General features: G+C 43.8%; 1 protein-coding gene across 3 annotated transcripts; it reads right to left on the reverse strand.

Annotated features, from left to right (window-relative positions):
• Window positions 1-5,922: 5,922 nt before the first annotated feature.
• On the reverse strand, window positions 5,923-39,673 carry slc7a11 (solute carrier family 7 member 11). Of its 3 annotated transcripts, XM_004574092.2 has the most exons (12): window positions 39,062-39,671; window positions 36,413-36,539; window positions 34,280-34,395; window positions 32,160-32,285; window positions 31,009-31,108; window positions 26,075-26,119; window positions 25,140-25,263; window positions 22,115-22,218; window positions 21,403-21,499; window positions 15,199-15,348; window positions 12,573-12,750; window positions 5,923-6,840 (listed from the first exon to the last, which is right to left on the reverse strand). In XM_004574092.2, the coding sequence occupies exons 1-12, from the start codon at window positions 39,321-39,323 to the stop codon at window positions 6,785-6,787; spliced, it is 1,485 nt and encodes a 494-aa protein (XP_004574149.1). In that variant the 5' UTR covers window positions 39,324-39,671; the 3' UTR covers window positions 5,923-6,784. The 3 variants fall into 3 exon arrangements, with proteins under 3 accessions (XP_004574149.1, XP_004574150.1, XP_076744207.1); XM_004574093.2 differs by lacking the exon at window positions 15,199-15,348 and having other exon boundaries at window positions 39,062-39,672; XM_076888092.1 differs by lacking the exons at window positions 12,573-12,750; window positions 15,199-15,348 and having other exon boundaries at window positions 39,062-39,673.
• Between the last annotated feature and the right edge of the window lie 32,416 nt (window positions 39,674-72,089).

Consider the following 72,089-nt stretch of genomic DNA (forward strand, 5'->3'; position numbering starts at 1 on the left):
TCGCACTGCACTCTGTCCTCTCACACCTGGACAACAACAACACCTACGCCAGAATGCTGTTTATAGACTTCAGTTCAGCATTCAATACAATCCACCCCTCACCACTCATCAGGAAACTGACAGACCTGGGCATCAGTTCCCTCATCTGCAAATGGTTACTGGACTTCCTGACCAACCGCCCCCAACATGTCCGGCTGGATAACCACTGCTCATCTACCATCACAATGAACACCGGTGTACCACAAGGCTGTGTGATGAGCCCTTTCCTCTACTCCCTCTTCACCCACAACTGCAGACCTGCTGATGGTTCCAACACCATCATTAAGTTTGCAGATGACCTGCTGCTCTCTGGCAGGTAGCTCCATGCCGTCCTGGGTTTTAAATGCACCTTAGAACACACATGCATCAACACTACAATGAGCGGGTGGAGGGAGGTTTGGAGTCTTCTCTCACCCCATTCTCTGTGGCCTGCTGGAGCGGGGGGGCTAGGAGGAGGAGTTGGTTGTCCGACTGCGGTCTGGAGTGTGGGGCCTCCCTGCTGCTGCGGAGTCGGGGCGGTCTGCCTCCCCCCACCGCAGGGAAAAGGGCAACACCACCTGGGTCTGGGTGCAGTTCCCCCCTCCAGGGGCAAGGGTACCTAGACCCGGTTCGTAGAGTATGCTTGGGGAGTGTGATCGTGTGTACAGCGTCTCTTTATGTCTGTCTCCATGTTGGTTGAGTGTGAAGTAAGTGCATATGAGAGCATGAGGGTGGGAATGGATGTTTGTGTCTGTGTGTGCCTGTATGTCTGTGTCTATATGTCAGGTTGGGTGTCAGACGTCACCTCTCTGGGGACATCTCAGGCCCTCCAAGGTTTGGAGGCCTATCTCCCCCCACCACCACTTCCCCTGCCAGTGGCGGACTCCCCTCAGACATTGGTGCGTTGGTGGTTCTTTGTGTCCGGGGATGGGCGTCCAGGTACACACTGGTTCACTCCTTGGTGGCCGCTTATCGGGGCCTGGAGCCTGGGGCTCGCTCGGGCCACTTCGGAGGTGGGGTGCCCCCGGCCTCTCGGCCTGGGGCTCGGTCACTCAGGCACGGCTGGCTGCCGGCGGAGCTCACGGGCGCGTCACTGCAACCCCCCCTGGCTTCTGCTCCGTGGCTGCTGAGTGAGCCCTCATCTGGGACTCTCCTCAGCTCTTTCTGGGACAGTGGCGCGGCTGCCCCTCTGTTGGTCTTCCTTGGTCTCTTGTGTTCTGGGGGCCTCTGGATGTCTGGAGTTTTGATCTCCTCCATACCTGCTTCATGCCCTGGAGGACGGGGCTGTGCCCCCCCCCCCCCCCCCCCCCACACACACACCCTCTAGCAGATCATTACATGAAGGAACCTTTTAAAAAAAAAACAAGCGCGTCCATGCTCACAGGTGTACACACGGGTGATCACACCCACAAACTACACCCTTTTTGGCTCCTACCTCAAAGCACACTGTGTTCTGTTGATCTTATGTGCTGCACAATAATGTCTAATATTTAGTATTTACTGTCATATTCCCATATATCATTGTGATGTTGTTTATTCTATTACTCTTGTTCTCTTCTGCTTGTTTTCTTTTTTCTTTCTCAGCAGGTGATCCAGGTGATTGATATATGCATTTTTTTTTATTTTTTTTTCTGCCCGTTCTGTTGGTTTTTGTATTTTGCCCTTCTCCCCCGTCCCTCTTCTCAGCTGTTTCTCTTTCCCTCTTTCTTTCTCCCCTTCTTTCCCCCAGTCAAGTCTGTCCCGTATTCAGTAAGTGAAAATAAAATAAACAATAAAAGGTGAATCAAATGGACCATTACGGCAAGGCTGGGATGGTCAATTTGGTAAAGTAAATCCGTTGGGCATCTTTCTTTGCCTTTAGACAACAATTCTGATGGCAAAAGAGCCAAACGGGACAGGCAAAAAGAAAAAAGAAAATAAAAGAAAAAAAATAAAGTTTGCAGATGACACCACGGTGATTGGCCTCATCAGTGACAATGATGAGGCCGCCTACAGGGAGGAGGTGGATCATCTGGCTGAGTGGTGCGACACAAACAACCTGCTGCTTAACACCGAGAAGACCAAGGAGCTCATCGTGGACTACAGGAGGAATGCTGACCCACATCCACCCATCCACATTAAGGGGACGGCTGTGGAGCGTGTGAGCAGCTTCAAGTTCCTGGGAGTCCACATCTCCGAGGATCTCACCTGGACGACCAACTGCTCCAAGCTGGTCAAGAAGGCTCACCAGCGCCTCTTCTTCTTGAGGACTCTGAGGAAAAACCACCTGTCCTCAGACATCCTGGTGAACTTCTATCGTTGCACCATCGAGAGCATCCTGACCAACTGTATAACAGTCTGGTACGGGAACTACTCTGCCTCGGACCGGAAGGCGTTGCAGAGGGTCGTGAAAACTGCCCAGCTCATCGCCGGAGCACCACTTCCTGCCATAAAAGACATCTACAGGAAGCGGTGTCTGAAAAGGGCTGGGAAAATCATCAGAGACCCCAGTCACCCATCACATGGACTCTTCACCCTCCTGCCCTCTGGGAGGCGCTACAGGAGCCTCCGGACTAAGACCACCAGGTACCGGAACAGCTTCTTCCCCACAGCTGTCAGACTCCTGAACTCTGCCTCCTGACATCTGACCCACGTTAACACATGGACTGAACATACACACACCCACAATGGACAACTGTACCCTCAAACACACAATAATAACACGGACTGAACCACCACTCACAACCACTAGCACTTTATATAGCCTCTGTAGAAATTATCCACATATCTCACTTATCTTAACTGCACTACTGTATAGCTCTGTAAATAATCATTCTGTACATACGATAATTTTTAACCCTACAACTGTTTACAACTTGTATAGTTCCCATTTCTGTATAGCTGTATATCTCAGATTCTGTAAAGTTATTTATTTCATATTTATATCCTGTTCATAGCTTGTACTCACTACAGCCTGTACATACTTATAGTTATAGAATATTCACAACATACTTCATACCGTGTACATTATAACATACCATAATAGACCCATTTCTGTAATATACTCACATATCTATATTATTGCTAATATATATTGTAATATATCTATATCACTAAAGCACTTCTGGATGGATGCAAACTGCATTTCGTTGCCCTGTACCTGTGCATGTGCAATGACAATAAAGTTGAATTCTATTCTAATTCTATTCTATTCTATATTAATTAGATCAGTGCCTTTTTAATCATTAATTTGATTATTTAATATTAACTGTTTAATTTAATCATTTCTCTACTGGTTTTTCATTAATGTTTCTAGCAAATTATAACAAAAAGTCATAATGTAAGTTTTATGCCAATTAGCCCTATTATGTTTATTACCTCATTTGTTGGAGCTTATTTTTTTAGACGACATTCTGGCTGCAACAGCTGCCAATAATTTACTGTAAATATGAACTTTTGAATAAAAAGACATGTTTTGTATTATACAGCTCTTCTGTGCTTTGTCAATAGGAGACAGTAATCAAGCTTATTAAAATGTATTTTAACAGGTTTACATTATATTAGTTTTTTTTTATTTCAATGTAATTATTGTGCAAAAACCAAAGTTCACTGTGAATTTTACATTTCTCAACAAAGTATACCGTTATGTATTCTGCATTCTCACTATATTTTCCACTGTGAAATTCTGGCAACCACAGCCGCCAGTAATTTACCGTAATATTCAACTTTTTAGTATGATACCGTATTATTTTATATAGTTTCACTTACGTTCTTATATATTTAACGAAGTAAGACGGTAATCCGGTTAATCTAATGTCTGTGGTTTTCACATGAATTACCCATTAACAATTTTACAATTTAGGTTCAAATTCATAGTCATTTACTGTAAAAATAATTATTATTTACTGTGAAATTTATGGTTACCAAAATAGGATACCATTTTGTGTTCTACATTTACAATTTATTTTTCACGGTGAAATTCTGGCAACCACAGCTGCCAGTAATTCACCGTAAATTCTACAATTTTTTAAACAGCTGGATAGTCCAGCCCCTATCCAGCAGAGCCCAAGCCGTGAGATGAGGTGAGTCCAACTATATCTAGTCTCTCTCAACCTCACGCGCTAACTCAGGCTCCTTCCCTACCAGGAAGGTGACGTTCCATGTCCAAATCACTAGGTTTGGTAGTCGGGATCGGTCGACCAGGGCCTCCCCTCCTGTCCGCCGCCTGACAACATTGCACCCAACCCCTACGGCCACCTCCAGCAGGCGGTGGACCTTCAGGAGGTTGGGTCCATGTCACTTTTTCGAGCTGTGCCTGGCTGGGCCCCATGGACTAAGGCCCGCTAAATTTTGAATCACTCTTTGTCTGGTCTCTCACCCAGGACCAGTTTGCCATGGCTGACCCTACCAGGGAGTAGGGTTTTAATGCTAAACACACCATGACATGTAAAACCAGCATAGTTCTTCACAGAGAACTATGCTGGGGAACTATCTTTACTTACTGTATGTTTGACTGGATCACGCCCTGCAAAAAACTGAAGGCCAAAGTTAGGCTTCCATTGAAACCACAGTAATCAAATACAATACACAGATGTAAGTACATCTGAGCAAAGCCATACTGTGTTGAAAAGAGCTTTATTTATTAGGTAACTTAAAATCTATTTAAGTCCTGGAAGGATTTAGCAAAACACTATCACCCAATATGTAGCATGTATAATATTGAGCACACTATAATACTGTAAGAAAAGTTCATTACCATAACATTTGTTCTCATGAGCGTAAAATCATATTTTCCTTTTTTGTGTCTCTGTATAACAGCAGCACGTGGTGGTGCAGAGGTAACCCTCTCTCATAATATGTCACAGGTATTATGAGACTGGGTTACTTTCATGGTGTTCATTACATCTGAATCTTAAACCCATTTAATTGTTAAACTAACACTCCAGCTGGAGCACAGGTAGCTCCTGGAGCATTAGTATTTCTGTAATTGTCCAAATGCCTGCACTGTATCCAAATCTAGCTGCTCCTAGCCAACACAAAGGCTGGTGTTAGCTTAGTTTAAGCCAGATTTTTTTAATGTTTCACAGCTAAAGTGAAAGCTCCCGGGCATTTTGTCTCTATGCTGCCCTCCTCTCATCAGTAGTAAAAGCCCTCCATTTACAGGACACAGAGCTTAAAGGGGATGCAGGGTGCCACAGGGTAGCAGTTACACAGACAGATTACCTGCAAATCCCACCCAGGGGACTCAGAGCAGCCACATCTGCAGTCTACACACACGCACACACACACACACGCACGCACGCACACACACAGACATGCACACACACAGTCACCTCTTGAAATAAGATTATAACACCAGGTCACACAGAGCCAAGCCCCTTCATTCCTGATGCAGGCAGAGGGAAGTGCTGATGCAGTCTGAATGGGAAATGTGAATGGAGTGCCGGGGGAGCAGAGATATACTTAAAGTCAGAGAAGTAATGAAATGATGGAGTCAAATGGCAAAGGTCCAGATGTTAAGGCTGAACCCAATCAGCTACAACGTTAAAACCCACCTAATATTGAATATGCCCAGAACTTTATTTTGTCACTGGACATCCACGATCCTCTAGTTGTGTTTGTTATGGATGGATCAAATGGTCAATCCATACTTCCACGAATGGCCTGCAAGGTTCCCAATAACATTTTGGTTTGGTGGTTTGTGTCAAAAACAGCCAATAAATGCAGACCCCAGGTTTCCTACAAAGCCCTGCACTGTAGGGAGAAAATCAATTTTATCCTCCCCATTAGTCCGTGGTTTGAATTTGTAGCTGAATGATTTAAATTCAGCTGTAATAAGTTCATTTCTGAGCTTCAGCTGGAGTTGAGAGTCTGCCATTGGTGTAACAAGCTGAGGGGTCCATGTCAGGTGGTGAGAAGAATGAGAACTGTGCATTCATTTTATTATGGTGCAACAGGGTCAGAGTTATTAGCAGTGGACATGCTGTCAGTATCCACAGCAAAAAGTTGGGGGAATGATTTTTCTGCTTCATAAGCTGAAAGCATATATTAAAAAAAAAATCATTCAGTCTGCTGTGTTACATTAATATTTTTCTAAGAGGTAACAATACTGATGACCAAACAACTGCGTTATATGTAAAAGGTCAAACAATGAAAAAAAACCTACTGATCAAAAACTCTTATCTTAAATAACTATAAGACATCGATAATAAAATCACTCATTACAGACTATTGTCCCATGGTACCTAAATAAGCTTAGAGAGCAAGAAATAAGCATAATACTGTAAATCGCCTTTAAACTCTAAGCAGTCACAGAAGAAAATATGTTACTCTAAAGTAGCTATGCATGATTCCCAGTTTAAAACAATTCTTATTTATTATAAATTGGGCCACAATGCATTATTCTTTGCTGAAAAAAACTCTTTTTCTTCACCTTCTGATTGGCTGTCCTTGTAAACAACACGTCTGGTTGGGCAGGTGGGTGGGCCTTACATGTTCAATGTGTTCTATGTTTGCAAATGTTCCTATTTACTGAAATGTTGATAATATGAGCATTCAAGGCAAATCGTTAAATGCTTTGAAACATATTAAACACACAATAGTATCATTTATGTATAATGTATAGGTTGTACAAAGCAAAAGGCAACATTTCTTCTCCTTTTACATAAATAATCACAATGTTCCCAAAGATCAGTGACAAATAAGTAAAAATAAAATAACTTTGAATTTCAGTTTAAAAACATCTGCATTTATCCGATTGTGCTGGTGCTGTAATGCTTGTGTGCTGTCATTGGTCAGCTGGGACAACCTCCAGGATGATCTGCAAGGTTCGGTTGAAGGAATCTGATGACACAAACAAAATCGTGTAAAGCTCCATCAAGATAACAGCCTAACAAGATTGCAGTTAAAACACAAATGAAAGGTGATTGTTTCATAAAAATCATTGATAACAGTGCAACAATTGGAAATCAGCACATTATACAAAGCAGATACAATTAGCTCTCTAAAGCAATGAAGATGTGTTCTCTGGAGTGATAAATTACAGTTCTCCATCTGGCAACTGGATGGAGAGCTGTTTGGGGGGGGGGGGGGGTGAGCTGAAGTTGAGTTGTTTGTCAGGAGTTGGGTTCAGCCCCTTGAAATACCTTTTAACTCCCAGGGGCTTCTGTAAACCACCACCACCCAAGATAAAGCTAACACTTGTGAGACTTGTGAGGTGTAAGTATCACAGCAGATACCACTATGTCAAAAAACTGAGGACGGAACACAGAAAAATATGAAAGAATTTTTTCGTAGTCTATTTTTTTATGTCTAGTATATAACCCATTTGAAAATATGCTGCAGTAGGCCAAAACTTGATTAATGATGTTAAATATGATTTGCAACATAAGAAAAAAGACAGAAAAATGTCAAAAAGTCCTCCTATTACAGATTTTAGATGTTTAGCTTCATCCATTGACAGATCTCTCCTGAAATGTTCAGTTCAGGTCTGGCCGGGCCACTCAAAGACACTCACAGGGTGGTCCCAAAGCCACTGCTTTGTTTTCTTAGGCGTGTTCTTAGGGTCATTGTCCTGTTGGAAGGTGAATTTTTGTACTCAAAAGAGTCCTGAAGAGCAGAGAGCACTCCTGTCTCTGAACCGCTTTGCAGCATCTGACGAGCGGTCTGTCTGACGGAATTAGCTTAACAGACGCGTCGGGGTTTCCAAATTCGTAGGCTGCATACTCCTGAGGACCCGGCCTTTGCGGTCTACGTGGGCCGAGTCCTCCTAAGGCCGGGTAGGCCGGAATTGCGAGGCTGTGAAATTAGACGATCTAGCCTTCAGTTTTGCGTCACCAGCTGTCTCGGTGGAGTTTAATAAACTCGGCCGTCTGCTCCTTTCTATCTAAAATATAACAGGACACTGGAGTACATTCTCGATCATCTCACACTTCTATTTAATCAGTTTTCTGTTTGACGTTTCTTCAGCTGTGTGAAAACGAAATCTTTAATCTCAGCCAAACCAATTTTCTCACGAAAAATTAAAACACTGAAAAAAGCCAAATAATAACATTTTTAAGTTATCTAAGTGACTTATATATAATGTTTAACCTGAGTTGTGAAAGACCGCGGGTGGTTTGAAAACGGTGTGCAGGGACTACGCTGTTATCGCCCCGGCTAGCTATCAAGCTGGTGGGTAACAGACGTCTCCGAAAACATCGGAGCACTTTTGCAAATATGCGATATCTTGATAGACCGAGCAGATATTTGAAGTTTACACACCCACACTCTTGCCTAAAAATATGTTAAAACTTTATTTTGTGACCCAGAAAGAGTAATAAGAGTAATACTAACACTAAATAGCTGCCGCCATTGTTGGAAACTGGAATTGGCTGGGCTGCCAGTTCATTGGCAAGAGCTTTCTTTAGCAGGTTATCATCAAGGATGTGTTTGCACATTGTATTAATCTTTCCCTCAACCCTTACAAGTCTCCCAGTTCCTGTTGCTGAAAAACTTTCCCACAACATGATGCTGCCACCACCATGTTTAACTTCAGGGATAGTACTGCCCAGGTCATGAACAGTTCCCGGTTTCCTTCAGACATGATGCTTGGCATTCAGGCCAAGTATTCCAACTTTCTTCTAGAGAACTTTGCTTCTCATGGTATGAGAGTCCAGATAAATGATGGAGGGTTCACCCTCCCCACCTGGGACAGCTACCCCCCTACTGTGATGTAGTACTTGTTGGTTCTCGTGTGGTTGTTGACCCACTCCCTTGGTGGTCTTAGATCCAGTCAGTTCTTGGGCACCTGGAGCCGTAGAACCCTGATCTTGGCTTGCACCGGGGTAGCCTGTCTCTAGAGGGGTCAGCTACCTGTCTCCTCTGTTTCTCTCCTCGACTCTCACCCCTTGGCCATGGGCCTTCCTGCTCCTGCTGGGATGGGTGCACAGGCATAGTCTTGGGTCTTTAATAATCCTGGGGGGTGTGGATGGGAAGGTTCTCCCAGATCCATCTCGCCTCTGGTTCCTGGGGGGTGTTATTGTGGCTTCCCCCCCCCCCCCCTCATTTTTAACTACATTTCATGACAAAGACACACACGTACATACTCACACTTGACACTCTTTCTCTTTTTCTGTCTCACACTCACCCACACACCACAAGAAGCTTGTTGATTAATGTACCTGTGCACTTTCCAATTATAGTGCTCCAGGTTTTATATGTTTTGTATGGTCATGAAGACCCTGGAATGACACATCCTGGACTAGCTTCAACCCATAGTCAGACCACATCTGGATCCCCTTCAGTTTGCTTACCAGCCCCGCCTCGGAACTGAGGATGCCATCATCTGCCTGCTCGATCGTGTCTACACCCATCTGGACCAGCGAGCACTGTGAGGGTCTTGTTTGTTGACTTTTCCAGTGCTTTCAACACCATCAGACTGAGCCTCCTGGGTGATGAGCAAACAGTGATGCAGGTGCTTCTCTGTTGTCCTGGATTGTTTATTATCAAACAATAAGACCACAATATGTGCATCTTCCACATTGTGTGTCTGACAAGGTAATCAGCAACACAGGGGCACCACAAGGGACTGTCCTCTCCCCCTTCCTCTTCACCCTCTACACCACAGACTTCAGCCACTGCACAGAGACCTCCATCTTCAGAAGTTTTCTGATGACTTTGCAGCAGGGGTGATGTGGGCGACTCCTTTGTCACGTGGTGCAAGCAGAATCATCTGCAGCTCAACATGGCAAAGACCAAGGAATTAATTGTGGATTTTATGAGGCCCAGGAAAACCGTGACCCCTGTTTTAACAAGGGGGTCAACATGGACATTGTGGAGGACTATAAATACCTTGGAGTAGGCAAAGACAATAAACTGGACTGGATTAAAAACAACACTGCACTCTACAGGAAAGGCCAGAGTCATCTCTATTTTCTGAGGCGGATGAGGTCCTTCAACATCTGTCAATGATCATGATTTTTTATGAGTCTGCTGTTACCAGTGCTGTCCTCTATGCTGTTGCATGCTGGGGCAGCAGGTTGAGGGTCACAGATGCCAACAGTCTCAATAAACTGACCTGCAAGGCCAGTAATTTTGTGGGGATGGAGCTGGACTCCCTCAAGGTGGTGTCTGAGAGGCAGATGTTGTCCAAGTTAAAGACAATGTTGGACAATACCTCCCACCCACTCCATGACGTGCTGGCTAGCCACAGGAGCACACTCAGTGAGAGACTGAGATTACCAAAAAGCACCACTGAACGACACAGGAAATCATTCCTGCCTGTAGCCATCCCCCTGTACAACTCCTCCATCTAACACACTTGTAAACACTGCAATAGTAACATCCTTTTTCACATGCTCTTTTCAACTCAGTAATGTTGCTGTCAATATTATTGATATTTATTTATAATCGCCTCTGTCAATCCTTGATATTTATTATTATATAATTATTGAGTGATTTGTATATATTGTGCTTTTTCTTAAATCTGTAACATATTGTATTGTTAAATAGTCTAGTCTCTTTCTGTTACTGTACTGGAGACACTGTAACCCACATCATTTCCTTAGGGATTAATAAAGTATTCTGATTCTGATATGTATGTTTGTTTTTCTTACAGATACGGAAACACACATTGTGCATATTTATTTGTACTCTATCCTTTACTGTGTCTTTCTTGACCTTGAGTTTTGCGCTTCCTTACAGTTTTTATTTCCTGAGTCTGTAGTGCTGGAGGTCTCTTCAAGTTGAAGAAAAAGTTTCAGCTCAAGACAGAAGCATCACACCAGGAGAGTAACACTGGATCCAGTTCAATAACACTTCTTGTAAATAACCGGTCGTCCTTTTCAATAACCAACTTTTTCAGTAGATCAATGGACTTGATAAAACTCAACCAACCAACAAAGACCAACCCCAGCAGAGGACATTAGTGATATGTCGGTCGCGAACGAAATGGCTCTTATAGCCGGATCTTTGACGTGAACGACGCGAGCCGGCTCCTTATCGCGAGCAGTGGTTTTTTTTTTTTTCTTTCTCTCACCCTCTCTCTCGCACTTTTTTCACTTCACTCCGCACGCGAGCCTTGTGCTTTACGCTGGGCAGAGGGGGAGGGGCGGTAGTTAGTCAGTAGCACAGGAACAGAGCGGGAGGGAGAGAGAGAGAAAGAGAGCCAGGGACAACAACGTCACATTAGAAAGGTATAGCAATCATCCACAACTATTTTCAGTTGCAGATGATAAAGGATTCAGAAAGTTTATTCATGCAGGTCCATATGACAGAGAATATGCATCTTCTTTTTGTTTTCATATTTTAATTTATATTTAATTGTGTTGTGGTTTGTAGTGTTTTGTGTTGTTTCACTTTAAATTTGTAAAAGGAAAAAGCTGAAAATTTAAACAGTTAAAAGTTGAAATGTGAATAGTTGGTTTTTGTATTATATGATTTATTTATTACATTTTATGTGGAGTGAATAAATAAAAGTATATTTACGGTGGCCCCTACAGACAAAGCACGTACAAACTTCAAAACACGTAAAAACTCCAAAACACGTGAAAACTCCAAAACACGTGAAAACTCCAAAACACGTAAAAACTCCGAAGCACGCACAAAACAACAACAGAAGTGCTCCAGGATGCTAGGGCGCAGTGTTGAGCTTTTGTTACCTCGTGGCTACACAAGCCAGGAAGTACAAACGACCGGATTTGGTGTGTGGTAGTAGCAGGTAAGTGAACATTTTTTTAAATTATTTGAATATATGTGAGTGCTTGTGTATAAATACACAAACAATACACACATGCTTTCAATTGTGTAATTTAAGTGATCTTGGTAATTCTGTTTTGAAGTTCAGTTAACGCTAGAAATGTGTTTTGGAGTTTGTACGTGTTTTGTCTCTAGGGGCCACCATATAGATTTATATATAAACATATGTAAATGAATCCACTTTTTTTTTTTACATTAGTATTTCCTTTTGTGCATAATTTTGTATTGTTGTTAATAATAAATTAATTAAAGCACAAAACAACCTGAAGAGCCGGTTCGGAGCCGAAAGAGCCGGCTCTTTTTAGTGAGCCGAGCCGAAAGGGCCGGTTCTCTAAAAGGAGCTGGAAATCCCATCACTAGATGACACGGCACCCCAAAAAGTAATGAAAGACTGTCCAAACTTTCACACTCGAGTTTGATTTTGTGCCTCTCCAGTATCTCGCCAGACTCAAGAACCTTGATTTTAAAAATGAAATGCAAAAATTACATTCACTTCAATCTGAACCATGAAATATGTATTTGAGACCTTGATGAATTACTTCAGAATTAAATGAGGAAAAAGAAAAACTTCTTTTGGGTGGTCGATATTTTTCACAGCGGGGTGGCACTGTGGATTAATGCACATGTTTTATCTGACAGATTCTTACAGTGGATGATAACACTCCTAGGAATTTGTGCTTCCTCCCCACCAAACTGGGGATCTTTTCCATCTCAGGTGAATTTACTACTACACTACAGATCACTTCCATTATTAAATAAATAATTGACAAATAGTGCTTTATTAATTTCATGTTTGCAGCTTAATCAAGTGACCCATCAGTAACTTAATGATGTGTTACCTAAAGTCCTCTGAAGCCACTTTGGTCTGTGGTTGAAGTAAATAAAGATGTAGTATGCAGGGATGCCAGTGAGGGAAATGGCAAATCCAATTCCTGTGTTAACAGGGTCCGAGTACAGAGACAGGAAGACCATGAAGAAACATGTGATGCAAAACACCACCGGAAAAAACAGTGGAACCTGCGGACAAATCAACAGTGAAATTATATACTGTACACACAAAGATGGTGAAAAGTCAGGATTTTGCAGAACTGATTGAATGTTTTGTGTTTAAAATTTCAGAGGAAAATGTAAGAGCTACAGTGCTGTGAAAAAAGTATTTGTCCCCTTCACAGTTCCTTAGTATTTATGTCACAATTTCATGTTTTAAATCATGACACAAACTTCGTTATTAAAATAAGATATTCTGAGTAAATACAAAATGCAGCTCTTAAACAATGATTTTATTTATTCAGGGCAAAACCTATTTGACCCTTTGTGAAAAAGTCATTGCACTCTTTGGTAAATCATAAATTAACTGTAATTATTAACCACAATTAAATTTGAGTGAATTTTCATTACTAGACACAGTCCTGATTATTGTCACACCTGCTGAATCAAGAAATCACGTAATTAGAACCTGTCTGACAAAGTAAAGTAGGCTAATAGATTAGATTAGATGAAACTTTATTAATCCTTTGGGTGGGTTCCTCTGGGAAATTCAGTACTAGATGTGAAGGCCAACACATCAGAGCTAAGGAACAAACTCAGTGACACTTATCAGTCTGGGAAATGGTTTTCCACTAGTACCAACTCAGCCCCAAGATTTTGGGGAAAAGATTCTGTTGTCTGACAAGACGAAAGCTGAACCTTTTTGGAAGGTTTGAGTCCTGGTTACATCTGGTGTAACACCATTGCATACAAAGAGCATCATACTAGGGGTGGGTTTTTATAATCAATTTATCGATTAAAATCGATTCTGGCTTGGATAACGTAAAATCGATTCATTAAAATCCTGAATCGATTTTTTAATATAAATTTATTTTGCCCGAAATGCCAGAATCTCTGGTGAAATCTCACAAACTTTCAACAACCACCAAACAGTTAAGACAGTAAATGAGAGCAGGAACACGGATTCTGCACAAAGACTTAAACACACAGCGCAACCGGCGGATCAGAATCAGTTAGATGTCGCCTTTCTCACAGTCGGGGCTGAAAGCCGACAGCTGGCTGATTGTGATCTGTCGGTGGGTCCGCGCTTTGTGTTCATGCCCTTTATGCGCTGATTCTAAAGCTGTTAGTTTTATCTCTCTCCAAACAATATTGACCGAACCAGGAGCAAAAGAAGATCCAAACGCTTCACATAAACATCGTCATGAATTCACTCTGACTTTCGCTGTTTTGCTTCCATCGCGATGCGCAGCTCTCTCTCCCTCTCTCCCTCTCTCTCTCCCTCTCTCGCTCTCTCCCTCTCTCTCTCTCTCTCTCCCTCTCTCTCTCTCTCTGTACTTCAAGAACAGTTTCCCTTTCTTCATTATTCGCTTGCTTGTTACGCACAAGTCTACTGTTGCTTACAGCGCTGTCAGCTGCTGTTTTTTTCCCTTTTACATTCTTCCGAAAAGAAAACCTCATTTCTGCTGTTCAACACTGAACAAATGTAAACTTTTTAAAATTATGCAAAATGCAAAACGCCGTGTCTCTAATAAAACCGCTGTAACTTCAGAGGTAATGTTCATGTGCTGATTAATGGTTTTCTTTCGTTTTTGATGTACTGCAGAATATTTTTATAAAATCTAGGCCAGGAAAATCGCCTTCATGTTTTTCTGTGTTTTATCCTCAGCTACTTTGACACAAAGGCATCAGCTGTGATGCTCACACCTTTGATAAAGTCTTGCGTGTGTCAGCTTCCTTTTTATAGATACAAAAATATGTAAATGTACTGATCTGAATTATAATATTTCTGACTGTCAAAATTTCCCAGATTCAAATCGAATTGAATCGAATCGAATTAAATCGAATCGTGGATCGAATCGATTCGGGACCTTGTGAATCGGAATTGAATCGATTCTAGAAATCTGTGACGATACCCAGCCCTACATCATACTAACAGTCAAACATGATAGTGGTAGTGGGGTGGTCTGGGGCAGCTTTAAGAGCTGAACAACTTGCCATGATTGATCAAACGGTGAATTCTGCTGTCTACCAGAAAATCCTGAAGGAGAATGTTCAGCAGTCACACTTGAATGATGCAGTGGGTCAGTGATCCAAAACACACCAGCAAGTCCACCCCTGAATGGCTCAAAAATAAATTAATAAATGAAGGCTTTGGAGCAGCCTTGTCAAAGTCAGGACTGAGAAAACTGCGAAGCTTTAGCATGACAACACAAACACTTGGTGGTAGTTCTTGCTGTGAAGGGTGTCACAACCAGTGATTAGGTTTAGGGGACAATTACTTTTAAAATATAAAATGCAATTTGTTTGATGATCTGAAACATAAGTGTTACAAATGTAGGAAACACTAAGAAATCAGAAACGGGGCAAATACTTTTACACGGCACTGTATCTGGATGCATAAAAGGTTAATTGCATATATAACTGTTAATACTGCAAAGTTCAGATATAGCTGCATAGTGGTGTGGAAATACTGACTTTAAAAGGGCGGGGGAGGTCCGGCTTTGTGTATCGGAGGTAGATCAAACCCAGCACCACCACACCGATGAACAGCCATCGCAGGAAGCTCATGAAGTTCAACAGACTGTAGATGTCTCCAACTAACAGCTGGAGCATGGTCATAGGGTACTGTATATTCACATACACATCCAAATACACACACACATACAAGACGGTTGTATTTCCATCAGTCAAGACTGTGTATTTACAGTGTGGATTTACAGTAGGTTTTATGGACTGATGAATCAAAACTTGAAATCTTTGGTTCCTTCTTCACAGGCTGTTTTACTGGATCCAGGGTCAGTGATAGGAGCCTTGAAACAAAATGGCTGTCGCAGCATTCTGGATTGCCATGCAATACCCTCTGGTATGGATTAAAGATGGACCGATCTGATATTACGTATCAGTATCGGTCTGATACTGACCTAAATTACTGGATCGGATATCGTAGAGAAATAAAAAATGTAATCCGATCCATTAAATATTTCAAAAGCACCTCACAAAACTTGCGACATAGTGTAGCCCAGCTCATAACCTTAGCACGTCGAAGCAGTATGCGTCACGTGATAGAGCAGCTGTGGCGTGCGAGACCTGTCGGCGGCCTTAGAGGAACTGTTTCGAGGTGACCGACTGGGAAACACTCTGTGAGCCTCACGCCGAGGACATCAATGGGCTTACTGAGTGTATCACAGACTACATAACTTTCTGCACCGACTCCATTGTTCCAGCTCAGACTGTTCATTGTTACCCAAATAACAAGCCGTGGGTGACTAAGGACATCAAAGCCCTCCTCAACAACAAGAAGAGGGCTTTCAGAGGGGGCAATAAAGAGGTGAGGAAGGTCCAGGTGTTACTAAAGGACAAGATCAGAGAGGTTAAGGACAATTACAGGAAGAAGCTGGAGTGGAGACTCCAGCAGAACAGCATGAGAGAAGTGTGGAGGGGCATGAAGACCATCACTGGATTCAGGCCAACCAACAGCAGGGGAGCTGAGGGAAGTGAGAATAGAGCTAACGAGTTGAATCTGTTTTTCAATAGATTCGACATCACAGTGTCTGCTCCCACCCCCACAACCTCACCTGTAGTCTGCCTGGAACCCAGAGCCACACGACTGTGCCAGCCTCTCTCCACATGGCACTGTGGCCTCCTGTGAGATTCCTGACACCCCTCCTCCACCCAAGTCTGACCACAACGCCATCTTCCTCATTCCCCAGTATAAACAAAGCATACGGAGGGAAGACGTGACCAAGAGGGAGGTAAAACGGTGGACTGCCCAATCAGAAGCTACGCTACAGGACGCACTCAACGACGTAGACTGGGACATGTTCAGAGCATGCGCAGTCGACATCAACGAGTTTACGGAAGTAGCAGTATGCTTCGTCAATATGCTAGCGGAGGAGATTATCCCCACTGCCAGAGTCACCACATTCCCAAACCAGAAACCGTGGATGGACAGATTGATCCGCACTGCAGTAAACGCCAGGACCGCCTCCTACAACGCGGGTCTCGCCACTGGCGATATGAGCGCCTACAAAGCGGCCTCATACGGCGTGCGGCGCGTGGTGAGAGATGCCAAACGCAGGTACCGGGAACGTGTGGAGTCCCGCTTCCACCAGGGCGACACACGGAGTATGTGGCACGGACTACGCACCATTACGGACTACAAAGCCAGGGACACTGCGCCGATCAACGCCAACTCTGCATTCACCAACGAGCTGAATCAGTTCTACGCCCGTTTCGAGGTTAGCCAGGCGGCTAATGCTATCTACCGCCTGACTACCGAGGACAGTGACGTCATCAGCGAGAGCCCGGTGACCAGCATCGCGGAGCATGACGTCCGAGCGGCACTGAGGAGAGTGAACACAAGGAAAGCAGCGGGGCCAGACGGCATCACCGGCCGTCTGCTGCGCTGCTGTGCTGACCAGCTAGCAGGTGTGTTCACTTACATCTTCAACGAGTCCCTGGCGAAGTCTGTGGTCCCCACATGCTTCAAAAGATCCACCATCATCCCTGTGCCCAAGAACAGCAAACCCTCATCCCTGAACGATTACCGGCCAGTTGCACTGACCTCGGTAGTAATGAAGGTGTTTGAGAGGCTGCTGAAGAACATCATCTCCTCCTCCATCCCAGACACCACAGATCCGCTGCAGTTCGCCTACAGATCCAACAGATCCACAGAGGATGCCATCGCCCACGTCCTACACACCACTCTCAGCCACGTGGACAAGAAACAGGGTAACTATGTGCGAATGCTGTTTGTTGATTACAGTTCAGCGTTTAACACAATAGTGCCCTGCAGACTGTTCACAAAGCTGAGGGATCTGGGACTTAACAGCCGTCTGTGTGCATGGGTGTTGGACTTCCTCACTGGCAGAACTCAGGTGGTGAGGGTGGGCAGGTGCTTCTCCAACAGCATCACCATCAACACAGGAGCACCTCAGGGATGTGTCCTCTCGCCACTGCTCTACTCCCTCTACACTTCAGACTGTGTGGCCACCCATGGCTCCAACACCATTGTGAAGTTTGCTGACGACACAGTGGTGTTGGGTGCCATCTCCAACAACGATGAGGCGGCCTACATGGATGAAGTGAAGAATCTGGCATCGTGGTGCCAAGACAACCACCTCCAGCTGAACGTCAGCAAGACCAAGGAGCTGGTGGTGGACTTCAGAAGGGGTCAGCACAGAGACTACAAGCCCATCATCATCAATGGAGCTCCAGTGGAGAGGGTGCAGTCCTTCAAGTATCTTGGTGTCCACATCTCCTTAGACCTGACATGGGCTGCCCACATTCAGGTCCAGACCAAAAAGGCTAGGCAGCGCCTGTATCACCTACGACAACTGAGGAAGTTCAGGGTCTCTCCAAAGATCCTCAGGATTTTCTATACAGGCGCTGTGGAGAGCATCCTCACACAGAACATGACATCGTGGTTTGGGAACAGCTGTGTGAAGGACCAAAGAGCTCTCCAGAGAGTGATCCGTACAGCAGAACGCTGCTGCAGGATTGCTCTCCCCCCGCTTCAGGACACCTACACCAGGAGATGCCGGACTAGAGCAGATACTGAAGGACCCGTCCCATCCTGGCAACAAACTGTTCCAACTTCTGCAATCTGGTAGAAGGTTCCGCATCTTCCGGGCAAGGACAGAGAGACTCAAGAGGAGCTTCTATCCCCAAGCCATCCGTGCCCTAAACACACACACCCGCCCTCTCACATCATCTATAATTGACTGAGACAGGACTCTCTTCCAGACACTAAACCAAGGCACAATGTACATTTCAATTCCTTTAATTTTAAATATGTTTATATTGTCTATCCTGTAAAATAGTCAGATGTCTATTCATATTAATGTACAGAATTCACCTGCTTGCTGCTACTACTGCACATTCACCCAGTGTATATACTATATGTCTGTATATATATATATAATGTTCTTCCTCTACACCCCCCCCCCCCCACCCCCCCAATTTTTGCACATGTCGAGGAGCGTGTCAGGCTACATTTCACTGTGTGTTATACTTGTATAACTATGCATGTGACAAATAAAGAACCTTGAACCTTGAACCTTGAACCATCACCTTCACTCAATACCAGGTCGAGATGCAAATGAGGAGTCTTCACTCAGGCAAGTCTGCTGGACCAGACGGAGTGAGTCCCCTCGTCCTCAAGACCTGTGCCCCCCAGATGTGTGGAGTCTTTCATAAACTGTTTATGCTGAGTCTGCAGAGGGTCCCAGTGATGTGGAAGACATCATGCCTCGTCCCTATTCCAAAGATACCACGTGTCCTGGATTGTTGATTACCTGACAGGAAGACCACAATATGTACGTCTCCCACAGTGTGTGTCTGACAAGGTAATCAGCAACACAGGGGCACCACAGGGGACTGTCCTCTCCCCCTTCCTCTTCACCCTCTACACCACAGACTTCAGCCACTGCACAGAGACCTGCCATCTTCAGAAGTTTCCTGATGACTCTGCGGTGGTTGGATGCATCAGCAGGGATGATGAGACAGAGTACCGGGCTGTGGTCGACTCCTTTGTCACGTGGTGTGAGCAGAATCATCTGCAGCTCAACATGGCAAAGACCAAGGAATTGATCATGGACTTCAGGAAGACCAGGAAACACTTGACTCCTGTTTCAATCCAGGGGGTCAGTGTTGACATTGTGGAGGACTATAAATACCTTGGAGTACACATTGACAATAAACTGGACTGGGCTAAAAACACCACAGCGCTTTACAGGAAGGGCCAGAGTCGTCTCTATTTTTTGAGGCGACTGAGGTCCTTCAACATCTGCCAGAAAATGCTCAGGATTTTCTACGAGTCTGTTGTGGCCAGTGCGATCCTCTATGCTGTTGCATGCTGGGGGAGCAGATTGAGGGTCGCAGATGCCAATAGACTCGTTAAACTGATCTGTAAGGCCAGTGATGTTGTGGGGATGGAGCTGGACTCCCTCAAGGTGGTGTCAGAGAGGCGGATGTTTTCCAACATAAAGACAATGTTGGATAACACCTCCCACCCACTCCATGACATGCTTGTTAGTCACAGGAGCACGTTCAGTGAGAGACTGAGATCATCGAAAAGCACCACTGAACGACACAGGAAATCTTTCCTGCCTGTGGCTCCCTGTACAACTCCTCCACTTAACACACTGTTTACTGCAACAGCTACACCCTTTTTGCACATGTTCATTTTCAGCTATTTATTTATAAGGTACTTTTATGTGTATATATATGCCTGTATATATTGTGCTATTCTTAGTTAGTGTATTATCCCTTAAACTTTTTCCCTGAATCCGTTCAGTCAGACTTGACAAAAACTGGAAAAATTGGGGTGTTCTAAAACTTTTGACTGGTAGTTTAGTTACTTTCCACTATGTTCCTACTCCATGATAAACTACAAATTTACCCCAAATTACTACTATTGATATTTTAATATGAGAATCAAATTCTAGAAAATAAATCAGGCCCCATCTTATCATTTTATCCTTATCTTAAAGACGCTGCTGGTTGCTAATTTACTTGTGGTGGGTAACAAATAAGCAGAACTGCTTTCTTCCATTTCCACAACATCTCTAAAATTAGAAATATCCTGTCTCAAAGTGACACTGAAAAACTAGTTCATGCATTTATTACATCCAGGCTGGACGACTGTAATTCATTATTATCAGAACGTCCTAAAAACTTGCTGAAAAGCCTTCAGCTAATCCAAAATGCTGCAGCAAGAGTCCTGACAGGGACTAGAAAGAGAGAGCAGATTTCTCCTGTTTTGGCTTCCCTGAATTGGCTTCCTGTTAAATCCAGAATTCAAAATCCTGCTCCTCACATACAAGGTCTTAAATAATCAGGCCCCATCTTATCTTAATGACCTTGTAGTACCATATCACCCTATTAGAGCACTTCACTCTTGCTCTGCAGGCCTACTTGTTGTTCCTAGAGTATTTAAAAGTAGAATGGGAGGCAGAGCCTTCAGTTTTCAGGTCCCTCTTCTGTGGAACCAGCTTCCAGTTTGGATTCAGGAGACAGACACTATCTCTACTTTTAAGATTAGGCTTCAAACTTTCCTTTTTGCTAAAGCATATAGTTAGGGCTGGACCAGGTGACCCTGAATCCTCCCTTAGTTATGCTGCAATAGACGTAGGCTGCCGGGGATTCCCATGATGCATCGAGATTTTCCTTTCCAGTCACCTTTCTCACTCACTGTGTGTTAACAGACCTCTCTGCACTGAATCGTACCTGTTATTAATCTCTGTCTCTCTTCCACGGCATGTCTTTATCCTGTCTTCCTTCTCTCACCCCAACCAGTTGTTGCAGATGGCCCCACCCCTCCGTGACCATGATTCTGTTGGAGGTTACTTCCTGGTAAAAGGGAGTTTTCCCTTCCCACTGTTGTTCATAAGGGGTTGTTTGAGTATCAGGATTTTCTCTGTATTTGTGTAGGGTCTTACCTTATAATATAAAACACCTTGAGGCAACTGTTGTTAGGATGTTGTTCTATATCAGTGAAACTGAATTGAATCTCTAACCTTCCTACAATTTTTGTCCAAAAAAGTGCAGAAAGCTCAGACAGAATTGTTTTCAGGACTCATGACATCTATTAGCTCATGTTGTCGTCCCTTTCAAAGATTAGTTTTTGTGACCTTTAGTATATTGTCTGAAATGAAATGCTTATGTTAGTAAACTGACCATTATGAGAACAGCTGCAAGTGGAGTGTGTCTGCGGACATGAATCATAGACAAAACCTCAGGGAGCTGGCCTTCACGTGAAGCTACGTAGAACATTCTGGTGAACACACACATTATAACAGACAAAATGAGGAGAGACACCATGACATTCACTTGATAATCAACACAGTCACATTGTATGATTAAAATCAGCTCTTTTTCAACATGAAACATATTCCCATGGGCAGTTTTCTCATTCCCATTAAAAATGCCTCAAGTGTGTAGGTTCAAAGATTTGAAAAGACAACCTGCTTGACTAACTGTGCCTGCATATTTTACAATAAATGCTAGTTTACAAAAAAAGAGAGAAAAAGATAGAGGTGTCCTTTGTTTCCCTCTCTGAGTAGTTCAGATTTTACTTGCTGGTTAATGTGACACTCTGAAAATTCCTTGATTAGGTTTAGGAAAAGTTTAAATTCATTAAATCATTGTCACTTTTGTTGCACCGTAGCACAGATGCATAAGGACACCTTGTGTGCACCACCAGCAACTTTGACAAAACTGATGTATTTGACACCCTACACATGACACACACACAGTATAAGCATACTTAAGTATACTTAATACCACAAATTATTGCAAAGTTAGAACTTTTGTTTAACTGCTACAGGATTCTGTCGTGAGCACATCGGCATACATACTCTAGGTGTTTTAGCAGTGACACGAACCTTACCTTGACAGGGCAAAGACGCAGCCGTTCATGGTGCCGTAGCAGGACAAGGCTACAAATACTGGCACGGCGATAGAGAAGTTCCCCAGAAGCCTCTCTGCAAATGTCTGTGGATTTCACAAAGAGGACATAAAGGGAGACAGATGAGCGTTTGTTGGTCATTTGTTTGTATTGAATGTCAGATGGAAAGCAGTGTTCAGGTGACAGGTGTATTTGAGACTAGCTCGAATAAATCAACTTGCAGGAAGTGTTGACTAAAGTTTTCTAATATTTTCAGTACAATGTTGGTGACGAAGCAGCACTGTGGTAGAAGGAAACAGGCCAACAAAACGATGTGAAAACATCAGAGCTGAACGACGGCCTTTCTTTAAAACACTTCATGGAAGTTGGATCAGTTGCATCCGAAGCATATTCAGGCAGACTGTAACTGAAAACACCATTGGATGTAAGGTTACACTTGCAGTCAATCAACTAAACACTGACCAAGCAGGAGCAGAACTCCACCCTTCAGAGATAAGCTGCACCCTGCATACAGGATTCATACAGTAGCATGACCAGAGCTTTGAAGAACTAACAGACACTATTAGTTGTTTGGTGTGCAAGAGCTTTGTTTAAAAAGCAGAGGGATTATCTTTAGTCAGAGGAACTAAATGAAAGCGGAACATTTATTTTTAAAGGTTCTGTTTAAATACATGTAGTACACATTTTTGAAGGAAACAAGGTCCACATTAGTACAGTTTCATTTCTAAACATTTGCTGCACTTGTACTTTTGTCCAAAGTTTTAGGAGCCCTGGGTGTACGTTTGAAAATGTCCAAGTTTTGTCGTAGTGTATTGAGGTAAATGCTAAATAAAAATGATCTTTATATATGACTTCAGCCTATTCCATTCATCACTCTTCCATTATGTGAACACACCTCTAATTCAAAAAGCCTAAAATGACTAATCGTGCCTCAAGCCAAGCTTCTTCGAGATAAGTTCTAGACACCAGTTAAACTCTGTAATCAAGTTTGAGATGTAAACTTCTGCCCGCTGTCTATGAGAGAGGAAGAACATAGTTTAATGCTTTTATCCTATCACAGCCTTCTAAGAACACATAAATGCTCTTAACACCTGTCTTAAGGTGCTTTTATCGCTCTCTGTGCACAGGGCAATAAAACTAACTGCATTACAAAAGACCAGCGATCTCTGATCGCTATCCTCAGTCTAATAAGCAACAGTGGTTATTATTGGGGAATGTCTGTGATGTGATTAACATTAACAGGGCTGGGATGGAACAATCACATTAACAGCTGCTGGGAAGCCAAGCTGTCAGAGACACTTTGCTGATAATGACATGCTAAGTGCAGGAAGGCAACCGCACTGCTCAAGCCAGAAGTAAACACCACAGAGGTGAGACCTCAACTAAATGCTTTCAAGTAGCATGCACAACGTTTTACTGCAGAGAGCCAAGGTCAGCCCTTACAGTGAAAAACACTGTGAGATATATTTCACTGTCAAATAAGAAGCCACTGCCATAATTTCAGCTTAATATAAGCTACTGATATCACATATAACATAACAAAGTTTTGCTTTTCTCGTTGCTTTATTGAACTTTCCCTGTTCCTGCACACTGCCTGTCTGTGACAAGTTTTTGTTATAGCGCATATAGGTTGGCTTCACATTTCCTGATTAGTTTAACAGTAACTGCAAAAAGCCTTCAAAGTAGTTTTTCTGATTTTTAGAGAGATAGGGTTACCATAACAGATTAATTTATTAGAACAACTTAGCTTCCAAATCCACTGTCCTTATGACAACAAACACAAAGCTGCAGACATGGGATCTTCCACTGTGTGGCCAACTGAATGCTCAGAAATAGAGCTACATAGCGTTCCCAATAGTGGTGAGGATTCAGACACAAAATAGCCCCCAAAAGTTTCTAGTTCATACAATAGTTGCCCAGCAGGGAATTACCCTGATGGCGTCTTCCTGCTTTGCAGATACCTTGCAGTCTGGAAATGGCTTATTTAATGAGTCACAAATATCCACCAGTGGAAATGTTACAGTTTTGCTGCTGTTTACGTTCAGTTCTGCCATCGTGGATTGTGGCTACTCTGACTTTACGATTTCAACTGGGAACTTGGAAATTCTGACTTGGGAACACACCCTATTTCTACCACCTTGATGCTGATTGGCATTTTACAACACTTGTTTAAGCAGCTCTGAATTTTTGTGACTGTTAGTTATTTGTGTTTACCCAAAGTAATGCCCCAAAATGTAGTTCTTTGATGATTCTAGTGAATCGTGAGCTTTTGATCTATGTTTTTATATGTGAATTGTTACATTTTGTTCAGGCATAGATGTCTCTTGTCTCTCGTTTACATATTTCTCTAAGTTATTTTTTTCTGCTGAATATTTTGCTTTATGACCAAATTGTCAACAAAGTTACCGTAATAGCATTGCTTATTTATTACTGATTAGCCAGTCAGATTATTAGCCAATTGGGATGCTTTACAAAGCTCTACAGAATATATTTTTTTTAGATGATGGGATGTTTGCATTGTCTGCTCTATGTCAATCATTCTTACCCATAACATCCTTATCTGTTTACAGGCATGTTACGGTACATGCAGAGCTCAGGACAGAAACAATAATATGGGTCTCTAAATGAATGACTGTGCTATAATAAATGCACTGTCACACAATCTATTGATTCTTTCCCAAACACATATCATTAAAAAAAATCTAACTAGTGCTTTAAGGTAGAATCATTTTCACTACAGATGTATTTAGTTACACTATAATTATACACTAAGCTGATACAGATATTTTGTGAATAAGAGACATGGGTGAGGGGTCCCACTTTGAGTGTGTATGGCCTTGATTGAGGACTCATGCGGGGAAACGTACATTTATAAAGTTGTGTTGCTGTTTTACTGTTGTTGGTTTTTGCTTTTTTATTTTATTCCTAATACAATATTTAAGGTAGACGGATAAGTGACAGTTACTTTTAAAGGTTCAGTACTTACACTGTTTTTCCAAGTACTTACCACAGCAACAGCTGATGAGGCCAGGAGCTCCTCAGCTGACATTACAGTGTAGTATGCCACATTGGTGAGCACATAGCAAGAAGTCACAATTGCCATGGAGATACAGATGGCGAGTGGAACAGTCCTGAGGGCCGGAGGGAGCACACTGTTAGGCACTTGCAAGACTTACTCATCCTTCTTTCCCTTGTATATCTATGTCTGTTTTACTTCCATACATGCTCCATCTGTACAGCTTTCTAAGAGACGTAAACAGAATGTACCACCTACTATTGGGCTGATCAATTCTGCTAGCTACAACAGCTCCAAAGTTTTGCTTTTTGTGCTCATTCTTTGGTAGGCAGCACAAAACAATCAGAGTACTCTGCATTTTTTTGTTAAAAACAGAAGAGACGTCACTGTGAACACAGAGGAAACAGTATCTAATAATGTTCACATGTCCCAGATATGCCAACAGGATGAATTCACTTCAATTCAATTCAAATCAGCTCAATTCAGTTCAGTATATACTGAATATTGTAGGAATGAAATCACAACAAAGGTTGCCTCAAAGTACTTATGTTGTAAAGAGTCTACAATAATACAGAGTGACAAAGTGGAACAACAGTAACTCAGCCATGAAGTGGTAGAGCATGTAACGTCACATAGTGGGTTCAGTCAGTCAGCAGTTTGTTGATGGACCCTTCCTGTTCTAACATGAGTAACCATAGTAACTGGTAACACACCAAGATGCTGTGTAAGGCTCAGGTACAGTAGACACAGTCATTTCACTTCAAAGTAGTCACGTGATCCAATGCTGTTTATTAGAAACACTAATCACAGTGAAATTAGCCACTTTTGTCCAACAGATGAAGAAATAGGATTCCTTAGACTTCAAATTCTATTATTTATAAATAACTTTACATGACCAGAAGAGTAAGCACATGGACTAAACTTACCTTGCAGGGTTGTCCACCTCCTCTGTCACAAAGTTCAGATAGAACCTGAGTAAGGAAAGAGTTAGTTTATTACCTCCACTTATTAATGACCAGCAACAGTGTGTGTGTGTGTGTGTGTGTGGGGGGGGGGGGGGATCGACCTATCTTGGTGGGGACAAAAATCTGAAACTTGCTACACTGGTGGGGACCAACAGATCCTAATGGGGACCGAAATCCCAGTCCGCACAGAGTTGAAGGCATTTTTCACACTCAAAATGTGGTTTTAGTGTCAGGGTTACAATTGGGCTATGGTTAGGTATGGAGACAGTTTAACTCAGAATCAGAATCAGAATCAGAAAGGGGTTTATTGCCAAATGTTGAGCAGGTTTACAACATTAGGAAATTGCTGCGGTGCTTCAGTGCAAACATACTGTCATAAATTGCGATTAAATAGACATGAAAAAATAAAAGTAGGAATAAGAATTAAAAGTGCTACGTAGAAAGATATGTGCATGAGATATACATGAGATATATACATGAGATAAGAATTAAGAGTGCTACGTAGAAAGATATATGCATGAGATATAGATGAGATATATACATGAGAATAAGAATTAAAAGTGCTGCGTAGAAAGATATATACATGAGTGCAGGTGGTGATCAGTGCCAAACATGGAATGATGCAGTGACACAGCGTAGGGTCATGTGTTTGTGGCGGGGACAGTCATATGGTTATTGTTCATGTGTCCAACAGCAGAGGGGAAGAAACTGTTCTTATGGCGAGAGGTTCTGGTGCGAATGGACCGGAGCCTCCTGCCTGAGGGGAGCAGGTCAAACAGACTGTGTCCAGGGTGAGAAGGGTCAGCTGAGATCCGAGCTGCACGCCGCAATGTCCTGGAGGTGTACAGGTCCTGCAGAGATGGGAGTCTGCAGCCAATCACCTTCTCAGCAGAGCGCACAACACGCTGCAGTCTCTGTTTGTCCCTGATAGTGGCTCCAGCGTACCACACGGTGATGGAGGAGGTGAGGATGGACTCGATGATTGCGGTGTAGAACTGCATCATCGTCCGTGTTGGCAGGTTGAATTTCTTCAGCTGCCTCAGGAAATACATCCTCTGCTGGGCTTTCTTGATGACGGAGGTGATGGTGGGCTCCCACTTCAGGTCCTGGGTGATGGTGGTACCCAGGAAGCGGAATGAGTCCACAGAGGTGATGGGGGTGTCAGTCAGGATGATGGGGGGGAGTGGGGCTGTGTGCTTCCTGAAGTCCACAATAATCTCCACTGTCTTCTGGGCATTTAGCACCAGGTTGTTGTGGCTGCACCAGGACACCAGACGTTCAACCTCCCTCCTGTAGGCAGACTCATCCCCGTCCGAGATGAGCCCAATAACGGTGGTGTCATCTGCAAACTTGATTAGCTTGACAGACTGGTGGGTGGAGGTGCAGCAGTTGGTGTACAGGGAGAAGAGCAGAGGAGAAAGAACACAGCCCTGAGGGGAGCCGGTGCTGATGGTCCGGGAGTCCGAGACATTCTTTCCCAGCCTCACATGCTGCTTCCTGTCCGTCAGGAAGTCAGTGATCCACCGGCAGATGGGATCAGGCACATTCATCTGGGAAAGCTTGCCTCGGAGATGGTCTGGAAGGATGGTGTTGAAGGCAGAGCTGAAGTCCACAAACAGGATCCTGGCGTAGGTTCCTGGGGAGTCCAGATGCTGCAGGATGAAGTGTAGGGCCATGTTGATGGCGTCGTCTACAGACCTGTTGGCTCTGTATGCAAACTGCAGGGGGTCCAGGAGGGGGGTCGTGAGGGTCTTGAGATGGGAGAGAACTAGGCGCTCAAATGACTTCATGACCACAGATGTCAGAGCCACGGGTCTGTAGTCATTTAGTCCAGTGATCCTAGGTTTCTTGGGGACAGGGATTATGGTAGAGGACTTGAAGCAGGCAGGCACATGACATGCCTGCAGTGAGGAGTTAAAAATGCCAGAAAACACTGGGGCCAGCTCGTTTGCACAGTGTCTGAGGGTGGCAGGAGACACACCGTCTGGGCCGGGAGCTTTCCGAGCATTCAGATTCTTAAACTGCTTCCTCACATCTGCTTCATGAATATGAAGAGTTGTGGTGGGAGGAGGTGGTGTGAAATCCTCTTTTGTGTGGGGTGAGGAGGGGGGTGTTGTAGGTGAACAGTTTGAAGGTGGTGATGGCTCTATGGAGGGGGGAGAGGTGGGGGAATGAGTGACCAAAGTGTCTCTATTGTTGGGGCCGTTGGAGGTGTGAAGGCTGCCTGATGGCAACTCAGTTTGCTTTCCACTGAAACTTTAGTGCACGGTCCTGGAACATCCTCGGCCTCCCTTGATTCTCCTGCTTAGCTGTCCTGCTCCTCTTCTCTGTCGCCCCGTAGGTCGTCCTGGAATTTCACTGCAGACATGACTAACGTGTCCAAATACTAATGGGCTGTGAGGCCCTTACTCATTAGAGCAACCAGAGGAGAGTGGTCCAAAAAGAACAAACTATTCAAAATATATTATATACCAACAGGTATACATACCCCTGTCTATTTCCCTGCAGCATATACGATGGAAACGTAAAATCTGTAACTATGGCGTGAAACGTGTGGGGCAGATGATAAGCGCATGCATGTCCATAGATTTAAAATACACCTTGGTCCACATCTTTTTCTGAACTTCTACTACTTTGAAATTAATTTTTTAGACACCATCTTCAGAGTCGCTGGTCTCATATTTCAGTTTATTCGACTGGTGATGTGTATTTAAAATCTGCACGAACTGTTTAAAACTCTCTTCTCCACGTGCCCACGCGCCTATAATATCTTCTAAGAAGTGGAGATAAAACATGGGTTGTAGTGCACACTTGGCCAACGCCCCCCTTTCCCACTTGCTCATGTAAATATTTCCCTACGATGGTGCGCATCTCTGTCCCATGGCCGTGCCTTCCAGCTGTAAGTAGCATTTATTGTCAAATTCAAAGTCATTGTTTTTTTGTTTTGTTTTTTTCTGCCTGTCCCGTTTGGATCTTTAGCCATCAGAATTGTTGTCTGAAGGCCAAGAAAGATGCCAAGTGGATTTACTTTACTAAGTGGATCATCATGGCCTTGCCATATTGGTCCATTTGATTGACCTTTATTATAATTATGTATTTATTTTATTTTATTTTTGGTTGTTACAGACGAGACAGACATGACTGGGGGATAGGACAGGGAGAAAGAATGAAAGAAAGAGAGGGAGAGAAAGAAAACCAGAGGGGAGAAGAGACGGTGAGAAAGGGGGGAATTAAAAAAAAAGAAAAACAAACAAAACACCTGGATCACCTGTATGGAGATAAGAAAAAACAGAAGAGAAAACAAACAAAAAAGAGCAACATAATAAACACAACACCATCACAATAAACTAGCTAACAGTAGATAACAATAGATACTAAATATTAAACGATATTGTGCAGCACGCAAGATCAACAGCGCACAATGTGCTTTGAGGCAGCAGCCAAGAAAGGTGTAGTTTGTGTCTGTGAACACCCGTGTGTACACCTGTGTGCACACCTGTGTGGATCAGCATGCTTGTATTCAAAAGGTTTCTCCATGTAACGATCTGCTAGGGAGTGTGGGGAGCCATAGCCCCGTCCACCAGGGCATGAAGCAGGTATGGAGGAGATCCAGGCCCCAGACATCCAGAGGCCCCAGAGTACGAGGACCCGAGGAGGACCACCAAAGGGGGGGAACCGTGCCACCCTCCTGGGAAGAGCTGAGTAGAGCCCCAAACGAGAGGTCGCCCAGCAGCTACGGAGCAGAGGCCAGAGGGGGTTGCAGTGACGTGCCCACGGGCTCTGCCGGCAGCCAGCTGTGCCAGAGTGGACCGAGCTTCAGGCCCAGAGGCCAGAGGCCTGAGGGCACCCCACCCCCTGGAAGGAGCCCAGCCGGGCCACAGGCGCCCGGCCCCGCCAACCGGCCACCAGGAGTGAGCTGGTACATACATGAGCGCCCAGTCCCAGACACCAAGAACCACCAACACACCAACGTCTGAGGGCATCAGCCACTGGCAGGGAGTGTGGTGAGGGGAGATGGGCCCCCATACCTTGGAGAGCCTGAGATTCAAAGTCATTGTTGGTAAGATAGAGTTCCAACAGATGTAGAATTTCTGCGTTATCCGGGCGCTTGGTGACCGGATAACGCAGGAAGAAGTTTTCCACCCCATCAGTCCCATCTGTGTGTTGATGCTTGTTTAAAGACTGTGTATGTCAATTGTAAATAAAAACGCTTGGTTAGGCACAACTATGGGATGGATTACCTGCAAGAAGTGGTATGTATCTTTTAAATAACTTGGATGCCTGTGGTAGAGAGATCAATGTATTGTGATTATTGCAATCCAAAACTATTGGTCTCGTCCATGTATCAGGTCGCTTGTGTATCTTAGGCAACAGATAGAATTGTCTCGAACTTGGATCGTTGGATCCTAATAAATAGTCCCGCTGTTTAGCTGAGATATACTTTTTATGGAAAAGCTGTCTGACGATTTGTCCTATTTGAAGCTGTACCACAGTTTGGATAGAGCTAGGAATATTTTTATAGTATTTTTCATCTTCCAATTGTCTATTTGCTTCCAGCCTATACTGCTGCTTGTCCATTAGAACTATTTTGGACCCTTTGTCCGCCGGCTTGATTACTATCTGTCTGTTATTTTGTAATTCTCTGATAGCGCATCAAGTCCTGGATGGTATCATACAATGTATACCACTCAGGTTCCCAGACCGAGGGAAGGATGAGGGGCTCCCTGAAAAAATAATCTTCTTTAAAGTAGTTATGATTAGGGTTAGGATTAGGCATTCATTTTTGATGGTTAGAGTTAGAGTAAAGGGCTCAGGAAAGCATTATGTCAATGGGATGTCACCAGGAGGATAGCAAACCAGACGTGTGTGTATGTGTGTACCGTGCGCACACTTACCATCCAGCATACGCGTACATCCCAGAGTAGAAAGCCAGTGGCATACCAGAGAGCTGCACATTACTCAGGTCAAAGGCATTCTCAAAGTGTCTGGTCTCTCCTGCAAGCATGCACACACATCAACTGCCACATTTGCCTTATTGTGCAAGATGTCTTGATGCATTCTTAATCATCCAGGAAAGTAAATTTCCAAAAGTTGATTCTGGTCATCTGGACGTAGCGTTTTGTGAGAGAAACGTGAATTCTTAAATCATTTATCTTTAACAATTGCAATCACAGAAATGATCACAAAGCTCTCTGTATACCTGAGGGCTACTGGAGACACTGGCCTCTCTACATGAACTCCATGGTTGAGTTATTACATTAATTGCAATAATTCACCATCAGCTGTGCAAATGTAGATTTATTTTTTACAACGTTAAAGCTGGAGGTTGCCTTCTGCAGAGGCTTCAGGAGTACGGTGCTTCATTATCTCTGTGCACAAATGACTCAGCCGGGCACACAAAGAAAAATCAGTAATTACATTTGCGTGTCAATGAGTAATTCGTTTTCTGAAGTTAATTAAGAAATTTCTTTGAATTAATAATTTGTTCACATTAGGAAAATGCTGAGTTAAACAGCCCAAAAGTATAATCAAGTTATTAAAAGTATAATTAATTTAAAGGTCAAATTCATGAAGAAGATTTATTTAATTTATTAAATATGCATATATGAGTTGCAGTCTGGGCTTACGTTACAGAAATGTGGACAGAGTGAAAAAGATTAAGAGAGATAAACTGAATAAATACAACAGATCGTGTGCAGTCCAGGGCTTGGGAGAACATTATATACATAATATGTACTAACTTTACTGTTTTAAGGAATGAATGCAAAGAGTGCTCACTGACACATACAGTATTGCTTCAGAGAAACATTTTAAGTTAATGACATTTTAAAGTACAGCAAAGTCTGCAGTTGAGAGGAAGACAGAAATCCTGTCCTGCTGTGCGGACACCAATAAATGCTCGACCTGTAGCATGCTGTGAGCAGGTGTGTATGACACGCAGGATTCATGTTGAACCACGTGCAGCTGAACACTGTGTGCAACCCAGAACACTCAGAATTTTGGTGGTGGTACGTGTGCAGTGCTAGAGAGGTGTCACTGATGATACCTTTAAAGAGCTGGTACATGCCTGGCACTATTATGATGGCAATGGCCAGAAGCTTGCTGACAGTGAGGAAGATCTGAATCCTGGCTGTCCACGTTACGCTCATACTGTTCAGGTACATAACAGACGCTGCAGAGAGAGGGAACCATGTCAAGCAGTCATACAGTGTTTGTGACCATATTGAAGGCTCACCATCAACAGAAAAGTCTAAGCTAGTCATATCACATTATTACATTTAGTAAGTGGGATTACTTTCTATGTAGTGACTAAAGATCAGATGTCCCTGAATGTTGTTTTCTGTGCTAACGTCAGTCACAACCTGTGCCTTACAGCAGCGCTCTCCAACCTTTTTTGCGCCACGGACCGGTTTATGCCCGACAATATTTTCATGGACCGGCCTTTAAGGTGTCGCGGATAAATACAACAAAATAAAACTAGTACCGGTACCGAAAAAAAGGAAATTTATTCATAACACACGTGAAAAGAACGATAAAAACGATAACAAAATAACGCTGAAAACCGATAAAAACCCTGAAAACTATACATTTCACACCTGAGCCTCAACTCTCGTGGCCCGGTACCAAACGACTCACGGACCGGTACTGGTCCGAGGCCCGGGGGTTGGGGACCGCTGCCTTACAAGAAACCAGTTTAGAATTAAAGGAAACATTTTGTAAGCTTTTTGATAACCAGATGCCTTTAGCTACAAATTTGGCGTGGGGGGCATTTGTTTTTGTCAAAACATGTTTATATTATATTATATTATGATAATTATATAATATACGAATATATCAAGTGGTGTCTTTTCAGTCTTCCACTTCACTCCAGCTCACCCTGTACTGGGTTACTTGGGCCCCTCAGCCTTGTATCCCACTGACAGGCCTTCAGAAGAGAAAGCAGAGTTGGAGGACCAGGGTCCCTGAGGTAGTTAAATTACTACTGGGTGGCAGAAACTCTGGATTGGATGAGATTCACACTGAGTTCCTCTATGTTTTTGGACTCTCTTGCGTTGAGTGGAGAACTGAGGTGGAGTCTCTGTATTGGCAAATTGTGGTTACAATTACCATCTTTAAGAAATATCCCCTTTCGAGAATATTTAATGTGCGTCAGTATTTTTTTCTAACCATTCTACAAATGTTTTGTACGTTTGGAGAAAGTATCTGACTGCATCCGTCAAGGTATCCTGTGGCAGGTGCTACAGGAGTATGGGGTACCTGACCCACTGTTTCAAGCCATTGTACAACTACAGCGAGAGCTTGGAACATCGGAAGGTCGCTTTGTTGGAAATAAGTGGGACTAATTTGCACTGGGTGCTAGACGGCACTAAGGCATTTCTGTGTCACCGATTATGTTCAGAATTTCTATGGACAGAAATTCTAGTTGGAGCCAAATTATGGAAGGCTTCAACTTTGGTGGCCTCATCTCTGCTTTTAGTGGGTAAAGTAGTTCTGCTGGCTTCATCAGAAATAGAGCCAATACCCCTCCGCAATGACAGGAACCAGTTGAGGTGGCTCGACCATCTGCCTAGCACCCTTCCTGACTGGCCTCAAGATAGACCCAGGACATGCTAGAGACATTACATCTCTCGACTAGACTGACAAAGCCCTGATGTTCCCTCAGATAAATGAGAAGGATCAACTAATTCACTCAACTTATCCTTTAGTTGGGAAACCATGATGCGATTATTTATTCCATCAATAATTTGTTGTGATGACAAAACAAATTATACTTTATGTTCAAACATTTATGATATAAACAAAATGTCCTACTTTTGACAGAATTCAAACTCAGTTATTTACAGTGCTGAACGTAGGAAAGTTTGGCTGAATATGAGAAACTGAGCAACTATCAGTGTGTATAATCAGTGGCCCAGTTTAAAATGCTCTGAAATGCTCATTCATGTGAATTTGCTATACTGGAGATTGTTGTGCCCTATGATTGTTTAGAAGGTTGATAAGCTGAGGATAGTCCTGGGTCTTTTTGTCAAACCCCTCTTCCTTCTCATGCACACTTCTGTCTTCTGCTATTTACCCGAGCTATTTACAACACCCTTCACAACAATTCACTAAGATAACATCTGGGCATATTATAACACTCCTTATTACAGTAGCAAAGGTATATACTTAGGCCAATGGCTGTGGCCAGTTTGACAGCCAGGGGGGGGATACCACATGGCATGAACAGAGGTTCCAGGATGTACTGACCAAAGGCCAGAGAAATGACCGCCATGCCTGCAGGCCTGCAAGATGCAACCAAATATGTCAGTTTTTATATTAACATTAATTTATATAACCTTAGGTAACATTCATACGTCCATAAAAGATTATCACTTATGTTTCCAGCCTTGTAGAGTTTTTTAGTCACCTTCAACTACAGCTTTGTTTCATTTTCTGCATCTTCACCTTTGGCAGTCTCATCAAGTCAGTACAGCAAAAAAGACATGGTTCTAGAGCTAACACTGAAGGTGGTGACCAAAATCAAAGCTAATACAAAGCAAATACATGACTTCGATTCATTGCAGCTGGACATGAAACAAAGAAATGCAGTAGTGGGTATGGGAAAACAAGCATCTGTTAGATGGCAGCATATTTGTTATATTTGTTTTTGTGATATACATTTTTAAAAGCAAGTGAAACACAAAAGTCACAAAAATGAAATCAAAGGATCTCAGTTTGATGGGTTTTTAACCCAGCATAATACAGCTGATGCTGAAAGATCCAACATGACTTCATAGAAAGTTATGAAATATGTGACAAGACTTCTTAGAAAAAAATTACTTGGTGATGGTACATGTGTTAGATCATAAATAAGTTTAAAAAAAAAACGTTTACTTATACAGCACATTTCACAGACTCTGGTCTATTTAAAAGCTTTCTCAAATAAATACGATCGTGGTGATTTCCAAGCCGGCTTTCACATCCCACTGTAAGTCCCACTGTAGCAGGTATAACGATCGGAGTTTGTTTGTAATATCAGATGGGCAACTTCCTAGACATAACATTTCCATAATCACATCCTCATGTGTGCACAGTAGTGGGCTTGGTTTCAATATGAATGAAACAATACTGGCTAGTCCCAAAGGCTCAGCTTCTGGCTCATCTGTATTTCCCTCTTCATTTCCCACAGCAGTCACTGCAGCCGGGGAAATCGCTCTTTGTCCCCCTCATTCTTGTTTTCATTCTCTGCCTCCCTCTCTGTTCATTTCCCATGGTTTCCATTCAGTCCTTGTAGCCTGAGGGTAGCATAAGATTGTGCAGCTCCAAATAGCCAGTAGACTGGTTTGTACTGCTTCACCTTGTCTGTGTACACATTTACTTCCATAGAGCATTTTTTCAACTCTGTGGTACAAAGTAAACTTAGTGTCACATGCAGCCATTCAGCTTTTGCTCCCCACCAAACACAGTCTAAGAGATTATGTATACACCATTTTTTTGTAAAATAGACACTACACAATATTTGCAACACATTAGGTGACTAGAGGCGTACGAGTTGTTTTCTGCTCCTCCACCAATTACAGCAGCATTGACTTGTGTGATGGTGATGATGTAAAAGCCTGAGATTGAGAGAAATTATTTTTGTGCTGATGTGGTATAATCTAAACTAGAGCACCCAAATGCAATAATATATATAATATAATAATAGAAATAATACTGTCATTTAAATTCATCTATAGCTTCTTGTCTTTTCTTCTTAAACTTTTTCATCACCTCCATACAACTTGTTGTATTTTGTGTTGAATAAGTCCCAGTAACTGTACAAACACATACAATTAGACAATTTATATAATCAGATTTATCGTCAACCCGTGGTTACATGTGACACCCCGAGTCTAAACTTTCAATTCAATTCAGTTTTATTTATACTATGTGGTCACTAATGAGCAACAGATCTGTAAATCAAACTGAAAGATAACACTTATAAAGATGTTATGGCAAAGGTCCCATCAGGTTTGATGAGTAACATCAGCTTCCTTTTTGAATCATGTTAATACTCACTTAAGTCCAACATTTGTCTTGTTTAGCTTTGTTTTTGGTCTCCACCAACTACTGACCTGTCACTGACTGCATCTGTCTCTCTGTTTGCTACCAAGTTAGCATTGTATTAAGGCTTTACACTGTTACAGAAAATAGCTGCTTACTGCTGGAACCAGTGACTCTTGCCACCACAAGCAACATCCTTTATATTATACTTTGTGACAAAAAACAATGATTTGTAGAGCTAAAGATTCAGACTTAATTTGAGGCAAAAAGCATTACCTTATAGCAATGAGATCAGCCCATAGTCTTATAAAAGCCATCTGAGGTCCAAACGCTTCCATTATGTATGTGTAATGCCCGCCAGACTTCTTCATGCATGTTCCCAGCTCAGCATAGGACAGGGCTCCTGCAGTGACAGAGGTGACATATTAATCCTAGCTCAGAAACAAGAGGCTAGGTACATACCAGTCCCAGGACTGTTAAACTGTCTCAGAGGTGTACTCTCTCCCCTTTGTGTCCATGATTAGAGCAATGTATTATTGCGCAAGCTGCCTCAGTTCTGTAGCAACATTTTTGAGTGGAAAAAAGCATCACATTTATCCATTTCAGTACAGGCTTGGCAACAGCCATTAGGTGCAGTGGGTCCTGGGTTCCTTCTGGTGCATGACAGTACCTAGCCTCATGCAGGCAATTCCTGGAGAATAAGGGAATTGATACCACTGACGTGACTGACCGTCCGTGCCCTAAACACACACACCCGCCCTCTCACATCATCTATAATTGACTGAGACAGGACTCTCTTCCAGACACTAAACCAAGGCGCAATGTACATTTCAATTCCTTTAATTTTAAATATGTTTATATTGTCTATCCTGTAAAATAGTCAGATGTCTATTCATATTAATGTACAGAATTCACCTGCTTGCTGCTACTACTGCACATTCACCCAGTGTATATACTATATGTGTATATATATATATATATATATATATATATATAATGTTCTTCCTCTACACCCCCCCCCCCCCCAATTTTTGCACATGTCGAGGAGCGTGTCAGGCTACATTTCACTGTGTGTTATACTTGTATAACTATGCATGTGACAAATAATAAAGAACCTAGAACCTAGAAAAAAGTTTTGTTTCACTTCCATTTCTTCCTGTAGCATGTTGAAGCTCTACTTGGAACTTTGTTAGCCAGTTCTCAGGTGGTCTTAAACTTTATTGGGACTGGATTAATCTCTGATTCTCTCCCACAGCATGTATTTGTCCTGTGTTCCTCCCCTCAACCCCAATCAGACCTACCCCCCCCCCCCCCCCCCCCCCCCCCCGCCCCCTCCAGTTCTGCTGGAGCTTTCTTCATGTTAAAAAGACGTTTTTACTTCCGGCTCGCTCAAAGGAGGTCATGCAATAGTTGTGGTGTTCATTATTACATGTCAGGATGATTGGCTAATATGTCCTGTGGTTAATGATCAAATCAGAATTGATACATCTCGTAAGTTCTGGTGGTTGTTAAGTTCACTGAGAGTCTGAAAAATTACATAATTCAAGTGTTATCTTTCTCAAAGAAACCAAGCAATTATGTATATTCACATATTGCACAAGGTAACAAACCCATGAGCACATCTGTCATTTTTTTTCAAAGATTTGAAAATGAATTGAGAAATCATTAGTGCACACAATTAAAACCAGGAAGTGAAGAATTGCCCAACTGTTGAAGGTGGAGCCAGGAGAGCCCCCGGGCAGAGGTTTTGTCTGTGTTCGCCCATGTCCATCTCTGTTGACCTCTGGCCTGCATGTGCTTTAGGCAAAGACCGCAGTGGAGCTTCAGCTCTCCTTTGTTGGACTTGCACTGCTGTGGGTATTCAACAACAGATTCTGCTCTTCTCCAGTGTTTTTTTAGTCTTTTTGTTCCCAATAAGACTCTGACCAGTCAGAACTGAATTCAGGATTAGACTGCAGATTCTGACCTGACTAAACAGCCTGTAGGCATAGCACATCCTCTGTGTAACATGACAGAGGCCACATTTTGGCATGGACATGCAGATAACAGGCGGAAGTGCTGCTGTAAAGGTCCTTGGGTTTCAATACTTGAGATCATCATTGACAGCAAATGAGTTATGTTCATGTGTAAAATGAGTTTGTCCATTTACATTTCTAGAAACTGCATAAATATGTCTGTAACTTCTAAACAGTCAGTGCAATGTTTTTGTTAAACCCTTCAATTAAACTGAAACTCTGTATTTCAATCACATCCTGACTGTTTGATTTGAAATCCACTGTGGTGCTGAAGACAAAGCTACAAATACGCATAGTTAGGTCCATATTTGTTGGATCGAGACACAAAGTGTGAGAATATTCAGAATAAGTCGCAGAATCACAGCAATCATGCAGGAAAAAAGTTTTATAAGTGTTGATGCTGTGTGACTTTTACAGTCTCCAACAGTGAGTTATCAGGTCACTGTGTATGTGTAGCCATGTTTACAGCGATGCTGTGAAGCAGACTGAAGTTTGACTGAGACTTGAAGATCAGACCCAAGTTAGTGAGTTCAGCCCTGATGGCTGCCATAAAACTTTACTCTGAAACATTCAGCTCATGGTTTGAAGCAGATTTTTGTGGCTGTGAGATGAGCCTTTATATTAAAATCATCACTACACTTCTGATATTTGCATTAGTGAACTGTAAAATAGCAGCTTTAGCACAGAAGAAGCTTACTCGACGGTTTCAATACTGACAGTGTTTTTGGCAGTGATGGTTACATCTCTTCTTTTTTAATCTTACTTTATACAGAAAACAAATGACTTCTGTTTGTTACTTTTCTGACTTCTTTTTATGTCTGTTGTTAAATCTCTACAGCCACAAACAGTTTTCTGAAGCTCCACCAGTATATTACAAGAGCAGAACTCCTCTGCTCATATTCCAACTCACCAAAGAGGGACAGCACGCCACAGGCAATCCACACCAGCAGGGACACTCCCACACTTCCGGAGTGCTTCAGGATTCCCTTTGGTGAGATGAAGATCCCGGCTCCGATGATGGTCCCAATGATGATGGAGATGCCTCGGAGCAGGGTCACCTTCTTCCCCAGTTCTACCTTTCCGTCCTCACGCTTGAGTTCTGTCCCGTTTGAGGAAGCTTTGTGTCCATTTGCTGCAGTTTCTCTGTGAGCAGATGCAGAGCTTCCAGTCATCTCTGTACACAGTGCCTACCACGCTTCTTCTCTTTATGAATGCTCTGTCTGTGACTGCAGACACCCCGTCTTTGTGACTGAAAGTTACAAAACTCTGAGTTAAGACTAAAGGCCAGGCAGGCCGTGCTCTCTATCTCTCTCTCCTCCCACCCACCAACCTTCACTCTGCCCTCCCTCTCTCTTATCTCTCTCACTTACGTCTCACTTTCCTGCCCGGCTGTCTACCCTTTGACATCACCAAACTTTTCTCTCCTTTCTTTCTTCTCTGCACTGCTGTCTCACCCTGAGTTTGCCTTCCTGCAGCCCCTCTTGTGTAAATCCTGGCTCACGTCAGTGAGGTGTTGCTCTGTTGGGTAATCATGACACAGCAACCTGTTTTTCAACACAGACTCACTCGTTTCCTCATCTCCACCCCTTATCCAATTTCTCTTTTGTCTAATTTCCTCTTGTAATTCAACGTCCTCCTCTTTTTATTAACATGACTACACAGGTCTGTAACCTGCCCTGGGATGATTTCAATCGAGGCGAGCAGGTAAAACCAGCTTTCCTGGGACAGCAGCAACTTCAAAGAGCTATACAAACTGCTTTACTTCGAGGTGACCATGGTACTCAAGGGAACAGAAAATAAGGAAGTATTAGAAACCCTGTAAGGGCTGGTGAAACACTGCTCTGTTTTATGTAAAATCAAAGTTAGCTACTGAACATGCATATCATTGTTTTCACTGCTAATCAAATTATCATGTAAGAAAACAAAGGCACAGGAATAAAAAAGGCTTTCTGCGTCTTTCTCTTCCCATTCTGCTGCCTTGTGAAACAATCCTGCTTCTCTGTTTCCAATGGTCAAAACCAAAATGTTGTTTTCTCTGCCAAGCTTGAAAATTGTATTGGCTGCATGGTTCTTCTTTCTGATATCTGGTTTCATAAAGTTATGAAGAGTGAATGAATAGTGGCATTGTAAAGTGCTTTGGGTGCCTTGAAAAGCGCTATATAAATCCAATCCATTATTATTATTATTATAAGTTTGATCAATACATAAAAGAGAAATATGTTCAAGTAGTAACAATGACTGCTTGCATGTCTGAATTTTGTGCGCGTACATGATCGGGCTTCAGCCTTGGTAGATTAGTGGTGACAGTAGGAATGTGAGAAGATAAGAACTCTGTCACCAGATGACCATCATACATGATTTTACATGAAAGAAATTCATATGTGAATTTTACTAAATTATGCTTAACGTTGATCAGAAAATAACACAGTGTTTCATGAATGGGAATTTTACCACATCCAATAAATAAGATAATAAAAATTTTGAAGGGATTCTGATAGGAGGAGTCACTGAGAGCCTGTACAGAGTCTGACATTGGTATGTGTCTGCGGTGCAGGATGGGGCTGCAAGACACACACCAGTCTCTGAATGTCTGACTTGTAAAGCGTGTAATTTAATAAAAAGAAATTGCATTAAATAAACTGTGATTGACAAAAACACAGTTTTAAAAAGGAAAAGAAAGAATTCATCTGGAGGGAGGGATTATGTTACAATGAATGTGTCAAAGTACAGTTAAATAAACTGAATGAAACATGAAGTGAATTCTATACAGGGAGTGCAGAATTATTAGGCAAATGAGTATTTTGTCCACATCATCCTCTTCATGCATGTTGTCTTACTCCAAGCTGTATAGGCTCGAAAGCCTACTACCAATTAAGCATATTAGGTGATGTGCATCTCTGTAATGAGAAGGGGTGTGGTCTAATGACATCAACACCCTATATCAGGTGTGCATAATTATTAGCCAACGTGCTTTCCTTTGGCAAAATGGGTCAAAAGAAGGACTTGACAGGCTCAGAAAAGTCAAAAATAGTGAGATATCTTGCAGGGGGATGCAGCAGTTTCAAAATTGCAAAGCTTCTGAAGCGTGATCATCGAACAATAAAGCGTTTCATTCAAAATAGTCAACAGGGTCGCAAGAAGCGTGTGGAAAAACCAAGGCGCAAAATAACTGCCCATGAACTGAGAAAAGTCAAGCGTGCAGCTGCCAAGATGCCACTTGCCACCAGTTTGGCCATATTTCAGAGCTGCAACATCACTGGAGTGCCCAAAAGCACAAGGTGTGCAATACTCAGAGACATGGCCAAGGTAAGAAAGGCTGAAAGACGACCACCACTGAACAAGACACACAAGCTGAAACGTCAAGACTGGGCCAAGAAATATCTCAAGACTGGTTTTTCTAAGGTTTTATGGACTGATGAAATGAGAGTGAGTCTTGATGGGCCAGATGGATGGGCCCGTGGCTGGATTGGTAAAGGGCAGAGAGCTCCAGTCCGACTCAGACGCCAGCAAGGTGGAGGTGGAGTACTGGTTTGGGCTGGTATCATCAAAGATGAGCTTGTGGGGCCTTTTTGGGTTGAGGATGGAGTCAAGCTCAACTCCCAGTCCTACTGCCAGTTTCTGGAAGACACCTTCTTCAAGCAGTGGTACAGGAAGAAGTCTGCATCCTTCAAGAAAAACATGATTTTCATGCAGGACAATGCTCCATCACACGCGTCCAAGTACTCCACAGCGTGGCTGGCAAGAAAGGGTATAAAAGAAGAAAAACGAATGACATGGCCACCTTGTTCACCTAATCTGAACCCCATTGAGAACCTGTGGTCTATCATCAAATGTGAGATTTACAAGGAGGGAAAACAGTACACCTCTCTGAACAGTGTCTGGGAGGCTGTGGTTGCTGCTGCACGCAATGTTGATGGTGAACAGATCAAAACACTGACAGAATCCATGGATGGCAGGCTTTTGAGTGTCCTTGCAAAGAAAGGTGGTTATATTGGTCGGTGATTTGTTTTTGTTTTGTTTTTGAATGTCAGAAATGTATATTTATGAATGTGGAGATGTTATATTGGTTTCACTGGTAAAAATAAATAATTGAAATGGATATATATTTGTTTTTTGTCAAGTTGCCTAATAATTATGCACAGTAATAGTCACCTGCACACACAGATATCCCCCTAAAATAGCTAAAACTAAAAACAAACTAAAAACTACTTCCAAAAACATTCAGCTTTGATATTAATGAGTTGTTTGGGTTCATTGAGAACATGGTTGTTGTTCAATAATAAAATTATTCCTCACAAATACAACTTGCCTAATAATTATGCACAGTAATAGTCACCTGCACACACAGATATCCCCCTAAAATAGCTAAAACTAAAAACAAACTAAAAACTACTTCCAAAAACATTCAGCTTTGATATTAATGAGTTGTTTGGGTTCATTGAGAACATGGTTGTTGTTCAGTAATAACATTATTCCTCAAAAATACAACTTGCCTAATAATTCTACACTCCCTGTATATGTATGACCCAATGTTTGAATGTGACAGATTTTCTGTGTTAAGACTGACAAAGAAAATAAAGTGATTTTAAAGTTTAAACTTTGTGTTAAATCATATCAAGATTCAAGGTTCAAGGTTCTTTATTTGTCACATGCATAGTTATACAAGTATAACACACAGTGAAATGTAGCCTGACACGCTCCTCGACATGTGCAAAAATGGGGGGGGGGGGGGGTGTAGAGGAAGAACATTATATATATATGTAGCAGCAAGCAGACATCTGACTATTTTACAGGATGGACAATATAAACATTTAAAATTAAAGGAATTGAAATGTACATTGTGCCTTGGTTTAGAGTGTATATCAGTCCGATAGACAGAGACTGGATGGAGATTAGGTGAGTAGACATTAATAAAGTGACGTCCAATAAGAGAGGGGACAGAAAGGGTTCTTCTGCAAGATAAGGATCTAAGACATCCACAGCTGAAAGTGACACCAGAACCTGTGAACCTGCAAACTGGTTGTATATTTTTGACTTTCCAGTTTAGCTGTGTTAGATGGTGATTATCCTCAACTTGGAACGCAGCATAAATGCATCCTCAGGTCTGGTTGTGCTCATCCTTTCTCTAACCTGTGAGTGCAAAAAGCTCTTACAGGTTACTCTAGAGCTGTAATTATGACCTTCCCTTGGGGCCTATTTTCCAGGCCACTAGAGTTAAGCCCAGGCATTAGAAGTGCCACAATCATTGGAGGAGCGTTAACACGTGGGACTAATAGGATTTGACCTGCAAGGCGACTCAGGTGTTTGCTTATGTGATCAGAGTGAGCAGGGGAGACACCTGGACGAGTAGTGGGAGAGTCTCCTCACCCAGCCCTTTATTGCCTCCTGGGTAAGACTCATAGGATCAGAGGTTAGGAAGTTCTTATCAGAGAGGAGTCAGGGATGCAGATGGACACACTGGCTGCTCCTTAAATCTGTCATTTCACTGATTTATTGTCATAAACCAAGTTGTAATCTAATTATAATTCCAACTATAACTGTAACTGTAATTATAATGAACAATTTATTGATTGAACATTCCAAAAAATATTATTAGTCATTAATGAGAGATCTAATTCAATACAGTGGGGCAAAAAAGTATTTAGTCAGCCACCGATTGTGCAAGTTCCCCCACTTAAAATGATGACAGAGGTCAGTAATTTGCACCAGAGGTACACTTCAACTGTGAGAGACAGGATGTGAAAAAAAAATCCATGAATTCACATGGGAGGATTTGTAAAGAATTTATTCGTAAATTTGGGTGGAAAATAAGTATTTGGTCACCTCAAACAAGGAAAATCTCTGGCTCTCACAGACCTGTAACGTCTTCTGTAAGACGCTTTTCTGTCCCCCACTCGTTACCTGTATGAATGGCACCTGTTTGAACTCATCATCTGTATAAAAGACACCTGTCCACAGCCTCAAACAGTCAGACTCCAAACTCCGCCATGGCCAAGACCAAAGAGCTTTCGAAGGACACCAGGAAAAGTATTGTAGACCTGCACCAGACTGGGAAGAGTGAATCTACAATAGGCAAGCAGCTTGGTGTGAAAAAATCAACTGTGGGAGCAATCATCAGAAAATGGAAGACATACAAGACCACTGATAATCTCCCTCGATCTGGGGCTCCACGCAAGATCTCATCCCGTGGGGTCAAAATGATCATGAGAACGGTGAGCAAAGATCCCAGAACCACACGGGGGGACCTGGTGAATGACCTGCAGAGAGCTGGGACCAAAGTAACAAAGGTCACCATCAGTAACACACTACAACGGCAGGGAATCAAATCCCGCAGTGCCAGACGTGTTCCGCTGCTGAAGCCAGTGCATGACCAGGCCCGTCTGAAGTTTGCCAGAGAGCACATGGATGATACAGCAGAGGATTGGGAGAATGTCATGTGGTCAGATGAAACCAAAGTAGAACTTTTCGGTATAAACTCAACTCGTCGTGTTTGGAGGAAGACGAATACTGAGTTGCATCCCAAGAACACCATACCTACTGTGAAGCATGGGGGTGGAAACATCATGCTATGGGGCTGTTTTTCTGCCAAGGGGACAGGACGACTGATCCGTGTTAAGGACAGAATGAATGGGGCCATGTATCGTGAGATTTTGAGCCAAAACCTCCTTCCATCTGTGAGAACTTTGAAGATGAAACGAGGCTGGGTCTTCCAACATGACAATGATCCAAAACACACCGCCCGGGCAACAAAGGAGTGGCTCCGTAAGAAGCATTTGAAAGTCCTGGAGTGGCCTAGCCAGTCTCCAGACCTCAACCCCATAGAAAATCTGTGGCGGGAGTTGAAAGTCCATGTTGCTCGGTGACAGCCCCAAAACATCACTGCTCTCAAGAAGATCTGCATGGAGGAATGGGCCAAAATACCAGCTACTGTGTCTGCAAACCTGGTAAAGACCTATAGTAAATGTTTGACCTCTGTTATTGCCAACAAAGGTTATGTTACAAAGTATTGAGTTGTATTTTTGTTATTGACCAAATACTTATTTTCCACCCTGATTTACCAATAAATTCTTTACAAATCCTACCATGTGGATTCATGGATTTTTTTTTTCACATTCTGTCTCTCACAGTTGAAGTGTACCTCTGGTGCAAATTACTGACCTCTGTCATCATTTTAGGTGGGGGAACTTGCACAATCGGTGGCTGACTTAATACTTTTTTGCCCCACTGTACATAACACAGCTGCATCTCCATCCTTTTCAACTGAATGTCTGCGGTTTGAAATGCATTATTCATGAACACAAAGTTAACTAATACGCTAAGCATACTTTGTACTTTTTAAAAATTATTTTAGCATCAGTACATTGACCTATAGTCAATTGAGACTGAAATGATGTAAAACATAACATCTACTTCTGCACTACTGCCAGTGCCACTTTCCCAGGTTTAGCTTTCATGTAAACAGAAAGAAACAAAGCTTTTGTTAGGGATATTTTTTACAGTGCAGAGGATTTGTTGTGTTAGTTCAGTGGTTCTCAAACTGATGCCAGAAAGAAAAGGTTCAGTCAGCTGTGGACAAGTCCAAACATGACAGTCTACCAAAATTTAATCTGCCACTAAGTCACCAGAGAACCTCAAGAAAAAGATGGAACAACGTCCTTCACTTGTCTGTGAAGGTTCTCAGTCATCCAGGTCATCGTAGTCAAAGGAGCTTGCAAAGAAAAGCGTCTGGACTTCTTTAAGTTGCTTGAAGACGTTTCACCTCTCATCCGAGAAGCTTCTTCAGTTCTAAGGTCGTCCTTCACTTATTGTCATTCATTATATTGTCACAGCCTTTATTTCGAGTTGTCTAGCAGCGCCTGTCAACCATACTGACCTTGCCATCACTGGAAAGCCCACGTTTAGCTATTTACTGGCTGTCATTTGAGGAAGTTTCATCATTAGATGACACAATGTAGGATTTTGTTTTTTGGGGCATGGGTGTGTCTCCTGTGGTTTTGCCTGAAAGCCTTTGTCAGCAGTATGTCGCAAAGCACCAAGAGAAGCCTTTTTCAAATGATTATACTCAGCGTTTTGGGGTTGTTTTTCTCTGACACATTTTGCCAAAAAAAAACAACATTCTGAGACCAGATATTACTGATAAATTCACAGAAGTACACAAAGTTAAGAAAATGAGGTGACAACCTAGTGGGCCTCTTGTGCTGACACGGTTTGGGTCTGCTGTACAAAAGCACAAAAATGCTCTTTATCATCAAACATTTCTGTTCTCAGAGCAAAGATTTCAAGTCAGCAAAAAGCAACTTCATCAAAACATTAACTGAGGAAAAATCACGTTTTACTCTCACTGTTCTAGCAGCACATAGAACATATTTAATCCTATTTTTCTTTCATTTGTCACCTCTCTGTAGCAACATATGTACAAAATAGCTCTAACATTGTAAGTCATCCCTCAGGATCAGTGAGTCGGCAATCACATAACTTTTGAACATACTTGTCACCATGACTTCAGCTTCATTCATGAGTGTGTCTCCATGCAAAAAGGCTGGATGTGGGCACACTGTGGCACAGCAGATTTATCTCTCACTGACAAAGATAATATAATGCATTGTACTGAAAACAATATAAAAAATGTACAGGCCCATATTGTGGATCAGATAAACTGGTGTAATACAAACCATTGCAAATGAACGCTGGAAGAAAGAAAGAAAAACAAACAAACACCTGGATCACCTGTATGGAGAAAAAAAAACAGAAGAGAAAACAAACAAAAAAGAGCAACATAATTAAAAAAAAACCCAGCACCATCACAATAAACTAGCTAGCAGTAGATAACAGTAGATACTAAATATTAAACGCTATTGTGCAGCACGCAAGATAGACAGCGCACAATGTGCTTTGAGGCAGCAGCCAAGAAAGGTGTAGTCCGCGTCTGTGAACACCCGTGTGTACACCTGTGTGGATCAGCATGCTTGTATTCAAAAGGTTTCTCCATGTAACGATCTGCTAGGGAGTGTGGGGAGCCATAGCCCCGTCCACCAGGGCATGAAGCAGGTATGGAGGAGATCCAGGTCCCAGACATCCAGAGGCCCCAGAGTACGAGGACCCGAGGAGGACCACCAAAAGGGGGGAACCGTGCCACCCTCCTGGGAAGAGCTGAGTAGAGCCCCAAACGAGAGGTCACCCAGCAGATCCAGAGGCCTGAGGGCACCCCACCCCCCGGAAGGGGCCCAGCCGGGCCACAGGCAGCAGGCCCCACCAATCGGCCACCAGGAGTGAGCCGGTACATACATGAGCGCCCAGCCCCAGTCGACAAGAACCACCAACACACCAACGTCTGAGGGCATCAGCCACTGGCAGGGAGTGTGGTGAGGGGAGATGGGCCTCCGTACTTTGGAGGGCCTGAGATGTACCCAGAGAGGTCGAGTCTAAGACCTGACCTGACATATAGACACAGACGAACAGGCGCACGCGGACACAAACGTGCATTCCCACCCCCATATACATACAAGGTCTTAAATAATCAGGCCCCATCTTATCTTAATGACCTTGTAGTACCATATCACCCTATTAGAGCACTTCGCTCTTGCTCTGCAGGCCTACTTGTTGTTCCTAGAGTATTTAAAAGTAGAATGGGAGGGAGAGCCTTCAGTTTTCAGGCCCCTCTTCTGTGGAACCAGCTTCCAGTTTGGATTCAGGAGACAGACACTATCTCTACTTTTAAGATTAGGCTTAAAACTTTTCTTTTTGCTAAAGCATATAGTTAGGGCTGGACCAGGTGACCCTGAATCCTCCCTTAGTTATGCTGCAATAGACGTAGGCTGCCGGGGGATTCCCATGATGCATTGAGTTTTTCCTTTCCAGTCACCTTTCTCGCTCACTATGTGTTAACAGACCTCTCTGCATTGAATCATATCTGTTATTAACCTCTGTCTCTCTTCCACAGCATGTCTTTTATCCTGTCTTCCTTCTCTCACCCCAACCGGTCGCAGCAGATGGCCGCCCCTCCCTGAGCCTGGTTCTGCCGGAGGTTTCTTTCTGTTAAAAGGGAGTTTTTCCTTCCCACTGTTGCCAAAGTGCTTGCTCATAGGGGGTCATATGATTGTTGGGCTTTTTTCTCTGTATCTATGAAGCGCCTTGAGGCGACTTATGTTGTGATTTGGCGCTATATAAATAAAATTGAATTGAATTGAATTGGGGCAGCACGGTGGCACGGTGGTTAGCACTGTTGCCGCACAGCAAGAAGGTCCTGAGTTCAATTCCACCATCAGGCCGGGGTCTTTCTGTGTGGAGTTTGCATGTTCTCCCCGTGTTTGCGTGGGTTCTCTCCGGGTACTCCGGCTTCCTCCCACCGTCCAAAGACATGCAACTTGTGGGGATAGGTTAATTGGATAATCCAAATTGCCACTAGGTGTGAATGTGCGAGTGAATGTGAGTGTGAATGGTTGTCTGTCCCTATGTGTTAGCCCTGCGACAGACTGGCGACCTGTCCAGGGTGTACCCTGCCTCTCGCCCAATGACAGCTGGGATAGGCTCCAGCGCCCCCCGCGACCCTGAAAAGGACAAGCGGAAGCGAATGGATGGATGGATGGATGAATTGAATATACACAACCAAATACTCAGCACTCACCCAACGTGTAGACAGACACAAATAGACACTGCACAGACAGTCACACTCCCCAAACATACTCTATATCCCAGGTCCAGGTACCCCCGCCCCCAGACGGGCAAGCCGCACCTAGACCCAGGAGATGTTACCCTTCTCTCTGGGGCGGAGGCAAGCGGGAGTATTTGCAAATTTTCAAACCATCAGTGAAAATGGTGAGATCGATTTCCCAGAAGTTGGAGGGGACAAAGCATTTAGACATTTTTACAGACATGATTTATGAGGCTTGGGACAGATGTATACTGGACATTGTTCTTTACAGTTTCAGTTAAGAAGCTGCTCACACCACTATTGTTTTATTCTTGCAACTGAGATTTCTAAATAAAAATCACAGAATCATGCTCTCTGTCGCTGTCTGACAAAACTTTAACCAGTTTCAGAAGCTGCTGAAGACACCGACTCCATGAAGGGTGTGAGCTTTCACAGACCACACACTGAATGGATGGATGGATTAATTCATGAATGGATGAACAGTATGGTGGAAATTTCCAACAACTTATGATGGTCAAGATGATTTGTGGGTGTCACGGACCGCCGGGGCAGACCGTGTGGAGAGTGCGTGGAGGACTCAGGTGCAGACACGAGTGACACGGGAGTAAACTTTAAACAAAAGCGAGCCTTTTATTGTGGCTGGTAACGCAAGAGAAACAAACAAGAATAAGGGCAGCTCAAAAGCAATAACTAAACAGAAACCTAAACTGGGAATGAACTAAGGTAAGGCTATGAATACAACAGACCGGGCATGGAAACATGGAGGGTGGGAACACAGACGACGCGACGCAGACTACATGAAACACAGAGACTAAATACACATGAGGAATGATCAGGGGAAGTGGCCACACATGGGAACGCAGCTGACACACATGAACTTAACGACAGGACAGGAGGAGTGAAACTGAATACACTGACAGTGAATGCAGGCCTTCAAAGTAAAACAGGAAACATGAGACATGAACCGGGGAGACGTAGTACAGGGGGAGGTGACATAACTGACAGCATGAACTTGACAGTACAAGACACACAGACATGAACACACGAAGGGCAAGGGAGACGTAATGCAAGGGTGGTATATACAGATGGCTGGACTAACTTAATGAACCTAAACAATCAATAAACATCAAAATAGACTAAACACAAAACACTGGGTCGCACGACCCAGGACCATGACAGTACCCCCCCCACAAGGGCTGGCTCCCGACAGCCCAAACCCAGGAACCAAAACACAAGCAAAACAGAAAACACCCCACCCAGGGCGGGAGGCGGGGGACCAGGACGGAGGGAACAAAACGAACCAAAAACAAGGAGCACGAGAACAAAACTGAGTCCACAAATACACAAAAGAGTCCAGAACAGGAAGGCGAATGTCCAAAGAGGCCCGAAGGCCAACCCGAGAGGCGACAACACAAAAGTCCAGTCCAACCGTTCCGGAGGCCGGCCACGGGAAAGGTGGCCACGGTGACAGAACAGATCCGGAGGCCAGCCGCGCGGAAGGCAGCGGCGGCGGCGAAGGCGGAGCAGTTCAGGGGGCCGGCAGTGCGCAAGGCAGCGGCGGCGGCGAAGGCGGAGCAGTTCAGGGGGCCGGCAGTGCGCAAGGCAGCGGCGGCTCTCCAGTGTCAGGCGTACTGGCCGAGGCCCGGTGGGCACAGGACCAGTCAAGGCGGGACCAGACGAAGCACAGGCTGAGGCGGGGCCAGGCGACGACTCTGAGGCGGGGCCAGGCGACGACTCTGAGGCTGGGCCAGGCGAAGCACAGGCTGGAGCTGCAGCAGGCGAAGCACAGGCTGGAGCTGCAGCAGGCGAAGCACAGGCTGGAGCTGCAGCAGACGAAGCAGAGGCGGAGGCCGGACCAGGCGTGGCAGAAGCAGGAGCTGGTGCTGAGGCTGGACCAGGCGTAGCAGAAGCAGAAGGTGGCTGGATGGGCGGCTCGGGCCCCCCAGCAGACGTGGCATGGTGCTGGACGGGCTCCTCGGGCCCTCCAGCTGACGAGGCGTGAGGCTGGATGGGCGGCTCGGGCCCTCCAGCTGACGTGGCATGGTGCTGGACGGGCTCCTCGGACCCTCCAGCGGAGACAGGCGGCCGGACGGGCCCCTCGGACCCTCCAGTTGACGTGGAAGGAGGCCGGACGGGCTCCTCGGGCCCTCCAGCTGACGTGGAAGGAGGCCGGACGGGCTCCTCGGGCCCTCCAGCTGACGTGGAAGGAGGCCGGACGGGCTCCTCGGGCCCTCCAGCAGGAAGAGACGGCTGAAGCAGAAGGCAGTCTGAGGCGGAGAGAAAGCTCACGCCATTCCTAGCAGGCTGAGAAGCAACCTGTACAGCAGACGTGGCATGAGGCTGAACGGGCTCCTCGGGCCCTCCAGCTGGAAGAGACGGCTGAAGCAGAAGGCAGTCTGAGGCGGAGAGAAAGCTCACGCCAGTCCTAGCAGGCTGAGAAGCAACCTGTACAGCAGACGTGTGGTCCCCTTTCGCCGTCTCCTGAACCTGGGCTTCATGTGGCGCGACTGTGAGAGCAACGCTAGAAAAAATCCTGGATCCTACAGAGTCAGGAATATGGTTTGTGATTTCATTGTGCGCTTCATAAAAACTGTTACACACAATCCTTTCATTATCACAACCCGACTCTGACTGGCCCTTAGTCTTAACCAGAGGTAGGTCGGCCACAGCATGGATGTTTATGAAATCATGGTTAATGGTGGAGCGGTCTTTGGCACCAGTTTCTTCGTAGCTGGGCCCAAAAAAGGGTAACCCAGTACACTCCACTATGACAGGCTCATGAGATGAGAAAGCACAGTCACTCACCTCCGTCATAGGAGTCTGGGACAGAACTAGGACGGGTGCGGACTGGACAGCTGCTGCCCCCTCCTCTCCAGAGACCTCAGCGCAGTACAGACAGTCCTTAGTCGCTCCCTGAGGAAAGCTAGGCAGTCTCTCTTCAGACCCGGTAACTTGTTCACACAACGTTTCAAACCTGGCATGAGGTGGCGTAGCATTTGTTAAATTGTCAGAGGTAACAGAAGTTACTTCTCGATCACCCACACAACTAGGGCTGCTCGCTGATGGTTTCAACACATTAATTCGAAAGTCACATGACACAGAATACTTCGAGTCTGAACCTTTACTCCCAGCATCCGACGTTATTTCAGAGAAATCCCCCGACTGCAGGTTCACTGTGTGAGACTTAACGTCCTCATCACTAGTTAACTCAGTAAACCCCTCTGACGTGGTAGGAAGACATAACACAGAAGTACAATGGTTGGTGGCTGTAAACAATGGTGGGTTGGTTATTACAGCGTTGCACTTTACAGACGATCTGTCCTGTACTGCGCTAAAAACCTGTGTAGAGCTAGGTGCTAGGTTAGTGCCGGCGGGCACAGACACATCTTCATTAACGGCAACATTAGAACTGTTGCTCATAGTACCAGGGTTAAACAACTCAAGAACAATACAGTTATTGTTTGCATCAGCACAACATTTAGGTTCAGAAGTCATGACGCTGAGGACACAGTCATCTTTATTGCTGTTAGGATTGTTAACTGGTTCATGGATGCTGTAACCTGCCGAATCAGCCGGGTCACAGTCAGACAAGAAGTCTTTATTCACAGCAGCCCCTGAAACACTCTCCTTTGACTTAAGGTCTTTGGCTATGGGGCTAGATACAATGTCAGAAACTGAGGCAGTGGTACTCACGACTGGATGGCTGATGGAAGTCAAAGCCTCAGATGGCAATAACCGAGGGACCTCCTTGGGCTGAGGCTCAGAGCGCCGGCGGCGAGAGTGCCGCTTCTTTCTATCCGTGGAAGCGGGCGGGGTGAGCGGTGGAAGTCCCTGGCAGCTCCGGGGACCCCCAAGAGCCAGTCGAGTTCCCCGGAAAGAGCGCTCGTCACGATCAGGAGCGAGCCACGGCTCCCTCCCGAACTCTTCCACTAGCTGTGCGCCTGCGGCGTGCTGCTGCCCCACGTGATCGACGTCCAGGACCCCCACAGCGTCCGCGGGATGCTTCGTGGAGGGCGAGACAGGACGTAGCAGTGCGCGACGGCGGCGAGAACGCCGCTTTCCCCTTGAAGCGGCTGTGGACAAAACCTGACTGTCCCTGGCGACCGGCTCCTCGTCCTCCAACCACATCCGTGCTAGAAAGACAGCAGGGGACGAGTAGTCCGATCGGGGCGGTGAGGGCGGGCGGCAGGTGCGAGGCGGGGCAGTTGGCGAGAACTCCTCCTCGGGGATGAGCCAGGGCTTCCAACGGAGCTCCTCCTCCCGATAAGCCCGCAACACCTGCTGACGCTCATCGTCACCAAAATCTATGGCCTCCATCGCCTCCGTGTGCTGGTCAGTGCAGCTTGACTGTGGCGGAAATGAGGAAGCCGATCCACGGTGAGGCGATGGCTGAGTGGAAGTGGACCTCAGCGTCCCACCTCTCACAGCCTCTGGCTCATGAGGCAGCGGCGATGACACCCGTTCACGGGACGGAGGTGTGGGTGCTGAGGCGGCATTCAGGACCCTCTGGGCCAGCGCACGGGCACGAAGCTCCTCCTTAAGGGGGCCCAGGGAGTCAAACGCCTCGACGAGGTGGGGGAGCTGTCGCAACCGTGGCTCCCGCAACAAAACGGCGTCCACGGCCGCCAATCCTGTGGAAACCACACTTGGATCCGCGCATCCGATGATGCGATCCATAATGCGGCAGAGCCGGTTCAGCTCCTCCCCTACCTCCTCTGAAATGTCCGCTGAGTCCGACATGGTCGCGTCGTACTGTCACGGACCGCCGGGGCAGACCGTGTGGAGAGTGCGTGGAGGACTCAGGTGCAGACACGAGTGACACGGGAGTAAACTTTAAACAAAAGCGAGCCTTTTATTGTGGCTGGTAACGCAAGAGAAACAAACAAGAATAAGGGCAGCTCAAAAGCAATAACTAAACAGAAACCTAAACTGGGAATGAACTAAGGTAAGGCTATGAATACAACAGACCGGGCATGGAAACATGGAGGGTGGGAACACAGACGACGCGACGCAGACTACATGAAACACAGAGACTAAATACACATGAGGAATGATCAGGGGAAGTGGCCACACATGGGAACGCAGCTGACACACATGAACTTAACGACAGGACAGGAGGAGTGAAACTGAATACACTGACAGTGAATGCAGGCCTTCAAAGTAAAACAGGAAACATGAGACATGAACCGGGGAGACGTAGTACAGGGGGAGGTGACATAACTGACAGCATGAACTTGACAGTACAAGACACACAGACATGAACACACGAAGGGCAAGGGAGACGTAATGCAAGGGTGGTATATACAGATGGCTGGACTAACTTAATGAACCTAAACAATCAATAAACATCAAAATAGACTAAACACAAAACACTGGGTCGCACGACCCAGGACCATGACAGTGGGCTTTGTACTTCTCTGTACTTCGCACAGAAATTAAGGACATTTTTGTTTGTTTAACTATTTCTTTGTTCTTACAGTGCTTCTTGGCAATCAATGTAAAGATATGTAAGTGATTTCTAACATAGACACCTTCGTACCTTCATACTTTCCAATTAGCAGGTGAAATATATCATATATATAAATATATGTATATTTTTTAGCAAAAATATACATATATATATATTTAGCAGATGACCTGCTCTACCTCCTAAGCTACAGCCACCCATGGAGGTCCTTATAGTGGTCACTAGATTGGTCACACATGGCTGCTGGAGGGCATCCCTTCAACCAGCATTTGTCACAAGTCTGCCATTGTGGTTGTGTTGGTAACGCCCAAGCCGATCTCACAGGAGGTGAATGGGATTGAGGTCAGCACTGTAGGCAGGTCATTCCATCCTTTCTACTCCCAAATGCTGGAGGTAGTTTTTCATTATGCCAGCTCTACGGGGGCTATACATTGTCATCTTGGAGGACAGAGTTCGGTTGCAGATTGTGGAGATATGGAATTGCCACTGGTTGCAGAATCTCATCTAAATGAATCCTATGATAACAAGAATTGCTCTGCCAGTGAGAGAGACACTTTTCAGTGGCATAAAATGGTATAAAACGTCTGTAGCTAATCAAAATAAAAATGTGTGTTGTACGATCATTCCATCATGTAAACAGAACAGTTCAAAGAAATCATAAAAAGCCCAATGACATTCACCCATGATGAGTAGAAACTCTTAACTCTGACTGTGTTTTGCTGTCTTTTAGAAACATTTTAAAGGAAATCCATGACAAGCAATATGGTCTGCTGTGTTGTACACCCCATTTAAGAAGTGTGTACTTGGTTTTTTCAGTAATTTATTAGTCTGTTACGAAGGATCCATACAGTATATGAATGCAGTTTGCTAACCAAGCCTGCTAGCCCTACCAAATAACTTGGCATTCCACTCTCCCAAAAAAATCTAAAAGATAAAGCACAGAAATGTTGAGAGGGATATTGATGCCTTCTATGTGCATGGGAGAAACAAGCCAATTAAAGAAGATCTGAATACTTGTAACATATATATATATATAAGTGTACATTTCAAATGTGAAAGAATTCTGTGCTGTCTGAATGTAGAGATTGACTCATGTGTACAGCTACTGGCTAACTTTATATAATGTTTCACATAAACATGTCTTTACAGACTAAGAGAGGGGAAACGTGTGTGTGTGGAGTCGGTGTATGGTAGATCTTACTAACTAGTAATGACATTGTTTTCATTGCTATATGCTGCATTCCACACAAATACCAGCTGCCAAAACAAATGGACACATGCTATGGACACACAGAAAGGTCGGTTTAAGGTTGTGTTCTTTGCATGCTTTCACATTGACCACTCACAATTTTTTTGCATGGCAGAGCAGCAGAAGGATTTCTCACTTTGAGTTCAGAAAGACAAGAAAACACATTGTCCGTGGTGTAGGAAATATGATGATGATGCTGTTCAAGTTGTTTGTACAGAATGTTTTCTCTAAGTATTCTGTACAAGCAGGTGCAAGATAAGTAAGTACTGTGTGACACAAATACATGCTGTGCATCCCTGGAATATTAAAGAAACAACAACCATGCTCCTGACAGCTGTCTCTGCAGACACCGGATTAATACATATGATCTAACAAGAGACTTTTTTAAAAATCTCCTCAATGAACTGAAAGGAATCATCAACATCTTTTAGAATCACAGTTCTACAAGAAAAGAAACTTCTTTGTAGTTCAGGGAACCAAGAAACGCAGTCAAACCAACACTGCAGCCGAAAATCTGATGAGTTTCCCAAGATTTGAAGGGTTATGATACAATAAATCTTTAAACTGTGTTCTTAGAGCCAAACTACAATGGCTCCATGCACCTATTCGATTTCACAATAGTTCATCTAGACGGTCCCCAATCCCAGTCCACGAGGGCCGGTGTCCCTGCAGGTTTTAGATGTGTCCTTGATCCATCACAGCTGATTTAAATGGATAAACTAGCTCCTCAACATGTCTTGAAGTTCTCCAGAGGCCTGGGAATGAACTAATCGTGTGATTCAGGTGTGTTGACCCAGGGTGAGATCTAAAACCTGCAGGGACACCGGCCCTTGTGGACTGGGATCGGGGACCCCTGATCTAGACTCCCACCAAGTGCCTTTTATCATAAATTACCTTAACAAAATGGCAAAAGACAACATGGTGATTACATATCTAGCTAGAGGGGCTTTTATTGCTTTCAGCTCTTCTTGAATAATAATAAGAATAATAAGAATTTCCAGGCACATTTCACGAAGCAGAACGCTAGTGATGTGCGATACCACTGATTTCCTTTCCGATGCGATACCAAGTAATATCCAGGGTGGTATCGACGATACTGATCCGATACTTTGTACAAAAACTTATTTTATTTGTTGTATCTCAAATTATAGCATCATAATAATTACAGGACATCAGATTACTTGTTCTTATCACTTAATAATGCAGAGTTCATCATACAGAAATAAAAAATCTGAAGTTGCGCTATTTGAACACCTTGCCTGCCTGCAGCACTAAAGGACCCGTGAGAGACGTCTGTCTCGCCCTAGCAGCACCTGTCCCTCTCCTTGTCTTCAGTTCACCTCAACATACCCTCGTCATATTCTGTGATAATGATTTACTCTGAGGTGTTTGACAAGGTTAGTGATGTTGCAGCAACACCTCACTTTTTTGCCACATGTATCGCAAACCACGTCTCAGCTGTTTGTGGAGGTAAAATACGTCCGCACAATCATGCTCAGCCATTGTTGTGAGTGCGCACGCCAAGGGACTGCGAGACATTTATATAGCTGTATTTCGCACATGACTATGAAAGGCGGAAGAGGAAATAGTTCCTTCGAATGTAGACAATCCAAATGTTATAGTTTCTTTCCACTGTGTTCCTGTTAATGATAAACTACAAATTTACTCTAAATTACTAAAATATCGATATTTTAATGTGAGAATCGATTCTAGAACATAAATGATTGGTATCGGAGGAATCGATATTTCATGATCGATCCGAACATCACTACAGAACGCAGTCTTCAGAGATATCTACGTGAACACTGTGATACATCTGACCTTCAGTCCGAAGCAGAAACCTAAACCAGTCTTAAACGAAAGCACAAGTAAAACTTTTTTACTCACAAACATATCTTTGATTGTTAAGAATTTATGATCTTGGTGGTGCTTGCATACTGCAATATCACCACATAATATAGTCCAAAAGGTGGAAGTTTGTAAACTTTTTAAAAAATGCAAAGCCGTGTACACTTGTGCACTTCAAAAATTCCTTGTATACTAGACCTTCTTGCACATCTCTGTTTCCTGTGTTGTTAGAAATCAAACTGTAATTTTAGGAAAAATTATGCCAAAAGCACATTTACAATTACTTAATACCGTTTTTAATTTTATTTCTTTACACCAAATCCCCTGTACACATATACGGACTCCGAGGATGAGCAGCCTACAAAAAAAGGCCCCTCAAGTGAAAATACCAGGTAATAAAATCATTTCTAGTGTCTGTGTACATATCTGTGTCTGACACAAGGAAACTTTTTTGACAAGTTGTCTGTATTCTTTCAATAAATTATCTTTTTCTAAACAGCCCTCACCACTCCGCAGTCTGCCCCCCAGCCCACTGATAGCAACCATCATAATGCCCCACCCAGCTTCCAGCACCTTTCGCCACTCCGGCACAACACACAAACCGACACAGCTTTGCGATCTCCCCAGCATGCAGAGTCTGATGTCGATGTCTTCCCTATAGATGGTATGCTTTTAAAATTGTTTTAAAGCTGCATCACAATGTCATTGTATTCTTATCTTCAAAACACCAGTTTATACTCCTGAATGTCATCGTGTTGTGATTTCTTTTCTGTAGATTCCAGAGACTCTGTGAGGCCACTATTACGAGGCAAGTTTGAAAATCTTGGAATTTCACAGTTTACATGGTATAAAAAATATACGTGACAGGCAAAAACTAGTAAACACTTTTAGCAGTTACAAGAACTAACAAATGAATATCCAACAAAAGGGAATAGAAATACATTGTACTGCAAATACTTTGGTTTATTCTTTGTATGACTTGAAAATCAGGCTTTAGGGAAAACTAAATGACATGTTTCTATCATCAATTGCATGAAGTAAACACACAAGCACTTGCATACACATTTAAGACACCTCCTGGGTGAGGTGCTCCGGGCATGTCCCACCGGGAGGAGACACGCTGAAGAGATTATATCTCTTGGCTGGCCTGGGAACGCCTTGGTGTTCCCCTGGACAAGCTAGAGGAGGTGACCAGGGAGAGGGAGGTCTGAGCTTCTCTGCTTGGGCTGCTGCTGCCGCGACCCGGCACCGGGTAAGTGGAAGAAGATGGATGAATGGAAGTGAATATAACTAAACTGACTGCTTACTTGCAGGTGGAGAGAGATGAGCTCTGAGAAGAGGTAATGTGAATCCGGGTTAGCAGAATGCTACAGTAGGGCTGACCTGAGTTCCAAAGGTTCGAGGAGTGGTGGTGGCAGGAGAGCAGGCAGATGAAGCACTGAGAGATTTCCAAACGAGACAGTGAATTATCCAGGAGTCTGGAAGGTGGGCTAGAGCCAGAGTGATGAGCCGAGGGGATTTCCAGGTAAGTCTTAAGTCTTCCACGCCTGATTGCCTCCAAACCAGCTCCAGGCGTGGAAAGCTGGTGAGGGGAATCTAAACCGAATTACAGTTGACAAAAAAGCTGCCATTATGTCTTATAAATGTGTTCACTCACTACCTGTAAAAAGTACAGCGATGTTCTGGCAAAAACAGCTACCAGTACTTTACAGTTTTATTTATTTTACAATATTTTAGTATTTTATAATTCAACAAATTTTTACAGTGTGTTGAGATGGATGACTGACAGACTATGATTATAAGAATTATAAATATACCTAAATATAAGTGCTTTCAAAGTGCTTTTTGAAATGTGTGTATGTCTGTATGAACGATGCTTGTAGTACGAAACTCTTTGGGTGCTCAGGTCGAGCAGAACAGCACTTTGAATGTATCTGTCCAGTTCAGTCCTGACTGAGGACACCTCTGTGTTTGCCATAGAAAGACTGAATACGTTTTGGGGAAATGCAATAATTACTGTGTGTTTTAGAGCATTTTTACCTCCATGTGGAAGAATTTTTTTCACATTGAAAAGTAACTCAATGAGTCACTGAATCAAAGGATTTCAATAAGCCAAGATGAGGCTCTCAGAAAATATCAAGATAATGAGAAATTTAAATAAGAGAGAAGACTGTAAGAATGTGAGGGAGCAGAAGAGAATCACATTTCCATTAACACCAAGGTCATTTATCCAGCCCCACTCCTCAGCTGCATTCAGAGGGAAACAGCAAATCTCATTTTCTGTGTTTCTCATAAGTGGCGGATCAACCACACTCACTTATCATTCTCTTATGTGCTGTCTGCTCTGTTTTTCATTCTTCTCTGCTTTGTTTTTACTAGTTGCAATGGTCATTGGCGGGGAGTTAATTAGGACACCAGAAGCTGTTGAGCTTTTTCATGCAGTTGTAGTCTTATACAAATAATCCAGTCAGCCGTCTAGTATCCAAGTATCCAACTTGCACATGCTGTTTATTATATGTGAATGAAATGTTTAAAAAATAACTACAGATTTACTGTAATTAAAACCTGCCAATGTAGCGATTTTCATCAAAACCAAAAGGCAATGTATGCTATGGTTTTCAGAATGATCAGTGTGGGTGACCATTGTGTTTCTGAAATAAGCAACATCTTTGCTTAAAAAACATTATTTTGGGTTGGCATCTATCATTAAGCATGATACACACACTCACCCAGTAACACAGTATAGTCCTGTGCAGTTGTATTGTGAGTCACACCTCACATGGACGTATAGCACATAGCACCTTCATTTTTAAACACACATTGTGAAAGCTTTAGGGTTTAAAACAATGATCATCTTAGTGAAATCCATTCTGTATGTGTTTGGACCTGTTGTTGTGGTTGTTGTTCAGTCTGAGACCTGTAATTTTTTCATCTGAGTCTGAGATCTGACATTTTTTCGTCTGAGACTGAGACCTGACAACTTTTTTCCTGAGACCTGACGATGTCCTAAAATGTACACCGTACTCCGGTCTCAGTCCGTCTGCACCCACCCCTGGCCCTGGTCACTTGGTCGTTTTAGTGTTGATGCTGTTCACGTCTCGGATAGCCTCGGTTAGGGCAATTCCGCTTCCAGTGTCCATGCTTACCACAGGAAAAGCAGGCATCTGGGTCTCCTCCCCGCTGCTGTCGTTGTTGATCGTGTCTTCGATCACGTCTTCCTCCCCGGCCTCGGTAGCGCCAGCTGCCTTTACAGTGGAAGCCACCCCACGGGTTCACTGCAGCCTTGTACAGCGTTAAGGCTGCGTTGTGGAGGTCGGCGCTCTGTTTTTCCTCTTTCTTGCTTTTCCTTTCGTCAAGGTGGTTCTGAGCATGGCGGGCATGGCGTCGTAGTTCCATTAGCCGAGGTTAATTTTCCCTCCCCACTTGCGAACACCTTACTTTGGCTGCCACATCTGATCTTAGTCCCCGTAAAATATGGCCGCAGAGATGGTGCTCACATGTGGAGGCGGTGACGCCTGTCATGTCGTCCTTCGGTATTCCACCATTAGCTTCAAACACATTTATCATACGATGTATGAAATAATCCACAGATTCGTCCTGGGTTTGCTTGTAAGTCTGACAATATCCATAGTTTTCTTCATGCTCGTAGGTCAGGTGTCTTACCCCCAGCGTAGTGTCAGGCAAATGCGGTGATATTTTCCTCACGTTGCATGGTTCCAGCTTGCCTGCTGCTGCGCGTCCAATTTCTTGACCTGCGGGACAATATTCAGGCCGATCCGTGGCAAAGGGCAGGACGTAATATCCATTAGCCCGCGGCGCACTCCATGTGTGGCTAAGTGCTTGGAGGGCCCCTCTCGGCCCTCTGCCCGGTTTGAGTGTCACTTCTAACGCTTCCTCTTGGCGGAGCTGCCGCTCTCCAGCCGCTGAACTGGCGCTGCCGTCTACTGGCGGTGTGTCGTGTGGTGCAGAGCAGGATCGGGAGGGAAAGGAGTCCAGGTCGGCATCGGCTTTCAGGCCCTGCAAAACAGCCTGTACTAGGGCACAAGGAGAAGCACAAACAGTGCGTGAACAGGGAAATGATGTTTTGTTCTCCGTGTTATGCAGAGGCGGAAGAGGCGCTCAGGCAGATTCTGCATCAGCCTCCCTTCCAAGCACTTCTCTAGGCAACTCTTTCAGGGCTGCTTTCTTTTCCCTCCTTTCTGCTTCCATCATCCACATTTTCAAACATTCCTTCTCATCGCTTACCCTACGCAAATCTACAGTGTTAACTTTCCCTTTCTTCAATAATTTTGCTTCCTCCTCCCGCAACTGTTTCAGAGAGGTACAGTTACATGTGTTATTGTCTAAAACTTTATAAGTCAACAGCTCATTTGTTCTAGCTAATGAGGTGTAATATTTGTGTCGCAGAAGAGTTTTTATTTCTTTGTGAAAAGGTATTTTAAGTTCACTAGCTTCAGGTCCCTTTTCAGAAAAGAATTATACAAAAAGGCTTTTTTCAGAGAACACAGAATGGGTTAACAACCCAGCAGTGGAGGCAAGGCAAGGCAAGGCAAGTTTATTTGTATAGCACAATTCAACAACAAGGTGATTCAAAGTGCTTTACAGAGACATTAGAAACAAGAACAAATAAAAAGCATGATTTAAAATTGATTAAAACAAGCAAATAAACTAACTAACTAATTAACAAACAAACAACAGTATATAAAATCAAAACAGATAAAATCAGAACAGTAGATAAAATCAGTAGTTAAATGTAAGTTTTGAAATTTAAGCTTAAAGTGTGGATTTGGTGCTTTATTCAAATGCAGCTGAGAACAGGTGAGTCTTCAACCTGGATTTAAATAAACTGAGTGTTTCAGCTGATCTGAGGCTTTCTGGGAGTTTGTTCCAGATATAAGGAGCATAAAAGCTGAATGCAGCTTCTCCGTGTCTGGTTCTGACTCTGGGAACTGATAAAAGACCGGATCCAGATGACCTGAGGGATCTGGATGGTTCATACTGGGTCAGGAGGTCATTGATGTATTTTGGTCCTAAACCATTCAGAGCTTTATAGGCCAGCATCAGAACTTTAAAGTCTATCTATGGAGGATGATCAAGACTTGAAAACTGGTGCTACTAATTCCTACAGCTGTTCCAACTTTTCTGGATTTCTTCCCCCTCTGTCTGCATAAAAGCAGTGTTGGAACACACTGTGGTACCATACCCTCGTGAGCATCAGTTGAACAGTATTGTACTGCAGATAGTAGAGTGTTGCTATAAAAATAGCAAGAAAAAGGGCAATTGACAATGGAAGAGAGACAGACCATCATAAGACGTATAAATGTAGGTCTGTGCTACAGAGAGACTGCAAAGAAAGTTAAGGTGTCAGTGAGGACAGTTTCCTTCAAAGGCTCAGAAACAAACTGACAGGAAGAGGTCTGCAGACCCAAAGACACGACTGAACTGGAGTTTCTGAGAGCTTCAAGCAGCTTCATAGTGGTCGTAGTGAGCAAGTCTCAGTTTCAGCTGTGAAGAGAAACTTCGAGCTGCAGGTTTGAGAGGATGAGCTGCAGCAAGAAAGCCAGATGTCAGAATAAGACAAAGAGGCTTGTCTGGACATTGAAACACCACCACTGGACTACTGAAGACTGGAAGAAGGTTTTATGGACTGATGGGTCAACATTTGAAATCTTTGGTTCATCACGGAGGATCTTTGTACGCCGTAGAGTAGGTGAAAGGTTGGTTCCACAGTGTGTGGCATCAACTGTCAAATGCTGAGAGGAAATGTCTTTCAGTTGACAGTGGATTATAACCCTGCATCACAAAAAGTGGAAAAAGATGTATAAAATGTACACAAAAGCAGAATTTTAAAATGTACAATCATGAAAAAACTGCAATTAATGTCAATATTTTTGCTTTAATATCTTTTTTAAATTATAAATATATGCTTAGACTGAATTTGACGGTAGACACATGTTTCTTGTAAACACACTGTCATAAACCTAACCTGACACATTCACCCTGTGAAAGGAGACCCACATACACAACTGAGCTCTAAGGACTATACCCCAGTGTTGCCAGTACTGCTGACTGGAAACAAGCCATGCCTCCTTTCCAGTACCTACATAAAGGAAGTTGGGGGGGAGAGAGCCGCCAAGACAAAAGTCAACCTTCACTCAGGCAACATGGTGTCATGGTCCTGGGTCGAGCGACCCAGTGTTTGAGTTTTATGTATCTTTTGTATTCATTTGTGCCTAGCTTAGTTCACCTAGTTAATTTCTAGATTGCAGTTTAGTTTTGTTCCTTAGTTGTTTATGTCATCTCCCCCTGTACTAAGTCTCCCTGGTTCATGCGTCATGTCTGCGTGGTTATGTTTAGTTCATGTCATGTCATGTCTCCATGTTTCCTGTTTTACTTTGAAAGTCTATATTCATTGTCAGTGTATTCAGTTTCACTTCTCCTGTCCAGTTGTTAGGTTCATGTGTGTCAGCTGTGCTCCCATGTGTGGCCACTTCTCCTGATCATCCCTCATGTGTATTTAGTCTCTGTGTTTCATACAGTCTGTGTCGCGTCGTCTGTGTTCCCACCCTCCATGTTGTCACAGCCAGTCTTTTGTATTCATAGTTATGGTTTCCTGTGTCTTCATAGTTTATCCTGGTATCACTTTCCCAGTTTAGTTATAGTTTAGTTTTGTCACTGCACTTCTGCCTTGTCTAATTGAAAATCCATCCATCCATCCATCTTCATCCGCTTTATCCGGGCCCGTCGTGGTGAAGAGGGAGCTGAGTGTAAAAGCGAAGCTCTCAATTTACCGGTCGATCTACATCCCTACCCTCACCTATGGCCACGAGCTGTGGGTAGTGACCGAAAGAACGAGATCGTGGATACAAGCAGCGGAAATGGGCTTCCTCCGAAGGGTGGCTGGCCTCTCCCTTAGAGATAGGGTGAGAGGTTCGGCCATCCAGGAGGGGCTCAGAGTAGAGCAGCTGCTGCTCCACATCGAAAGGATCCAGCTGAGGTGGTTCGGGCATCTGACAAGGATGCCCCCTGGGCGCCTCCTGGGTGAGGTGTTCCAGGCATGTCCCACCGGGAGAAGGCCCCGGGGCAGACCCAGGACACGCTGGAGAGATTATATCTCTCAGCTGGCCTGGGAACGCCTTGGTGTTCCCCCGGATAAGCTGGAGGAGGTGGCTGGGGAGAGGGAGGTCTGGGCCTCTTTGCTTATGTAACACTGGTGGTGCAATACTAGGCCTGTTAGTGCTACTTCTTGCCTTCTTTGCCTGTAGTACGGCAGTATAATTACCTTTAACCACAGTACGAGGACAGAAGGGAAATATGGACCAGATCAGACAGGTTCTAGATTCGTAGGAGCCAAGGGTGTATGACAACAGAGGACTTGTACACAGTAGGTGTAGAAAACACAATTGCATTTATTAGCAATTATTAAAGTTGTGCACATTTAACAAAAGTAGAGCGCTCTTCTTGAAAACAAAATAAAATAAACCCCACAAATGGTCGACCTAAGGATATATTGTCTTTTGTGTCTTTTTTAAAGTCAATTTCAGTCTTTCAATGTTCAGTAGTCATTCAGTGTGTTTGTAACCAGTCGGGTTACAATCTACCAGTTCATCCGGCTCTTTGGGCTGGGCTCGCCATCCAGTACTGGAAAAGGGATCCTCGATTCTTCTCAGGTCCTCAAAACCAATCCAATCCAAATAAGCAAAGGAAAAAACCTGACCTGGGGACCAGGCCAGAACACAGTAGTTCAACATTTAAGCTATCATGCCTGTAACTTATTATTACTACTGGTTGCTTGTAGTGCTTCTAAATTTCTTTCAAAATATTCTATGTTGTACAACAAATTATTCTCATTTCAAAGGGAAAAAGTGCATAGGAAACACACATTTAAAACAATACAAAATAGCTCAGTAGTGCATTAGAAATACACATTGGCTTGAGACTTATCAAGTTTCAGCTAAGTAAAGTGCAGGTGAAGGCACTTAATTTCACATTGCTAATACTTAGTGTGCAGAACTATAATTAGCACCATGAGAAAAGGGAACATGTGCTAACATAACATCGCACAACACCATACATTATACATCAATACCACAGTAATGTGACATAAACCTTTAAAGAACATCTCATATAAAGTGCAGCAGACTCAGTGCTAATTGCTTTAGCCTCGGAAAAGGCACTTTCATTGCAAAATGGCTAACGGAAGTTAGCATCAGAGCTAGCGCACGTGTGCTGCCTGGGACTTACCATGCGAAGCAACAAATGCTACACGGGGCTTCACAGTGCTCACGTTGGCTCACGGCCTCTGGAATACAGTATCACTCTTATTATTCTTGCCGAAAAAAGGACTTTCTCTATCCAGCTAGCTTCTTTGCCGCACGGGTAAACTGATCTTTCACCGTCTGTGTCTCTGGCGTATCTGACTGGCACACGAAGGCACACACAGGTGTCTGAGCAGCGCACAGACTGGGGGAGGGTCAGACCGGCCAATGATTGGTCGCTCAGTGGATCTGACAAACACACTCTACAGGACTAAGTCCTGCCCCCCACACCATTTATACATTACATATACATATGTACATATTAATTAAACTTATGTTTACAAGCTTTTTTATCAGTATTTATTATAATTAACTTTGTTTTTATCAATATTTATTCCCATCGTGAGAGTATGAATATTTATACTTTTAATCCTGTTTTTAACACTGGGTTACACTTAGGCTGCTGCCCCCGCGACCCGGCCTCGGATAAAGCGGATGAAGATGGATGGATGGATGTGTGGAAATTTGGGGAAATACTTACAAAACTTCACTTCAACCATTGTGTGAAATTCAGAAAAAAGCAATCAGGATGATTACTGAAGCAGGATTTGGAGAGCACACTAACATTATATTCTTGAAATTAAAGATTCTGAAGTTTATGTATCTTGTAAAATATAATACTGCATAAATGATGTACAAAGTCAGATACAATATGTTACCAGGAAATGTACAGAGGATGTTTTTTGACAGAGAAGGGGACTATGAATTGAGGGGAAAATTAAACCTGAAGACTCTTAAAGCACGGACAAAGGTTAAAACCTTTTCTGTTACCATTTGTGGGGTAAAACTGTGGAACAGTTTTCTTCAGGACCTACAGCAATGTGCAAGCATTAGTCAGTTCATAAAGATGTTTCGAAAACTGCTTTTGGAAGGATATGAAACTAATAAAGTTGATCAGCCATTGTATATGTAACTATGCTAAATTGTATCCATCACTGTAGCTATGTTAATGCATGTCCTTCATTCCTTGTTTATTTTGAGGGGTAAGTGATGATGGGAATTAGGGGTAACAATGAATAGTGGGATTCAATAGAATGTTGAGCATGGGGTAGGGACTAATAAGTATGTTATACTTCTTCCTACTCCATTTCAGACTTAATAATTGTAATTTCATGTCATTTAGACTCTATTTTCTTTTATTTATTTTCTTTTTTTGTTTTGTCCGAGCACATACGTGTGTGTATTTACATATATATTCGTATTTGTACATGTAAATGCAAGTATGTGTACTTGTATATATTGTTTTTTTCTGTACATGTCTGAAATAAAGATACAATAACAATAACAATACTGACTCCCCCCTAGGAATTACCTTTTTTCCCTGCTCCCCGTGAACTAGCCCCATAGATCCATAAAATCGAACACAGGTATGGTCAGGAACTATTTTTGCCCCAGAGCCATCTGTGAGCTAAACCATACCCACACACAACAAATATACCTACCAGGAGCCCCCACTATGACCTTCTATAGAATAATGTAAATATTGTCACACTCACCAAACAACTCCACGAATAAGTGCTTAAACTATTTATCTGACATCAGAGTGTATCATCATACATACACAATACAGTATGTTACAGTATGTTAGTTAAGGACACCAGACATGTAAAGAGGTATGTGCTTGGATAAATGACTGGTCTTGAATCACAGTTACACACTATGCAGACAGTTTAATGTTTAATTGATGAGACATAACAAAAGTATCAGTGTCTTCCAAATAACCAAAACAGGGAAAATGTTTTGCTGTTGTTTGAAAAGCCTCCACCAGCCTCTCACTCAGCAGGGGCAGGTTAGAGATGCAGGATTTATTTCATTGAGGCCAATCTAGTACACCTGGAGCTGTTTCCTTCACACCCTACTGGCCAAATAATTGGATGGGTCCTATCAAGACAATATATATAAAAAGTTAGGTTTGTATAACTCTAACACTATGTGTGGATGCGATCTTTATGTTTAATATTTAGAACAGTTCTCACAGGTAAGGACAAAGAGCCAAATTCAGAGCTAAAAAAACAAAGATAAAGAAATCTCACCCTTCAGAAGGACTAGCAGAGGGCAAAGCACAGTAGAGACAGTTTAGGTGGCCAGCTAGGAGTTAGACTAGTCGAGGCATACCTCAGGGGCCCGCCCTATTGTTTCCTTGCCACTGAGAGTACACCTTGGATGAATCAGTGGAGAACAGCTGGCTTCCTTTCCTGGCTTTCTAGCTTTTATTTTTCTGGTTTACCTCTTGAGGCTGAGAGACTTTGCTTGGTAGTGCAGACATCTTGTTGTATTTCTTAGGCACCTGTGGCATCACATTTTTCTGCATTTCTGGTAGCTAGCTAACCTCCTCCTGTGATTCCTTGACCATGGCCCCTAGTTGCCTTCCCCAAGGAGGGTACTGCTCCTTATAGCTGTTCATCTCATAGCCAAGTATCTTAAAAAGATCACTGGTTAGTCTCAGTGGTGGTGGTCACAGTGGGGATTGTCCTTAATGCTGCATTCATATCTTCTAGTAGACTTTCATAGGGTACTTCACACAGTCTTGGCTATTGCCCACAGGGGGTCCAGGTTTCCAGCTTCTCTTTCAGGTCAGCTACTCTTTCATTCAATGCAGCAGTTGTTCTTGGGCCTTGGTACCCCATCTTTGAGTGTGGGGACGATGACACCTCCCCATTGACATAACATCTTTGCTGTTCCTATTGCTGTAGCATATGTATTGTAACTCATCAGTCTGTAGTTGTGATAACAGCTGCTTCTTGTGGATAGAATAGAATAGAATAGAATTCAACTTTATTGTCATTGCACATGCACAGGTACAGGGCAACGAAATGCAGTTTGCATCCATCCAGAAGTGCTTTAGTGATATAGATATATTACAATATATATTAGCAATAATATAGATATGTGAGTATATTACAGAAATGGGTCTATTATGGTATGTTATAATGTACACGGTATGAAGTATGTTGTGAATATTCTATAACTATAAGTATGTACAGGCTGTAGTGAGTACAAGCTATGTACAGGATATGAACAGGATATAAATATGAAAAACTATACAGAATATGAAATAAATAACTTTACAGAATCTGGGATATACAGCTATACAGAAATGGGAACTATGCAAGTTGTAAACAGTTGTAGGATTAAAAATTATCGAATGTACAGAATGATTATTTACACAGAGCTATACAGTAGTGCAGTTAAGATAAGTGAGGGTGTAGATAGTTTCTACAGAGGCTATATAAAGTGCTAGTGGTTGTGAGTGGTGGTTCAGTCCATGTTATTATTGTGTTTGAGGGTACAGTTGTCCATTGTGGGTGTGTGTATGTTCAGTCCATGAGTTTAACGTGGGTCAGATGTCAGGAGGCAGAGTTCAGGAGTCTGACAGCTGTGGGGAAGAAGCTGTTCCGGTACCTGGTGGTCTTAGTCCGGAGGCTCCTGTAGCGCCTCCCAGAGGGCAGGAGGGTGAAGAGTCCATGTGATGGGTGACTGGGGTCTTTGATGATTTTCCCAGCCCTTTTCAGACACCGCTTCCTGTAGATGTCTTTTATGGCAGGAAGTGGTGCTCCGGCGATGCGCTGGGCAGTTTTCACGACCCTCTGCAACGCCTTCCGGTCCGAGGCAGAGCAGTTCCCATACCAGACTGTTATACAGTTGGTCAGGATGCTCTCGATGGTGCAGCGATAGAAGTTCACCAGGATGTCTGAGGACAGGTGGTTCTTCCTCAGAGTCCTCAAGAAGAAGAGGCGCTGGTGAGCCTTCTTGACCAGCTTGGAGCAGTTGGTCGTCCAGGTGAGATCCTCGGAGATGTGGACTCCCAGGAACTTGAAGCTGCTCACACGCTCCACAGCCGTCCCCTTAATGTGGATGGGTGGATGTGGGTCAGCATTCCTCCTGTAGTCCACGATGAGCTCCTTGGTCTTCTCGGTGTTAAGCAACAGGTTGTTTCTGTCGCACCACTCAGCCAGACGATCCACCTCCTCCCTGTAGGCGGCCTCATCGTTGTCACTGATGAGGCCAATCACCGTGGTGTCATCTGCAAACTTAATGATGGTGTTGGAACCATCAGCAGGTCTGCAGTCGTGGGTGAAGAGGGAGTAGAGGAAAGGGCTCATCACACAGCCTTGTGGTACACCGGTGTTCATTGTGATGGTAGATGAGCAGCGGTTATCCAGCCGGACATGTTGGGGGCGGTTGGTCAGGAAGTCCAGTAACCATTTGCAGATGAGGGAACTGATACCCAGGTCTGTCAGTTTCCTGATGAGTTGTGAGGGGTGGATTGTATTGAATGCTGAACTGAAGTCTATAAACAGCATTCTGGCGTAGGTGTTGTTGTTGTCCAGGTGTGAGAGGACAGAGTGCATTGCGATGGAGACTGCATCCTCTGTGCTCCTGTTCCGGCGGTATGCGAATTGGTGGGGGTCCAGGGTGGGGGGGAGACAGGATTTGAAGTGTGCTAGGACCAGTCGCTCTAAGCACTTAGTGATGATGGGGGTGAGTGCTACTGGGCGGTAATCATTGAGGCAAGATGGGTTGGAGTTTTTGGGTATCGGGACGATGGAGGTGGATTTGAAGCAGGCCGGTACCACAGCGTGGGCCAAGGACAGATTGAATATGTCTGTGAGCACTCCTGCAAGCTCCCCAGAACACGCTCTGAGAACACGCCCGGGGATGCCATCAGGGCCTGCAGCCTTGTGGACATTGATCCTGCTCAGCACCGCTCCTACATCGGTGGGGGAGAGAGTCATAGGTTGGTGGTCTGGCATCATGTTGTGGATGTTGGACCACTCAGCAGGATGATAAATGGCCTGTATTTATATAGCGCTTTACTAGTCCCTAAGGACCCCAAAGCGCTTTACATATCCAGTCATCCACCCATTCACACACACATTCACACACTGGTGATGGTAAGCTACATTGTAGCCACAGCCACCCTGGGGCGCACTGACAGAGGCGAGGCTGCCGGACACTGGCGCCACCGGGCCCTCTGATGTCCGGGGTGACTGCTGATTGTGCTTTCTAGTGCTCGTAGACAGGTGTCAGAGGTTAACAGAGAGACTGAGCCAGGGTTGGTTGTAGACCTGATCCACTGCAATGCAAGAGTACCTTCTCTCCCTAAACAAGAGAAGAATCTGGACACTGGTTTAAGTAAGTAAGTAAGTAAGTAAAATTTTATTTATATAGCACATTTCTAGATAAAAGATCACAAAGTGCTTTACAAGGTATAGGAACAGAATAAAAAGACAAAGTACAGTCAAAAGTTAACAAAATGCAATTTTAAAAAGATGTGTTTTTAGCTGTTTTTTAAAAGTAATCAGTGAATCAGCAGATCTTAAGTTCTGAGGAAGAGAATTCCACAGTCTGGCGGCCACAGTAGCAAAAGCTCGATCACCCCTAGTTTTCAGTCTCGTATACTGAATAACAAGTAATCCCTGACCACAAGACCTCAGAGACCTACTAGGGGCATAGGGCTGTAAAAGTTCAATGATGTAAGATAAGATAAGATAAGATAACCTTTATTAGTCCCACACGTGGGAAATTTGTTTTGTCACAGCAGGAAGTGGACAGTGCAAAAGTTATGAGGCAAAAATTAGAATACAATAAGAATAAATACAGTACACAACTGTACAGAATAGAATAAAATAAAATACTATATACAGTAGAATAAAATAAAATAAATATACAATAAGATAAAAATAGAATACAAATACAAATACTATATACAACTGAGTAAAAATACAACGATGACAGAAAGGATTATTGCACTTAGTATTATTGCATATGTATGGATGTGTGTGCTTGATCAGTTAAAGTCTTTATTATGGAGTCTGACAGCAGTGGGGAGGAAAGACCTGCGAAATCTCTCCGTCCCACACCGTGGGTGCCGCAGTCTCCCACTGAAGGAGCTGCTCAGTGCTGTCACAGTCTGCTGCATGGGGTGGGAGATGTTGTCCATCAGGGATGACAGCTTAGCCGCCGTTCTCCTGTCACTCACCACCTCCACTGGGTCCAGAGGGCATCCTAGAACAGAGCTGGCCCTTCGGATCACCCTGTTCAGTCTCTTCCTGTCCCCAGCAGAGATGCTGCCGCCCCAGCAGACCACACCATAAAAGATAGCAGAAGCCACAACAGAGTCATAGAATTTCTTCAGGAGTGGGCCCTCCACTCCAAACGACCTGAGTCTCCGCAGCAGGTACAGCCTGCTCTGCCCTTTCCTGTAGAGGGCGTCTGAGTTATGAGTCCAGTCCAGTCTATTGTTCAGATGAACACCAAGGTACCTGTAGCTGTCCACAGCCTCAATGTCCATACCTTGGATGTTCAGTGGTTGCAGTGGAGAATGCTTGTGCCTGCGAAAGTCTACCACCAGTTCCTTGGTTTTACTGGCGTTGATCTGGAGGTAGTTCAGCTGGCACCAGT

Source organism: Maylandia zebra, linkage group LG2 (genome assembly GCF_041146795.1).
Source record: "Maylandia zebra isolate NMK-2024a linkage group LG2, Mzebra_GT3a, whole genome shotgun sequence".
Classification (NCBI taxonomy): domain Eukaryota; kingdom Metazoa; phylum Chordata; class Actinopteri; order Cichliformes; family Cichlidae; genus Maylandia; species Maylandia zebra.

What these genes read in the sequence shown, in the direction of transcription:
- slc7a11 (XM_004574092.2), bottom strand. Translation starts at nt 39,323, where the DNA reads ATGACTGGAAGCTCTGCATCTGCTCACAGAGAAACTGCAGCAAATGGA. An exon ending in GGCCACAGCCATTGGCCTAA is followed by an intron (nt 32,286 to 34,279) that starts GTATATACCTTT and finishes CTCTCTCTGCAG; the next exon opens with CGTCTGTTATGTACCTGAAC. An exon ending in GAGGTGGACAACCCTGCAAG is followed by an intron (nt 25,264 to 26,074) that starts GTAAGTTTAGTC and finishes TCCGGCCCTCAG; the next exon opens with GACTGTTCCACTCGCCATCT.